The sequence below is a fragment of the Notamacropus eugenii genome, chromosome 3 (genome assembly GCF_028372415.1).
Source record: "Notamacropus eugenii isolate mMacEug1 chromosome 3, mMacEug1.pri_v2, whole genome shotgun sequence".
Classification (NCBI taxonomy): domain Eukaryota; kingdom Metazoa; phylum Chordata; class Mammalia; order Diprotodontia; family Macropodidae; genus Notamacropus; species Notamacropus eugenii.
The window spans coordinates 227594977-227661941 of NC_092874.1; the positions used below are offsets into that span (position 1 = coordinate 227594977).

The 66965-nt window shown below is 46.4% G+C and overlaps 1 protein-coding gene across 3 annotated transcripts; it reads right to left on the reverse strand.

Annotated features, from left to right (window-relative positions):
* Positions 1 to 3844: 3844 nt before the first annotated feature.
* Positions 3845 to 36108, reverse strand: ITGA5 (integrin subunit alpha 5). 3 transcript variants are annotated; one of them, XM_072654921.1, is made up of 30 exons: positions 35610 to 36108; positions 29462 to 29592; positions 27517 to 27629; positions 27299 to 27419; positions 26776 to 26837; positions 26636 to 26681; positions 26379 to 26504; positions 25593 to 25637; positions 25406 to 25449; positions 23901 to 23957; positions 23702 to 23754; positions 22978 to 23186; positions 22377 to 22568; positions 21514 to 21559; positions 21220 to 21321; positions 20937 to 20992; positions 19079 to 19233; positions 18434 to 18571; positions 17553 to 17620; positions 16423 to 16573; positions 16200 to 16292; positions 15752 to 15831; positions 15513 to 15593; positions 15310 to 15415; positions 12326 to 12472; positions 8826 to 8903; positions 8564 to 8677; positions 6395 to 6496; positions 6079 to 6201; positions 3845 to 4960 (listed from the first exon to the last, which is right to left on the reverse strand). In XM_072654921.1, the coding sequence occupies exons 1-30, from the start codon at positions 36011 to 36013 to the stop codon at positions 4877 to 4879; spliced, it is 3327 nt and encodes a 1108-aa protein (XP_072511022.1). In that variant the 5' UTR covers positions 36014 to 36108; the 3' UTR covers positions 3845 to 4876. The 3 variants fall into 3 exon arrangements, with proteins under 3 accessions (XP_072511022.1, XP_072511021.1, XP_072511023.1); XM_072654920.1 differs by having other exon boundaries at positions 8826 to 8906; XM_072654922.1 differs by lacking the exon at positions 29462 to 29592 and having other exon boundaries at positions 8826 to 8906; positions 35610 to 35912.
* Positions 36109 to 66965: the final 30857 nt, after the last annotated feature.

Sequence of the window (66965 nt, forward strand, 5' to 3'; positions counted from 1 at the left end):
CAAACTACCCCAGATGTCCTGTGCCTCAGTTTCCCTTCTAGAATAACAATAGCTCATGTTTCTATGACACTTTAACATTTAAAAATATTTTCTCCTCAGGGGTTGGGGGGGAAACTGATGGGGTTTGGGGATGAGAGATCCAGGCTTTGATTTGAATGAATGGGTTGGGGAATGAGATGCCTGGGTCCTGAGAGGAAGAATGAGCTGGGGAATAAGATCATTGGATCCTGCACAAAGGGATGAACCTGAGGAAGAGAATACTTTGGCATGTGCCATACTGTAGTACATTGGGGTAAGCTGAGGGGCACAGAGCACATGGGTCCCAGATAAGCCTAAGCAAACTATATGGATCTCAACAGAGGTGGGGGGCCCAGAGAGCATCTGCAGCTGGACTCAGTACACCTGGGTCTGAATGGAGGGATGAGGCAGAATGTGGTGGAGTTGGAAGGGGAAAGTAACCATACTGGGGTCCTGCAATCTGAGCAGGGATTCAGGGAGGCAGCAGAGAATATGGGTGAAGCTAATACTGGCTGGGACTTGTTGCTACCTGCCTTTACCACAGAAGAGCAAGTGAAAAGAGAGCCCGCCTAGCTCTAGCCCCTAAGGACCAGAATGCTGAGCCCATTCTCTGGATAGTCTGAGTCAAAAAGCCAGAGGGAAAAGATTCATCTGGGTTCTTTGGGAGCTAGGAAGGGCAGAATGAGTCTGGGGGAGGGTGACAGGAATGGGGTCAAATTAGGAAGGTTGGGGGGGAAAAGGGCTGGAGGCCAAGACTCCTGGGTTCTAGAGGAGGGAAGGGCATGGGATCTTGAGATTGCAGTAATCACAGACTTAGAGCTGGAAAGGGCCCAGAGAGTTGATCAATGAAAGGTCAGGTACTCATGTTCCCATCTTTGGGATACTCATCTCCTTCACCATGTCCCCTCTCATCGATTTAACAGGGGAGGGAAAAAGATCTATTTCCCCTCCCTGACAGGCAGGCTCCATTTCAAGGACAGGAGGACAGGATTGGGAAACTGGAGTCCTGAACAATTGGGTTCTGTCCTGCTTCAAGGAGAATGAAAGAGGTTTCAGGACAGAGACTTGGAATCTAAGCTCCCAGATGTTGGAGGCAAGGGGTCAGGACTTTGGAGAATCTGGGTACCTAGTTCTTATCTGTGAGCCTGACAAGGTTATCCAGTTCCTGTCCTCACCTGTTCCTGACTTCTGCTTTTGCTGGCTGGCTGGTCTCCAGAAGGAAATAAATTTGGTTCCTTATCTTTCATAGGTTGAAGAAAGGGGAACTGTCAACCCAGAACTACTCTTCCTTCCTCCTTCCACCTCACCCCTATCAGAGCAGACTTCCAAAGGCAGGGTGATATGGAAAGAGCACTGGCCCGTGAGTAAGACAATCTAGCTAACATTTGAATATTGGTTGTGTCACAACCCAAGTCTCAGCTTAATCTGTAAAATGGGGATAATAATATGGGTGCTGAGAACATATTTTTAAATGTTTAAGTACCATAGAAACATGGGCTATTGTTATTCTATAAGGGAAACTGAGGCACAGAATGTCTGGGGTAGTTTTTCAGGTAGAGATAGAGATGAATTTTGGGGGAGAGGGGAGAGAGATCTTTGACCCTAATAATCCATGTTCACCCTACACCTCATTAGAGTCACTCAGATAGGGAGACAATGGAGAAGGTTCTTGTTGGAGTGGAAGGGCATCTGACTCTAGAGAGAAATGATTGTTGGGGGAGGAAAGGGTAGAAGTGGGAGGGGTGACCTTGGTGAGTGGCTGGGGTTGCGGGGGAAGCATGGGGGCGGATCTATTATTGATGAGTTCTGCACCCCAGGCTGCTAATGAGCCTGGCTGGCTGCTCTAATTGATGTTGGGAAACCCGAGACCCCCAGATCAGCTTCCTGCTGGCCAGCTGGCACTCCCTCTGCAGTACCCCCCCCCCCAACATTCAGCTACTCAGCTTTCTGGTCTCTGGCACAGAGAGGGTAGGGCCACAGGCATCCCAAACTCCAGCCCCTCCCCTCTTTTAGGCTCTCTGGTTTACTCAGAAGCCTCACTCATTCTCTAAGTGCTTGGAGATCTTGGGAAGTTAAGGTCTAAACCTAAGATATAAGGATGGAGCAATTTGTACCTTGAACTGGATTAAACTTTGCGCTCTGTTTCTGATTACCTGACAGTGGAAAGAACATAGGACCATAGGAAGCAGAGGAGCTGGGTTTGAATCTTGACTGGTTTACCTCTTGTGTGACATTGGGCAAATCACATCACCTCAATTTCCTTATCTGTAAAATGAGGAAGTTGGACTAAGTGATCTCTAAGATCCCTTCTAGATCTGAATCTCAGAGTCAGTTATGACTTGCTGTGTGTCCTTGGGAGAGAATCTGATCTTCTCTGGGCTTCATGGTCCACATATTCCTCACAAATAAAATGTGTCACATTGGTCAACCCAGGTCACACATGGATGTCCACAAAAAGGCACCCTCATGTCTGCCTATCAGCAATCACTTACCCTCACACACAAGACAGCTTAGATGTGCTTTAGGAGAGAAACTCCCCACGTACTGGACAGTCATCGGATCTGGGAGTTTGGGGAACCAGGAGCAAGGTCTTGGGTTACTTAAGAGCCTACATCTGGGTGTGAGGTTCCCCTCATTCCTCAGGGAGGCAGGTCCCTCCTTATTCCCTCCCCCTACACACTTTGGAAGATTCCCCAAGAGAAGCAGGGCTCGGACTGACCCAATGGAAGTAGCCTGATTTTTCTTGTTCCTGTATTTCCTGCTCCACATCCCCCAAACTGGCAATTCTTCTTCATCCCAGGGACTCAGAGAACGAACCCCTGAATGTCTGGGAAGTGTTGGAAAGTATGGGAGAGATGTCCAAAGAGATGTTTGGGGGACATACAGGTACTGCTGGGCTGGAGCTGGGAGCTGGGTCACACACAGACCACAGAACTTGGTGAGGAATCAACAGCCTCCCTCCTGCCATCATCCCATGGGTTTGGGACTAAGCTGCCCTCCAGTGGCCAGATCAGGCCATCGCAGCCTGAGTCTAAGGACATTTTTGTCTCCAGGTTCCCTCTACCTACCTGAAAATCTCTGGGCAGTTGCCTTCAGATTCTAGGGTCTCCCACATATCACAAAAAATCCTTCCTCAAGTCTAATCTCTACTTCATCTTAAGGTCATTTTTTCTTTTCCTGCTACAGGACCAAGGAAGAAACAGAAAAAAGAGAAATCCCCCCTTCAACAATCTGGTGTACGGGTTAGCAGGGGTGAGAACCTGTGGCCTGGAGGCCACACATGGCCTTCTAGGTCCTTGGGTGTGGCCTTTTGATTGAGTCCCAGTTTTACAGGACAAAACCTTTTATTAAGGGGATTTGTTCTGTCAAAGGGCCACTCATGAGGACCTAGAGGGACACATTTCCTCGAGGCCCCAGGTTCCCCACCTCTGCTTTAGAGAATCGAAAGGTTCAGTGACCCCCTCAGCCTTCTCTTCCCTGGCTTGACTTCTCCCAGTAGTTCCCTGGAATTTTAGCATCTTGTTATCACCAACAGATATCTTTCTGATGTTCAGGGAAATGAATCTCTTGATCAACCTCAGCATTTCTCCTCACCTGGTCCTTAGGGAACCCAAGCTTCCAGTCCAAGATGATTCCCTTCCTTTCTTATGTCTATTTCTTTCTCCAGGCACCTGGCCCCACCAGCTCTTGGACACTAAGCCCCATTCCCAGGGATAAGGTTAAACAAGAGGCCAAATATAGATAGCGAGACCAGGGTGCTTGATAGGACATGGAGGTTGGGGGTGGAGTGGGCAGAGGAGTAGAGGACAATAGAGGGGGCCTATGGTCAGTGGTGGCCCCTAGCCAAGTTTATTGCACTTGCAACAGAATTTAAATAAGTCCCCGGATGTCCCCAGGGCCAGGAAGAGGGGCAGGGAAGGGGAGAAGGCAGCATCAGTACAGCTGTAAGAACACTCTTGCTTGGAGAACTACAGCCTGGCCCAGGGCAGACAGGAAGGCCGGCCCTGGGATGAGGCCAAATTGAAGTTCCAGATTGGCAGCTGCCTCTATTGGAGTTCTCATCAGCCCTGGGCTTCCTGGGATTCCAGCTTCTCCTGAGTCAGGTCCTGGACTTGCCTCCAGGTGAGCTGCTACAACAGTCTAACCTGGAGTCCTAGCCTGGCTGGAATCCTCAAGTAGTCCTAGAAAGCCCTGGGTTCTAAGTCAGTGCCAGACCACTTTGGAGATCCGTCTTCATCTGAATTCTGGCTCCATTTTGAGTTAGGTGCTGAGTCCACAGAATGAGCCATCTCATTTCTAAATCAGCCCCTGGGCTCACCCTCCTAGGTCTGTGTTCCTTCTTTACCCAGGGCTAGGGCTGGCTTCAGAGGGCTCAGAGCATTCACCCTCCACAGAGTTTGAGGTTTGTAGGCCAGAAAATTCTGTGGCCCTTGGGTCTCTCACAAGGCTAAGGACAGGACTCCCCTATTAGGGGACTTGAAGCTGAGAATAAGTTGGTTCCTCAAGGAATCTGGCACTGGATTTCCCAGCTCTGGTTCTGAAGCCATTTCCTTAGAACTTTGTCCCAAGTCTCCAACAGGCTGGGGTTGCAGGGTCCTATGTCTCTCCCCATAATCTGGGTCTTTCACAGTGCATTGGGGAGAGGGTCCCCTGCTTACCCATCCCCAGCTCTAACTCTTCAAGTATGTCTGTGAGCCGGGGTGGGGGAAGACCAGTTTCCCCCCTCCCTGACCCTAAGCACCTTTAGGAAGCACCTACTCCCTCCCCCTGCCCCAGTCAGCTGAGGAGAGACAGGGCCTTTGGGATAAGGAGTCCAGGGCAGGGAGGTCTTAGGCCTCTGAGGTGGTGGGGGGAGGTCTCAGGCATCCGAGGTGGCAGGGGGCTTGAGCTGAGCCTTCTCCATGGCGGTGCCATATGGGAGGGAACGTTTGAAGAATCCAAGCTGGGGACATAGGAAGAGAAAGTGAGGATCCAAGCTATCTCCCTTCTGGTCCTCTCTGCAATGTAACCCCCAATACCCCTTAGCTTCTCCGCCTACTGACTAAAGAATGCCGACTGCAAAAGTGAGGAAGGGCCCCATCAGCCTGAGAGGGAAGGACAGTTAGCTTATATTGAAACCTATGTTGAAGATCATGAAGATGAGATGGCCTTGGCCATTAATGTATAGGGTCACAGGAAACACATCAACGAGCTAGCTGAGACTGGGGACAGAATAGCTGGGTCCTAGGGAGAGATCTTACCCTGAGGGGTTGAACACAATGAATCCAATCCCCTCTGGGATCCCTAAGCACCAAGAATCCTTCAGCATGACTCTCCCTCCTCTTGCTTGGATTAGCTGGCGGTATTGTTTATGTGTGTGGAGGGGTTCTCCTTGGTTTCTTAAAAGTTAGCAGAAATATCTCATTGGCAGATGGAGAGGAGGAGAGAGCCACAAAAAAAAGTAGTGAGATTCTGGTCATATCTTCTATCATTTTCTTCTTCATCCTCATTTTGTGAGTGTTGTACAAAGTCCCTGTCCACTAAATCCCAATCCCTGGCCCCTAGGCCCCTTCCCCCCATTCCACTGGAGTCCCCATCACAGGGTCAGTGACTCCCTATATGTTCTGTGTGAGTTGAGCAAATCCCAGGATAAGACAGAGTGCCTGAGCTAACCCGTTGCCTTTGGGGATTACCAGGTATGTGCCCAGCGAGCCTGCTAGATAATCTCACACTGTTGATTGCAATCCTAGTATCATAGATTGAAGGCCAGAAGGGAGTTCTATCTAGTTTAGCTCTCTCATTTTACAGAGAAGGAACTGAAGCCCCTCTATATTAAGTGGCTTATTGTGTAGCAAGTCACAGAGCCAGGATTTGAATCCAAGACCCTACTTCAAAGCCAGTGCCTTTTCCACTGGTTTCTTCCAGATGCTGTGGCTGAAAGTGTGGCCATGGTCCCCACAGAAGATGCGAGAATAATTTGTCATGGGAGAGTAGTCATGACTGGGGCTGTTAGATTATTGCTGAGGGGCTAGGAGGTTCTGTCTGAAGGGTGGAAGGAGTTTGTGTGGGCTCACTGCTGACCTTGTAGAGGACATAGATGAGGAGGCCGAGGAGCAGGAGACCAAGAAGCACGGCAAGAATGATGATCCAGAGTGGGACCCCTTGGTTTCCTTCTGCCTTGGTCCATTGCACTGCAGTTGCCACCTGGAGGGGAGGAGAAAAGGGTCTCAGGGGGCCCCAGGCTTCTCCTCAATTTGACATCTGGTCCCCAAAGCCCTCGCCTGAGCTCTAGGCATGGCACATGAGCCCACCCAACTCCTAGATGCCATGAGTCAAGCCCTCCTCTTCTCCTTTTTTCCCTGCGCTTCCCAGCTTAAGGCCTGGGTCCCTGACTTGCCTGAAGCTCTTTCTGGGGCAGCTGTCGAGGAGGGATCCGATATGGCATCTTCAGTACTTTGTATACTGCCTTGCACTGCAGGCTGACTGGCTGATGTTCCCACTGCAGGAAAAGAAGAGAAAGGTCAGGACCACTCCTATTCCCCTACCCCATAAGCTCACGGTCTGCCCGGGATATGGAGAGAGATCTCTTGTTTCTCATTTTTTTCCCGTGGTTTTAAGAGTCTCTTCACATCATTATATCACAGGATGAGAGGGGTCCTTAGAAGTCATCTAAGCAAACCTTATTGCATAGATGAGGAAACTGAGGCATTGTTTCTGTCTCCCTTTCACAGTTTCCTTGAGTCTCTGTCAACTCGTCCTTCAAAACCCGGCTCCAAAGTCACACTATCCATAGAGCCTTGTCTGATATTCTCAGTAAAGACCTTTTCCTATCTCAGGACTCCTTTAGAACTTTGCCTGATTCATGTATTTTAAGCTGTACCTTGCTCTGTAATTGCATATCTGTACCTGAGTCATATCAGATTTTTTTGGGGGATGCAATCTGTTAAGTGACTTGCCCAGAGTCACACAGCTAGTAAGTGTCTGAGGTTGCATTTGAACACAGGTCCCCCTGACTCCAGAGCCAGTGCTCTGTTCACTGCACTACCTAACCATGCTTACTCTGTGAGAGTGTAAGATCCTGTCTTATTCAAGCTTTGGATCTGACCACTCCATCCCCATGTGTCACCTCAAGTCGTCCCCTGAATCTTTAATGTAACCATGAATTCTTGAAGGTCATGTCAGTGGAGAGCAAGCTCTGAGACAGGTCCTACCTGGAAACTTAGAAAAGTTTTGGTGGAGGGACTGCCTATCACATCCAGGGACCAGCCAGGCCACAGGGTGATGAAGTATTGGGCCAAAAAGAGGCCATCTACAGAAGCACAGGAGAGTGGCTGCTGGTTGGGTCTGGAAGAACTCACACCAACACAATCTCAAGTCCTTCATATATTCAAGTCTGCCCTCTAAGACCTAGCAAGGTGTTCTGTTTGCACAGTCGGTGTTCAATAAATGTTGATTTGTACTGAATTGTCTCCCTAAGCATGTGTGCCTCTCCGTTCCTGTGTCTTTTTGTCTGATTAGCGGTTTCCCCCTCCATCTCTGTCCTTGCTCTGAATGTCTATGTTTCTGTGAGTTTTCTTTGGCTCTTTGTCATTGAAGAGGTCAGCAAGGAAAGGCCGCCATATGTATCTTGCCCACCAGGTGGCAGCATGGACCCATAGCTTGAACCATAGGCAAGAGAAAGGGCGGAGAGGTCAATAATAGGGCTAGAAATTTGAAGACGGGGAAGAGTGGAGGTTGGGGATGGAAGATGTAGGGTTGGGGGCCCTAGGATGGGAAAGTGGGGTTAGTTGGAGGTGAAAGGTCAGGAGTCTTGCACCCTATTTCCTTGTACTAGAGAAATGGCAGTTATAAGGACCGGATGTTACATCTATTGTCAGATAAAGCCACCTTGCTGGCTGGTTTTGACTATCTGCCTTTTGGGGCAGCTACAAGAGTAAGTTCAATGTAAGGAGGTGTACAATGGGAAAATACTGTGATGCAAGAAGACATTGCCTTTTGGAATTTACCTTGGATCTTTATTTCCCCTGTTTAGAGGATGCCAAATATTCCTTCATCCTGGCAAGTCAGTGGTAATTTATTGCCTTAGAGACCCAGCCTGTGGCACTCTGAGGCTATATGATCAAACCATGATCATGCAGCTAATATGTATCAGAAACAGGACTTGAACTCAGGTCTTCCTGACTCCAAGGTTGCTCATCTATCCATTATGCCAGTACATCATTAAAACTTTTTGAACTGATGTATAAAAGTCAGCATGGGGTGATAGATAGAGAGATGGCATTGGAAGACCTGAGCTCGGAGTCCTTTTGACCTCTCTGGGCCCCAGGCAAATCTCTGGCAGGGTAAGTTGCAAAGAAGATGCCAGCCTGTAACTGGCAGACAAAGTTGCTGACTGGGAGCTGGACCTGTGAAATCACAGGGGAGAGGAAGAAGAAGATGGGGGTGGAGACAGAAAGGATGGGGAAAGGGAGGTAGAGAGGAAGAGGAAGGGGAGACAGAGGGAGGGGAAGACAGACACTCTGGGGCAGAGAGGAAGGGAGAAAAAAGTCAGGCATCAGGTTCTCACCTGCAGGAAGGTCTTTGCCTGTACTTGGAAGTGCAACTGTAGACTTTGTCTTTCCTGCCGGTGTAACTGTCCTAGCTCACAGCGCAACTCAAAACAGTCTGCTTCAGGACATTTCTGAGGAAGGTTTACAAGAGTTTAGAAGGATCTAGGAATCTGGACATTTAGCTCCTCATCTAATCCATGCCCTCCAGCAGCTCTTACGTCCTGAATCTATTCTCCCAGTCATGCCAGAAACCCAGGGTTCCCAGAATTCCAAACTTACCAGAACTCGAGGCCCAGGGGCTGGTCCGCGGCTTAAGGCCTCCCACCTGTGCCACCGGTGCTGGGGCTCTTCAGGAGCCTGCTGGAGGGAGATAACCTCAAGTTAGACTCCTTTCCCCTTTCCTTGTGGAGGTGACCCAATTTTCAGGTCTGGTTTACCCTGGATCTCCATTCTAGAAAAGCCTTGTTTGAGTATCTCGATTGCTTTCAGTTCACTTCATTGCTAACTACTTTTGCTGCCTCCTTCCAGGATCCTCAACAGTGTCTGCCTTCTTTGCTCTTTTCCTACCAGCCTCATTGGCCTCTCCCTAGTGTTTCTTCCTGGAATGTCCTCCCTTCCTCCCTTCACCTTCTGAATTCACCTCTTAAATCAATCACCATTTCTTCCAGGAAGCCTTCCCTGACTCCTCTCTCCCATCCTGCAAAGACTTCCCTCAGTACAAAGCACTCTGCTTGTACTTCCATTATGTGCTTAACTATAGAATAGAATAATACATGAAATGCATAAAAGTGTCTGGTAACTGTGAAACTTCTTGACTTGCTTTAGTAATAATTTCATCCTTAGTAAAGATGGAGGAGCCATCAAGGGGGAATCCTACTTTGGATATGAATCTAAGTAATAGTTTCTAGGGTGGGAAGGATGGGAAACTGGGGTAGGGGCAAGTGATCACTCAGTCCTGGAGATAATGATAGATAAGAGGGAAATAATGAGATATATAAATACCCTAGATTGTGAGAAAGCAGGTTTTGTTGGGTTCAGAGAAAAGACAAGTATGATCTCATAGACTAAAATATTTCCAAAGTTGGCCCAGGAGGACTGAGAGATGCTTAAGAAGGAAATCGTGAAGACATGAGCGGAAATAATTCCAGTGAGGAACAAAAATGAGACTTCTCTAGAGACTTCAATGTGGACACACAGGAAACTCACTAAGCGACTTGGACTTTTAAAAGAAATGTACAGAAAATGGAATTAAAGCCAGGTAACAGAAGATGAATGTAAGAGCATACATATAAGTAGAGTACGTGTAAATGTAAGTCCCATAAAAAGTATCAGAATGAGCTAAGGCTGCTGAGAAGCTAAGGTCGATAAAAATAACTTTTAAAGTTATCTGGGGAGCAAAAGGAGGATCAAAGAGGGCTGGGGGATGGGATGATAACTGACACCAGAAGGGAAGCAGAGCTGCTCAATTCCATTTTGTTTCTTTGCTGGTGATAACTGACAATTGGGGGGAAGGCAGAGCAGCCCAATCTTTACTTTGTTTCTATTTTTTCAGCAAAGGAGAATGAACTTTTCATTGGAAATGGCAGAATCAAAATGGCAAGCAGGGATTTGATACCCAAGATAAGTAGATGACGAGAGCACTTAGTCACCTTTGATGAATTCAAGTCCCCCAACCCAGATGAACTGCATCTTTGGGTCCCAAAACAACAGGAAGATAGAGTGGGAGCCACTGTCAACAATATATGGAAGATGACGGACAACGGGGCGGGTCCCACAACTTAGCAGCAGGGCAAATGTCCTAGTTTTTCATAAAGGGAAGAGAATAGTCTGTAAACCATAGGCCAGTGAGCTTGATGTTAAGTCCTGGGGACATTCTAGAAAGGATATTAAAAGATGGTTGCCTAATATCTAGAAAGGGACGTGACAATGGCAATGAAGCAACATGACTTCACTGAGAAAAAGTCACAATGGGTGTGGTTGCACATGCTTCAAATCTGTGCTACTGGGGGAATCTGAGACTGGTGGAACTCTTGCGTTCTGAGGTCTGAGCTAAGCTGACCTAGCCCAACTGGCCTAGACTGGAAAGTAGGCTAAAGCTTCCTTACTGATCAGCACAGGGATTGGACCCATGAATAAATGCTGTACTTCCAACTAAAATAACATAAAGAGACCTAGAAATTTTAAAAAAAAGTTATGGCAGATGTATCTCATGTGTGTGTGTATTTTTTAATAAGATGACTAAACTAGCAAATCAGGGAAATGCTATGAATATAGTTTACCTTGATTTTAGCAAATCATTTGATAAAATATCTTGTGCTCTTTTTTTGGAAAACATGGAAAAGTGTAGATTAGACGATAATATAAGTGGATGGACCGAGGGCTGGTCAGATGACCAAACTCAAAGAGCAATTGTTGATGGTTTGGCATCAATAAGGCAGAAGGTCCAGTGAAGGGCTCCAGGGTTCAGTGCCTGGCCCTGAATGGTTTAATATTTCTCTCTGTGACTTGGATAAAGGCATAGCTGGTACGCCTATCAACTTTATGGGTGACATGAAGCTGGGAGGGGTAACTAACGCAGCAGATGACAGAGTTATGATCCAAAAGCATCTTGGCAGATCGAATCTAATAAGATGAAATTCTGTAGAGATTAATATAATATAAAGTTTGGCACAGGGCACAAAGGAACACCTCCCCAAGTAGAAGATGAGAGAGGCACAGATAGGCAGAGGTTGTTCTGAAAAGGATCTTGGGGTCTGAGTGAATCGCAAAAGCTCCATGTGAGTTGTGTGCTGTGGCAACCAGAAGACCTTAGGGTATCTTGGCTCCATTATGAAGGGAGGAGCTTCTAGGAATATGGAGATGATAATTCCCCTGTACTCTCCCTGGTCAGACCTTTTCTGGCATAGTAGATTCAGTTCTGGACACAAGAAGGCCATGGATGAGCTGGACAGGGTCCAGAAGAAGGCACCCAGGATGGCAAAGGGCCTGGAGGTCAGGACAGATGGATCTGGACAAATTAAATCTGGAGAAGATATGACAGTGGTGCTCAAATGTTTGAAGGGCTGTCCTGCGACTCATCTTCCTGAGTTCACATCTGGCCTCAGATACTTATTAGTTGTAAGAGCCTGGGCAAGTCACTTAACTCCGTTTGCCTCCATTTTCTCAACTATAAAATGCGGATAAATGTAGCACCTAAGTAGGTAAAAATGAGGGTTGTGAAGATCAAGTGAGATCATATTTGTAAAACACTCAGTACTCAGCCTGGTACATAGTAGGCACCATATAAATACTGGCTATTAGTATTATTTAATTGCACAGAAGTACATTTAGATTCAATGCCAGGAATAACTTTCACACAATAAGTGGTACTCAAGGATGGGATTAAGTTCCTTCAACCAGTAGTGGTCACTTTCTTTGAAACAGGATGGACAACCACTCATCTGGTATGTTAGAGTGGGAATTCTTCTGTGAATGGATTGAACCAGATGGTTACCACAATCCCTTTCAACTCTCAAATTCTGTGATTCTATGATATCTATCTATCATGTCTCATCTCAAGCTCCTAAGTTCCATGTATCAAGGACTTCATTTTACCTAAACTTTGCGTCTTCCCCAGCAGCCACCACTGTGTTTTACACACAACAGGCAGAATAATAAATGACCATGAAGTGAACTGAATGGATTCGTGACCTCTCCCCTAGATCTCTTCCCCAGGACTCAGACCCTACATCCTTCCCCACTCCCCCATTTCCCTCTGATCTCATTGCCTATTTCCTTACCACCAGGTCCTGTGAGTTGGGACTATGTGTGCAGTTGCTAAGCCCTGAGATTTTGGTGAAATTGAGGAGCTGTTGACCATCGAGGGCCAGTGGGCAGCTGAGTTCCAGTATCCCTCTGCTGATGGAACTGGGACCATCGTTGATAAGCTGAGGAAAGCATGAATGGAGCCGTTAGTGGGAGGCACTTCAGTCCTGGGTTATCTTGATCTTGGTACTACTAACCTGTACCTATTTCCAAGTCCCTCTCTCCCCCACCTATGACTACTTATTTCTCAACTTGTTACAGTCTGACTCCCTCACATTTTACTGAAATTACTCTCTCTGAGGTCATGAACAACTTCTCATGACTAAATCCAGTGGCCTTTTCTCAGGACTCATCCATCTTGATCTCTCTGCAGATTTTAATACTGCTGACCATCTCTCACTACAAAATATACTCTTCTTCCTTAGCTTTCGAGACACTACTTCTCTCAATTTTCCGTCTACCTGTCTGAGTGGTCCTTTTCAGCCTCCTGTGATGGTTCATCATCCATCTCCTGCTCCTGAAACTTAGGTTTCCTCTAAGAATTTGTCCTGATTCCCTTTCTTTTCTTCCTCTACATCCTCTCACCTAGCGAGCTCATCTGCTTTGAGAGAAAGTTCAAGTGTCATCTCTACAAAGATAACTTCCAAATGTACATATCCAGTCCTAATCTCTCTCCCAAATTCCACATCATTAGCTCTGTGTTGGTTATATGCCCCTCTGGCATCTCAAACTCAGCATATCCAAAACTGGCCTTCCCTCCTAAAGAGATCTTGCTCTAAACATCCTTATTTCTGCTGTGCATAATAGCTCAAGCTACCTGGGAAGATGGGGCTGCTGTTTTGCTTGAGCTCAGGAATTGTGAACTGAAATGGACTAAGATGATAGGGTGTTTCCACCAAGTCTGACACCAAAAATGATGAGCCTCAGGAGAGTTGGGGGCATCAGGATGTCTAAGGAAGGATGAACCAGCCCAGGTCAGAAATGGAGCAGGTCAATGCTTCCATGTTAATGTTTAGTGGGGGAAACAGGCCCATTAGGGGCCAGTGCAAATCCAACTTTAGTTGAACAGTGAGAGTGGATCTCAAAAAAAATATTCTTTTTCTGTTGTGAATGTTATCATCCTCCCAGTCTCTCATGTTTGCAGCCTCAGTGGTTACAGGACCATAGAATTAGAGTTAAAAGGGAGCTAAGAGATCACTTAATCTAATCTCTAAACTTTATAGCTGAGGAAACTAGGAAAAGTTCAAAGAGATGAAATGCTTATCCAAGGTCCTGCAGATAGTAGGTGGCAGGATCTGTAGCCAGGTCTCTTGAGCCCCAATTCAGTGCTCTTTCCACTGTATTATGCTCTCTTCTTTCTCCTATCTGATGTTATTTATCCTTTGTTTTCAAGGAGAACCAGTGACATCACGGAGGGATGTCTTGACTTGTTCATGAATTGGACTGAAGTGAGGCAGAGTTGTGTGAAGTTGTCAACTTCACTCTCTCTTCCAGAGTCCTCGAAGTCCTACAGTAGCAGGACAAAAGTCAGGAAGACTAGCGATGACTTGGGATGCAGTGGATGACAATGGAGGCTTTGTCATCAATTTCTGACCAAGTTCTAAGTGCTCCACAGCACCTGCTTCAGCCGCTTTTGTGGCCTTTGAAACAAATTCTCATCTGCCCATTCTGCCAAGGGGAAGTCTTCACTTGCTTGGGGCAAATTCACCAACAGGTTTGAGGCCAGTCAGTGACCCTCAACCTGGTTTAGCTCATCTGCTGAGATGGTTTACCAGAGTGTGGCCACTGTGCATGCTACAGCTTCTTGGAACCACAGGAAAGAGTTGGATCAATCAGGTAGACACCCAAGGTGGAAAGCAGCCCTCACACCAGAGGTGCTAGTCCTCAAGAAACACCTATCCACAACATCTCTGAGCCTCAGTTTCCTCAGCCATAAAATGGGGATAAAATACCTGGTATGCCTAGTTCTCACAATTGTTTCCAGAAGCTCAAATGCAACAATGTTTTCATGTTTTGTTACTTTGCAAACTTTTAAGTGCTACACAGGTAATTACTATCATCCTTGTTGCCCCTGCATCATGGCGACAGTGGTCCAGAACATTCTTGGCATCTATCCCGTCCTCTCCACTCCCAGGGCCACCACCCTCCTTCGAGCCAATTGAGTTCAATCTCTTCCTTGCCCTTGCTTGTTCCCCAAGGAAGGCCACAGTTTCTAATTTCCGACTAGCACTCTCTAGTCTTTCCCTCTCCATTTGCCTGTCATCCACACCACACCCTGTATCACCCCCAACTCTTCTGTGTGCCATTCACAGGACCACAGGGTTTAGAGCTATCAGATACCATAGAGATCATCTCAAGTCCCAAACTTTCATTTTAAAGATGGGCCTCAGTTTCCTCTTCTGTAAAGTGAGAGGGTAGGATTTGAGAGACCTTAGAACTCTGCCCAATGCAAAGACCAAATATGACTGGACTGATGGTGACATCTCCTGACAGAAATGAGGTAGGTTCAATATGCACATTTTTGGACACAGCCAATGTGGGATTTTATGTATTTGTTACTGGAACATTTTATTTTTCCTTTCCTTCTTTTCTTTTCTTTTTTAATGATAGAGGAGTGGGAGAATAAGGTACAGAGGGGGAGGGGAGGGGAATAGGGAAAGAAAAGAGGGTCATTTAGACATTTTTTCAAGTGCAGTGAACAGAAAGAAGATCAAGAAGGATCCCAGATAAGCAGAACAGGTTGAATTTTTACACTTAAAAAGAAGGGTAAGATCTACTTAACAGACACTTGTGGTTTCACATACAGTCATCTTTTTCTGTTCTACTGCATATATGGAAATGCCCATATGATTTGGGTTTAAGTTCAAAATAAAAAGAAATTTGAAAAAAAAAATTGAGAGGGTTGGATCACATGATTTTAAAGCTCCTGATTTCAGCTCTCCCCCCTCTTCCTTCTCACCTCATAGACATGGTGGACCTCAGGGCCAACACTGTTGTCTTCTTCAAGTGGATCTTGGGGTTGCCAGCCACTTATTGGGAATAGCACCGTCTCTGGTTTGGATACCCTAAAAAGAGAAAGAAGGGTTATTATGGATCCCAGATACCTTTGGAAATTTCAGCCCAGTCCCCAAGCTGGCACCCAACCCATGCCCCATGACTAACCCGTTCAAGGTGACCTGGGCCTGAGCCTCCACTGAGAGCAGGAAGGAAACCACTTCACTCTGAGAGTTATTGAGATTCTTACTGCAGGAGGGCAGGACAAAGAACAAAGAAGGGAGGGGAAAGAAAATAGAAGATTGTGAGGCAAGGCAGAGAGGCCTTTGGTCCAGCAGACGCCCTCCTCCCCGGCTCCACCCCTCTCCTCTCCTCCTCACGTCCACAAACCCTGACCCTATCCCTACCTGTGAATCTGGAAATCAAACTGGATAGTTTTCTTGTTGTCCCGGAGATGAGGGACAGTGAATCGAAGGCCCCCCCACAGCTGGAACCAGAGAGAAGAAAGGAGGGGTCAGACTGCTCAGGCTCAAAAGAGGGAATGTATGTAAAACCCTTTGTAAAACTCCAAGTGCTGTGTAAATGTCCAGCCAATCCCTTTTCTTTCATCAACTTTCCTCTCATTCCTGTCCTTCCACCTCCTTTCCCTCCCTCAACTGCTCAGGCCTGTCACTCTCATTTCTAATCCCCTCTCTCTCCCCTGGCCCTGTCCCACTCCCCCAACTAATCCATCAACAAACATTTTATTAAAGCAGGGCTGCCTGAAGAATACTGGGTTGGAGCCCCTTCCCTTGACTCCTCCATGGTCCTGACTCTTGGCACCTCTGCCCCTGCCCCTACTGCTTTCCCACTTACACTGGCTCCAGCCTTCATGGGGTTCCCCAGGTCACAGACAAGCTGACGGCTCTGGTTCACAGCAAAGTAGTCACAACTTAGGCTAGAGAAATTCTAGGGGGAAAGAGAAGCAGCCCTAGCACCCTCTCCAGTTCCCTTGGGAGTCCCCAGACTGTCCCTCTAGCCTTAGTCACCCCAGCCCCTTCCCAGCTCCTACAGCTCCCTTGCCTTGAGCCCTACTCACCCCAGGGTGTCGAACCAGTCCGGAGTACTCAGCCTCTGGGGGAGCAGTGACCCGAAGCTCAGCCTCGTAGGCCCCTCCTTCTCCCATGTTCTGGGCATGGAAGGTCAAGTTTAGGGCATTTTTGTCACCCAGGTACACTTGAGTCTGCTCCCTGGCAGGAGGAAGGTGGCAGTGTCATACATTAGGGTTTAGGGGTCAAGTGGAAAAACCCCAAATCTTGGCAAGAGACCCAGGCCCTTCCTCACAGTCCTTCCTGGTGGCATTAAATCAACTCTAGAGCAGGACTGAACTAATTCAGTTCCCTCTTTTTACAAATGAGGAAAACTAGGCTTGACAAGAGGAAAATGGCCCACCCTATCCATCATTAGTAGAAGGTCTGAGCCTCAGAGTCACACCTAGGGCAGGTCTACTTTCTCGACATGCCTTCTTCCCACCAGGGGTAAATCTTGGGGTTTCCAGCTACTTATTGGGAATAACACCCTCTTTGACAGGGATTATGGGCAGCTCCTGTGGAACGTAAGGTAAAAATTCCCAAACATTTCACCCTAAGGACCCTTTTATAGTTTTAAAAATTGATGAGGATCCCAAAGAGCTCTTGGTATCATTATAAAAATAGTTTTGCCCTTGTGGACTCCTTAGAAAGGACTCCAGACTTGCTTCCCCTTCTCCCAGCACCAGTGCATTCAATAGGAACACACCTTCTTCTGAGTACTGAGACACCCCCCCCCCCCCCAACTGAATATGCCTTGGGGCCCAGAACTCCTATTTATGATCTCCTGGGACTAGAACTATGCACAGCATGGCACATTTAGGACAGGAAGGGACCTTGGATGGCATCTGATCTATTCCTTTCATTTTTCAGATGAGGAAACTGAGGTCAAAAGAGGTGTGCCCTAGGTCAAAAGTAGCAGAGGCCAAACTTCTAATCCCCTGAACAGCACCTACACTATACTCTCTCTTCTTCCCAAACCCCGGACCCCCGAGGACCTGAGCATTCTGCCTCCAAGCCCTTCTAAGCTTACCAGCACCCCGATGTTAGAACAGCACCATCCTCTGCCTTTCACCTTCCAACCCCTCTTGGGCACAGAGAGCCTTGGGCACCTGGGCACTTCTGTTCCAACCCCACTTACCCAAACACTTCTAGTTGTAGGTCGGGCACACAGATGTTGTCTTCTCCACAGTCCAAAAGGATCTGAGCCTAAGGATGACAAGGAAGAGGACTAGGGAGGGAGGGTTTAGGAGATGCCCTTCTCATTTAGCCCCTCCCTTATCTTCCCATGGGCTACCTGTGGGCTCCTCCCCCTTTTCAGTGTGCCAGCCTCCTAAATTCCGCCTGGTCCTTCCTCATGGCCCTCTTCCATATTATCATTATCATCATAAGTACCACTACCATCATTATTAAATGTTATAAAACTTACAGTAATCACATTTCAGATAACATAATGCATGCATACTATAGTCAATATAAAAATTAAACATTATACATTATAATACCAATGTTATATTATAATTACAAAATTATCACATTAACATTATTAATTATATTATTTATAATATAACAAATCATACATTATATAATGTTCTAGTATAGTACAATTGTAATTAATTGTGTATTATAAGATTGATTATATACTTAATTGTTTAGAGAAATAATAATAATAATAATAATAATAGCAACTGACACTTATATGTCATTTTACAAAATGCTTTACATATACATGGTGTCCCATAAGGCTTAGTGCTCAAAATTGTAATAGCTTACAACTATACTAAGCCTTGTAGGTCACTCTGTATTATCTCATTTGAGTCTCACTACAATCCTGTGGGTTAGGTACAACAGATATTACTATCCCCATTTTATAAATGGGAAAACCCAGGCTCATATAGTAAGTAGCAGAGTCAGGATTTGAACCCAAATCTTCCTGACTCAAGAGACCACATCTTCCCATTTCCTACCCTCTTCTTCCCAACTGCTTTCTTTGCTCCTTTTAAATCTCTAATCCCCTCACACCTTGTCCTCAATGCGGTTCCTGCTCTGGTAGTGCAGAATTGGACGGAGGCCATGAGTATCTGGAGGTGCTTTTGAGTCCAGTGAAAAGTTGAGGGCAATGTGAATTGGGGAGAGTTTGTCTCGAAATTCTGACTCATTCTGAGGATCAAATAGGGATATGTGAGTTTTGGCCTCAGCTCCCGGTTACCAGGAATAGCATCTTCCTTCCCTCTCCTCCTCCTTTTCCCTCCCCATATAGCCCGATGAAAGGCTGGGAGACTGAAGCCCTAGTTCCAGTTTTAGTGACTAGACTTTAGCATTCCCTTAAGCATAACTAGTTTACCTAACCTATCGTGAATGTTGCAAGGCCCTTGGAGACTTGGTCAATGCTCTACTCTATTCCAATTGAAGGGATATTCCTTTTCCAGAATGCAAGGATCCCAGATACCAGTCTCCCACTCCCCTAATCCCTTCTCACTATGGTAGACCCTCCCCACCCCCACCAACTGCCACAAGTGTCTCCTGGTCATTTCCCTTCCTCCCTCATGCACTGGGTTTTTTTGGATTCACTCAGTACCTCTGTCCTTCCCAAAAGGAGAGCCCTAGAAAACCCATCTCCTCTAACTACCCCTCTGTAAGTTGGGCTCTTTATGGGTGTGACCATACCCGAAGGTAGATCTTCATTTCCTGACATTCCTCATGAGCCCCATTTTGGATGAGTAGGGTCTGGGTGTACAATGCCTGTTGTGAGGCCAAGAATAGTGCCCGACGAATGCCCCCTTTCTGCTTCTGCCAGTCTAGCTGGAGCTCCACAGTGAAACCTAAACAAGGGAGATGGAGGGAAGTCACTGAGGAGCCAAGAGTTCAGCCCTCTGGATGCATCTCTCTCCCTACCTTACCTACTTGAAAGCCTGGTCTCCCTGCTTCTCAATTTTGCTAGCTAATTTTATTTTTTGTTTGTTTTGGGGGTTTTTAGAAGCAATTGGGGGTAAGTGATTTGCCGAGGGTCACACAGTTAGTAAGCGTTTGATTTCAGGGTCCATGCTGTATCCACTATACCGCCTAGCTCCCCCTACCAATGATTTCTTAATTGCCAAATCTAATGACGTTTCCCCCCAATGCTCATCCTTCTAGCTGGACATTGTCTATCACCCTCTTCTCCTAGATATTCCCTCTCCCCTCCTCTCTAGATTTTTGTGATATTGCTCTCCTAGTTCTCCCCCTGTCTCTCTGACTCCTCTTTCCCCATCTTCTTTTCTGGATTTTCCTCTGGGTCATGCCCACTCATTGTGAGTGTTCCCTCAAAGCCTTATTCTGGGTCCTCTCTACTATCTCACTTGGTGATTTCATCAGCTTTCATGGGTTCAACGATCATCTCCAGGCAGATGATTCTCAGATCTATTTATCCAGTCCTAACTTCCCTCTTGACCTCCAGTCTTGCATCACTGGCTGCCTGTTGGACATCTTAGACACCATGCTTGGACTCAGCATGTCCAAATCAGAACTCATATTTCTTCCAGAGCATTCTACCCTCCTCAGCCTCCCTGTACCAATGAGGTCACCACCATCCTCCCAGTCACCTAGGCTCATGACCTTTGGGAGAAGCATTCCCTGCTTCTCACTCCTACTCACCCTACATACCTAAGCTGTTGCCAAGTCTCATCATTTCTTCCTTATAGCACCTCTCATCTATGTCACCTTTCCTTTCTACTTAATACAACCCCTATCACCTCACACATGAACTAGTACAATAGTCTGAAGGTTGGTTTCCCTGCCTCAAGTCTCTCCCCACTCCAGTTCATTCTCCCCTCAGCTGCCAAAAGGATTTTCCTAAAGTGCAGGTTTGATGATCCGTCCCTCTCTTACTCAATTAACTCTAGTAATTCCCTATTACCTTCAGGATCAACTTGACATCTAAAGCCTTTCACAGTTTGTTCTCTTCCTACCTTTCCCACTTTCTTATATTTTTACTTCCCTCTACATATTCTGGATCATAATCCAGCAATACTGGACTTCTTTTTCATCAATCAATAAACATTTATTAAGCATGTGCTAATAATGTGCCAGGCACTGTGCTAAATGCTGGGGATACAAAGAAGCGGGCACAAGTCAATCCTTGTCCTCAATGAACTTACATTCATCTCCTTAATTCATTTCTTTGTACCAGCTTTCCCTTGGGCCTGGAATGTTCTCCTTCCTCAACTACCCCTCTGTGACTTGGACTCTGAATGGGTGTGGTCATATGGGAAGGTAGATTTCCCTTCTAGACTCAGCTCCAATCCACCTTCTATAGGAGGTCTTTCCTGCTCCGCTCACTGCTGTTGCCTTCCTTCTGAGTTAATCTCTCATTTACACTGTATATATCCTATAGATTAACAATTGTTTACAGGTTATCTCTTCCATTTGAATGTGAACCTCTTGAGGACAGGAACTATTTTACCTTTCTTTGTATCCCAGAACTTAGTCAGTGTTAAATAAATGCCTGTTGACTGACCACCTTTCCAGGACCCTAAGGGACTCTCACCAATGGAGTCTGGGACGTGCTTTCCAGAAGCGTTGAGACAGAAGCTCAGGTTGATGCTGGAGAAAGACAGGAGGAGATTGATGTAGAAAGACTGACCTAGTCCTCCTGATTCCCTCGTCCAAGTCAGCCCCCTCCTTGTCTTCCCAACCCCCAATGGCACAACATTGACCCAGGAAGTCTACCTCCAACCTCACCCCAAGGCACAGACCCAAATGTCTAGTACCCAGAACTGATCTGACTCCCAGCTCAGGCCCAGGTGGGATCTGCTCCCCCAGCTGCATACCAAGACATGGGGTTTCCCTCCAAGTTGCAGCTTCGTTCCTCAGGGTTGAACATGGCAGGGAAGATGGTGAGGGAGGCACTGGCCGAAATGATTGGGCGGCCCCTGATTGGAGTTTCAGGGTCAGGGAGCAGAAGAAGAGGACTGTCAGACCTCTACCCTGCTCCCCAGTCTCCTAAAAACAGGGGTTCAGAATCCTAGACTCCAGGCTTTTTGTATTCCAGTCACCTCCCACTCAGTCACCTGGACTCCCAAAATTCCCAGAGTTTTCCAGTGTCCCCCATCTCCCATCTATACCTGTACACAACAGCCTTGTCTACACCAAAGGCTCCCACAATCAGATCTGCAAGAAAACCACACACAAACACACAGAGAGTGAGTGAAGCCTGAGCTAAAATCTCCCCTGGGTACAACAATTTACCATTTACAAAATAATGTAATGGAAAATAACAAAGGAGGACATCAGAGTATGGCTCAACACATGGACTGGTCACAAATTCAGGAGATGGGACTCATGCCTTCCACTTTTAGCAGAGGGGTGGTACACTACAGATGGGAAACATAGCATACATTTTTTCATACTTGGGCAATGCATTGATTTGTCTTGCATGGGATGGAGACAGGTAACAGGAACCTCCCCATGACCAATGTAGAATGCCACCTTCTCTGGATCTTAGAGAGTTGCCTTGAGTACTGAGAGGCTAAACAACTTGCCCAGAGTCACACAGCCAGTATGTGTCAGAATTAGGATCTGAACCCCAAGGACCCCAAAGGGTCTAACTTGTTTTGCTTGTGCTTGCTTGTTAGGGGAGGACAAGAATTATGTAGGAGGACCAGTGAGAGGTAGCAGTGACATAAAAAAAAAGAAACATGCATCAATAAGCTTTTTCCAAAGAGATCCTCATAGAGGGGATTTAGTGTTCCCCTGAATCTGAAATTCTTAGCTTCCTAAACACAATGGAGCCGGGGTTGGGGGATGTGGCCATCTGGTGGCCATATCAGAGAACTGCTTTTGGAGGCTGATTTTCCTCAGCTAAGGAGGTGACGGGAGATGGGAAGGGAGTATTTGACAAAGGATCTAAGCGTTCTCTGGTGGGTGCTTGGACTCAGATATGGGGGATAAAAGAATTCAGGTGTCTAGGGGGTGCATTTGCATTCACCTGGATATCCGTTGTTATCCAGGTCTCGGGCCCCTCTAAGAGCAAAGCCGAAGAAATCAGGTGCATGCCCTGGTTGCCAGAGGGGTAACAGCACCTGGGAGGGCTTTGAGCCTAGCCCTTTGGGGCCCCCCGGGTACACGAAGACCACTCCTTGCTGGGTCTGCCCCCCAAATGGGGCTCCAATGGCTACATCTGAAATACATCCATGACATGCCCCATTACCAGACTGGTCCTCCCTCCTTCAGACCTAAATCCCTATTCCTCTTTCTGTTCCTTTAAGGTCCTCAGACTCACAGGATCTAATCTTTCCACTTCCTTTGAACTCAGACATTATAACTTCTCAGATAAAAGTGTCCATACTTCCACCCTTCTTCCCCCTTCTGCTTTCATTGCTCTTAGAACTAGGTCTCTACTCATCTATCCATGTCTGTTTGCCACCCAAGGAAACAAAATTCCATCCTCCAAATCCCAGGCATCCAGGCTCCTGGTTTATCCCACTCTCTACCAGATTCAAGTGACTGAGCTCTTAGTCTCTTCAACTAAGTTCCCTCATCTTCCTCAAATCCAAGTGTCTAGGCTGTCTTCAACCTAAGACTCTCACCATTGTAGCCATCCTGGTCCAAGTCTCCCAGGGGGGACAGGGAACTGCCAAACCGTCCAAATTCATCAAGTCCTGTGAGGGTGAGGTCGGGCGTAGGCTCCATGCCCGATGGGTTTTGGAGGTAGATGTAGACTCTGCCCACTTCCTGGGCTTGACCATCAGCTGTCCTCTCCATTAGCAGTGGGGCTCCCACTAGGAGGTCATCCAGCCTGGCCAGTGGGGGAAAATTAGGATTTCCTGATCCCTAATTCCTGGTCATCTCCCTTCTGTCTAAGCCAGAAGAAGCCAGATATCCATGGCTGAACAAGAGGAACTCGGGAGTTTATCCTCAAGGCTTTACCCACCCTTTCTAGAGCCCAAAACAGGAAGAAAATAGCAATTTCCCACTACCCCCTCCCAGCTTTCAACCTTACCCCCTAGCCACAACTAAGTTAGGACAACTGGGGTTGTGCTCCAGGAGACTGAAATTTAGTGGCAGATAACAGCACTTATTCACTTCCATCAGGACAGAATGGCCCCTCTTCTCCCACCCTCCTAATCTGCAAATGTGCTTCTTCCTACACCTCTTCCTCCATTCCTGCTGGACCAGCAACAGCTTCATTCTTGCCAAGTTCTTAGATGATAGGGGCCAACATTCCATAGCCTCTCTTGTCTCTGCACCACACTTTTATGGCACTTACCCAGGCCTCAGACATACTACTGAAGGTTCTGCCCCTTCACTTACCCATCCCCATTGAGGTCTGTGGCAGCAACAGCATAGCCAAAGTAGGAGGCCATCTGAGGAAGGGGACAAGACTGGGTAATAAGCGTGTACTTTTTCTAAAATACTAGAGGGGGAGCTGGGGGTAATAGGGCCTTGAGGAGGGGGCAGGAGGTTGTAGGGAGTTTGGCAGGCTGGGGATGCAAGCAAATGCTGTCCTCACCTGTTCCCCTGAGAAGTTGTAGAGGGACTGGACATCGGAACCATCAAGGATGGTGACCTGGGTGATGGGGAGAAACAGTGGTGTTGGTCCTGGTACACACATCCTGGGACTTCTAGCCCACCTAAAGTTCCCTGGAAAGACTGGAGAAGATTCATGGGGCAGGCACCCAGGCGTTGGCAGGAGCCACTCTGTGACAAAAATAGATCTAAGCCTGGCCTCTTTCCCAGACTGAGATCAGTATTTCCAACTGTCTACTGGACATTTTCACCTGATTGTCCCACTAGACCATTAAATTCAGTGCGTTCAAAGCAGGACTCATTCCCTTCTCCTTTAAATCCATTCCTCATTCTAACGTTTATTTCTGTTAATGGTACCACCATTTTTTTTTCAGTAACCAGCTTGAAAGGTACATCATATTTTACTCCTGAATCAACCTACTCACCAAGTTCTGTTAATTCTCTCTCTACATCACCAAATGTTAAAACTCGAGGGGCCTTAGAAATCATCTGGTCCAATCCCCAATCATTTTATAGATGAGGAAATTGAGGCCTTTTATTTCCCAGCAACTACCACCCTACTTCAAATCCTTGTGACTGCTCACCTATACTATTGTTACAACTGGTCTCTCACCCTTGTTGACAGATCATAGCATCATAGATTTTGGAGCCAGAAGGGGTCTTAGAGACCATTCACCTCCTTTCACAAATAAGGAAACTGAAGCCCAGAGATGTCACATGACTTGCTCTGGATTCTATAGCTTAGTGTCTAGGGCAGGACTCAAACCCAGATCTCTCTGACTCCAAGTCTGGATTCTATCAACTATAACATGCTACCTCTAAGATTAATCTTCTTAAAGCATAACTAATCATTTCACTCCCTAACTCTTGGAGCTTCAATAAATCTCCACTGCTTTGTGGATAAAATCCAGACTCCTTCCTCATTCACCTTCGGGATTTTATTTCTTACCACTCCCATTCACGTACTCTATATTCTAGTCAAACTGGACCATTGATTTGCTTTTTTCCATCTCTTCTTAAAAATATTTTATTAGAACTAACATTGAACATTAATTAAAACAACTAAACTAGTTTAGTAACCATATACATCAAAATAACAAGACACATGGACCCCACTCCATCTTTGCTCGTACCATCATTCTTACCTCTGCCTTCTGAACTCCTACCCACCCTTCAAAGTTGGGCTCTGGAGACACCTGATGGAGGTGTCCCTGCTTCCCCCAGAGGGATGTGATCTCTCCCCCTACCCTCTTTTTTGTAAATATGGCACTGATCAAACCCTGCCTTTTACTGATAGATGCTTATATGTATTATCCATTTTTTCCCCTGCTAACTCTTTGAGTACAGAGAATATATCTTTGTCTCCTCCTCAGTTCCTAGCATGGTACGTTGCACACAGTAGGCATTCAATAAATGTTAAGAGAAATGAATGAATGAATGGATGAATAAAAATGGACGGAACGGGGTGAGGACCAGTAGGGGTCTTACATAGCCATAGGTGAGGTTCCCTTTGGGTACTCCAGCCACAAAGTCTGCAAGCAGGAAAGAAAAAGTTTAGGAAAGCAGGGAGGGAAAGGGCATTCGAGGCTTTAATCCTTGTCTCTTCCAGGTTTGAGGCCTATAACCCCTCTCCCACTCATCTCCCACAGAATCCTGGGCCTGGGAGCATCCTTACCCTCTGTGGCATCCCCGTTGAATTCACCCACAGCCACTGCATATCCTATGGGACACAATGGACAGGGAGGTTGGCATTTGTACTCTGAGGAGTCTTCTCTTTGCCCCTACTCCTCCTTAATTCCCACCTGGCCCACTTGGTAGTGAGAGTATTGATGTAAGTTTTGAATAACACTCTCCGAATAGTCATGTGTAGTGGTAGTGCCAATACTGTGCCCATTTTACAGATGGGAGAACCGAGGCCCAGAAAGGTGAAATCACTTGTTCAAAGTAAATTTTGGAGCTAGGATGTGACACCAGGTCTCTCTGAATCCTGAATTCTTCCTGTTACACCGAGTTGTTTCCCTTGCTACTCAAAAAGAATAATAGTCGCTGTTTATATGTCGTTTTAGGGTTCGTGAGGAGTTTAACATGTTTTATTTCACATATCTTTAATGGGTGATCCTCATGACCACTCTAGGGGGGTAGATGCTATTATGTACAGATGAGGAGACTAAAGCTGAAAGTGGTTAAGTGACTTGCCCATAGCAAGTGTCTGAGTTGGGATTTGAACTCAGATCTTCCTGACTCTCAGTCTAACAGCCTTAGGTACCTATCTGCCTCAAGAGTAGGCTCTTCACAATCAGCCAGTCCTAGGAATGGAGTAGATAAAGGCAGAGACCTATAGATAGAAGAGGGGGAGGAGAGGGACCAAGCCCTCATACTATTCATGGAGTGTGGGGCAAGGAGAAGCTGGAGTTTTCTGAATGTCCCCCCTCTGCAGATTCAAGCCACCTTCTTCACTCACCCAGGTAGCTGTCATCATAGGTAGAGCTGGCCTGTCGTGTCTGCAACTGTCCCCGAACTTCAGTGATCAGATACTCTGGGTAGTAGGACTCTGCAATTTGCTCCTGGGTAGCTGATAGGATCTGCCCTGGATGGTAAGAGGAAGGTGAGAGGGGAGGTGGGGGGAAAGCTAGAGGGAGTTCAGAAATAGGACACAGAGCTAGACAAAGGGGCTGAGAGCTCACTGGGCAAAGGTCCAAGTCATAGGCCAGGGCTCACCTTGCCAGTAGTAGCTACCAGGTCCTCCCAGCAACACACGTCCTGTCTGTGAGGGCAGAAGAATAGGGGCAGGGGTTGTGAAATGTACCCAATGCTTGTTCCCAACCTGATTGTGCCCTCCCTTCTCCCATCTTCCTTACCTTGGTAAATTCTGCACTGAAACCCCCTTGGCAGTAACCTTGCCCTGTGGCAGAGCTAAAGTCTGCAGGGAGAGAGGAGGTACAGTATAGACAGTTATCCAACAAGGGAAGGGGCAGAAAGAAGGTTTGGCAAGCAGAGGAGGAACAGTGTAGATAGTTACCCAACTAGGGAAGGGGCAGAGAGAAGTAGATTTGGTAAGCAGAAGAAGAACAAGGGAAGAGGGTGAGAAGGGAGGGAGTCATGGGGGGATCAAGGGTGGCACAGTCAGGGAATTTTAGTATTTACAACAGAAGGGACCTTAGAGATCATCTGGTTCGACTCTCTCATTGTACAGAACAGAAAACTAAGACCCAGAAGGGTGAAGGAACTTGTCCAAGGTCACAAAGGTAGATCTTTTGACTCCAGAACCACTGTTCCAAATTGCTTCCTAGTTATCATAAGCAGGAAAGGGTTTGAAGGATATGGTGTCCCAGGTCTGTCCCCACCCGGCAAACCATGCTCTGGTTCTCCTTTCACCCATACCTGAGCGACAGGGTGAGTATTCCAGGAACCGGGTGAAGTTGTCCACAGACAGGTAGCAGGTACCCACTGGGTCACTCAGGGCTTCCTTCTCTGTGCGCCAGCTATACAAGGGGGCACAGGCCTGTGGACACAAAAAGGTACTGCTCAGCTAGGATTCAACTCCCTAGCCCTGACTGGCTCGCACCCTACCTCCCTGCCATGCCCACTGGGCCCCTCACCAGGATGGAAGAACCATGGGCTCGGACTGTGGCCCCAAACCATTGCAGGGACTTATACTCCACAGGCTCTTCCCCTTCAGGACTGGACAAAGATGATTCCAGGGGCCGAGAGCCTGAGAGGGAAGGATGAGATAGGCAGAATTTCAATACTCCTCTGTCCCACTAGAGGTCTCTGCCCTCTGGCTGGGGATCCCCAAGCACCTTCTAGCCCTGGACCTTCCTGAGTCACTGGCAGACAGACTGGAGGAAGAGGATCTCTGAGAGACAGTTTCCTAGTCTGACTCACCCCTCCCCATTCAGAGAGGGATTTCCAGAGTTTTCCATCATGCTTCCCCTCCCCTGACCTCTCCAATAAAGTAGGGGTCAAGATGCCTTGATTCAGCCAAGCTGTCCAGGGTTAGAGTTGGGAGAGTCTGAGAATTTGGAGGCAATGAAGAAATCCCCCAGGTCAGGGATCTGTGCAACTGATTCCCCCCACCCCCAACTATTTGTGCCTATGTGCTTTATCTTATACATTCTTATATCTTTGTATATACAGATATATTATATATTTGTCATACTGGGCCATGTGATGGATATGAAGGTGAATAAGGCTCTCTCTGCCCTCAAGGAGCTTATAGTCTATCGACATTCACAAAGAACCATAACACAACCATAACACAAAGTGCTTAAGAGTGTCCACAAGGAGAACGTAGAGGAGAGGTGGTCCAGCTAGGGTAATGTGTCAGTCTTCAGCTGGCATTAAGCTAAACAATAAAGCATGGGGAGGATTTTAAAAGGCCCAGCAAGAAATGGGAACAAGAGTTGAAGGTGAGGAGGGAAAAGGGGAAGGCACAAAGAACTGTACTGAGCAAAGGTAGGGAGGTAGGAAAGTACAGGATGCCTTAGGGAAACTGAGTCTTCATGGAGAGATGGCTGAAACATAAAGAAGGCAAAGGCTAGTCATAGTAGATAAGTCTAGACAAGTGAGTTTCAATCAGGTGATAAGGAAAATGGGGAGCTAGTGAAAGCTTTTGAGCAGGGGAGTAACATGATCAAAGCAGTGCTTTGAAAATACATCTGAGGTTCATGAAAAGAGTTAGTGTGGGGAGAACCTGGAGGTAGGAAAATGAGTTGAGTCTGAGTGAGGAATGAGAGAAGGGGGTGGATGCAGAGATATTTTCTGGGGCAGAATTTATTAAAGAGCACTCGGTCAGCATCTCTCCTTTTTGTCTTGTATCTCTCTCTCTCTCTCTCTCTCTCTGCCTTGTCATCTCCATCTCTGCACACTATCTCTCTTCTGTCCCTGATCCCCTCTAGCTCTTTCCTTATATATCTATCTTTCAGTTTTTTGTGGATTTCTCCTAAATTCATATCTCTGTATTTCTCCCCTTCCTGTTCTTATTTCAGTTTCTGTCTTACTTTCTCAATATCTATTTCCCGACAGTTCTTTTTGCCTCCCCCATCATCATTTGTCGCCTGTTTATCATTTCGATTGCATGTTTATCTTCTCGCTGACTTTCTTCCCAGCTATCCCTGTCTCTATGGCTTTTCTTGTTCCTGTCCCCCTCACTGTCTGGGTCTCTGCCTCTACTCTGGCCTCCCTGAGTTGTGGGTGATTCAGGGGAAATGAGAGCCACATGTTTCTGAATCATGCCCGCCCCGCCTCGCCAAGGCTGGGCTGGGAACACATCGTCAGTGCCACTGGCAGAAGCCACACAAGGAGCCAGGGAAAAGATGAAGGGCTGAAAGGAAGACGGGATGGCTTCTCCCAGCCTGATCCAAGGCATCAAACCTAGGCATCTTCTGTCCTCTTGCTCCCCTCCCACCAGTACCTGCTCCCTAGGCTAGTCTGGCCCCATCCCTTCCCTCAGGCCCCATTCTCTAGACTCATCCTCCCCAAACTCCACCCTCTTATCTATCCCCACCCAAGACCCGCCCCCTTGTCCCAGCCCCAATCCATTACCTTTACGGTCGAACTCAATGGGGGTGCATTGGGCAGAGTTGGGGCCCCAAGGGCAGAGGTAGACGGCACCACCCTGCAGGACCCCTGGCTGGCTTGTGTTGGCCTTGGGAGCACCCACCAGGACACTGACCCTGTGGGAAGGGGCTAATCAGGGGGTGGGGTAGCTCCCCAGCGCTGGCACCCTCCTCAACCCCCTTCTCCCTCCCACTTCCTGTCCCTTTGCCCTTATCACCTCTAGGTCTCAGAACTTTACCATACGAACAGACCTTAGAGATTGTTAAAATAAGGAAGATTCTTTTAAAAGGATAGCTCATTTCTATAATGTTTTGCCATTTACAAAATATTATTTAAAAATTTAACCCCACTTTACAGACGAGGAAACTGAGTCCTAGAGAAAAGAAATTCTTTGCCAAGGGACATACAATTAATTATTTGTAAGGCTTTCCGACTTCCAGTCCCAGACTCTTTGTACTACATACCACCTTGCTTCCTTGCCCCATCTATTCTTATTCCACCTTCTCCCATCTTACCCCTCTCCCCCCATATCCTCTCCTTGCTCCTTGATCCATTTCCTATGATTCTAGACCTCATGGTCTTCTATTATGGTCTTCTAAGACAAGAAGAACCCAGGAGTCCAGACCCTGGGGCCAGGGAGGGGCAGGTACCCACTGGCTGGGTATTTATATCTTGGGAGATGCCACAGATGCCAGAGGCACAAGCTGGATGGAGCCAGGAAGTCCCCATGTGCTGCTGTCACTAACCTCCTCCCCTCTTCTCCCCCCCCAACATCCCCGCCTCACACATCCCTTCCTACATCCCAACCCTGCCAGTCCCTCCTGTACTCACTCACTCCCTCCTCCAGAATTCCCAGAGGGTTGTGCAGGACCCACTATCCCCTATGAATTGTTGTCTCTCATCTTACAGGCCACCAACTCTCTGACTTTACCCAGCCACCTCTCCTCTGCCTCCTGAAGCCAAAACCCCTCCCAGGGCCTGGATCCATCCAGCCTCCCAGCCTAGGGAGAATGGGAGGAAAATGTGAGTCCTGAAAATGGGAAAGGAGAGAAGAGAGAGAGAGAGAGAGAGGAGCTAGGAGGTGAAGTGAAGGGGCAGAGAAGGGCTTCTGCCTGGCCCAATTTCACCCCTCACTGAACTCCTGGGCTTGAGGGCTTGGACTCCTGAAGGCTCCTTTCCCATCTCAACTCCTGGCTATATTCCTACCTTCACACTGCATCACCATTGAGCTTCCTTCCTGCTTCTGCCTTCTGTGTCCCCAAAAAACCATCAATTGTACCTCAGTTTGGGGGACAAGGGGCTGTGCTTGTGGTCAGAGCAAAGGGGATTTTTCTGGTTTCCTTTCTGTGCCAGGCAGTTTCTCTGTCACTGTATTCCTCTTCTCTGAAGCAGCTCCTCTGCCCTCTGCTCCTTCGTCTCATCTTATCTGTTTGTATCCATCTGTCTGCCTGCTTGCCAGTCTCTGTCTATCCTGTCTGTCTGTCCTGCCTGTCTTTCCTCCTTGTGTGTCTTTGTCTCTCTGTCCCCTATCCTGTCTGTTTGTCTGTCCTGTCTTTTCTCTTTGTGTGCCTCTTTGTCTCTCTGTCCCCTATCTTGTCTGTCTGTCCTGCCCACCTATCTGTCTTTCCTCATTGTGTGCCTCTTTGTCTATCCATCCCCTATCCTGCCTGTCCCTTCTTGTCTGTCACCATGTGACATTTGGCTTTGCCACCCCCACACCCTCTATCTCACCATCAGTTTTCTTCTCTTCTGTTTCTCTTGGTTTTTGTCATTGCACTTTGTCTCTTCTTCTTCTGTGCCTGCTGTAGCTCCATCCCTCTCCCTTTGTTTCTATTATCACTTGTTTGTGTCTCTCTTTCCCTACTCTCTGCCCTGCCAGCTCTCCCTGCCCCATCTTTTCCCCTAAGGTCCAGTTGTCCTCTCTGGCCTAGGCAGTGAGCGGCTCATTCTAATCAGGCAAGCTACCTTCCTTTCTGAACCAAAATCCCTCTGAGGGGCAAGATCCTAGAACCCAGATACCTAGTCCTGGCTCCAGGGAGGAAAGCATGAATCTCAAGGTGCGTTAGAGCTATAAATAGAGCCAGAAGGAAAAGACAGGGACAGCCAGCATTGCTCATGGAAGGGTCTAGGAGTTGGGACACGAGCTCAAGGGCAGCAACGAACAGATAGAAGAGGGTGAGTTAACTGGAATTACAGTTTATAGGGACAGAAGAAGGGGTGGGGTAAAGGAAGGTAATGGAGGAAAGGGATGGGGAGGGTTAGTGTTGTTTCAAGGAGAGAAAATATTTACTACTGGTTGTTTCCTGTTTGTTTCCAACTTCTCACTACTCCATTTGTCTCCCATCCTTCCTCTCTCCTCTGCCTGGATCTCCTGGGCTCTGCTACTAGGGTCATTGGTGGCATGACAAAGGGGCACTTTAAACTGTCTTTCAATGGAAATCTGGAGCCTTGCCCTCTGAGATGAGTGTTGGTTCTGGCATAAACTCAGGCTCTGATTCTCACAGAACTGGCACCTGACTCTGGCCAGAGAACAGTGCAGGCTGGGGTTGGAAGTCAGGCCTGGGCAATGTCAGGTCACCAAGTCTGGGTGCATAGCCCCACTGAAGTTGAAGGGTGGGTGATGAGATCTCTTCCCCACCAATTTATCCAGCCCCTCTACTATGTGGAGCAGCCCAATGAGAGAGTTTCCGATTCATTGGAGAAGATAATTTGGGACAACACAGGAAAAGTGTTTCTAGAGCAAAGCCTGTGACACTCAGGGAGGTAAGACCTAGGTTTGGATGGACTCCTGAAGTCACAGGCAGGCAAGCCTGCACACAATGCCACAATGACTCAAATATGGTCCTGGGTACCTTTGCCCCTTCCTATGCCCACTCCCTAACCCCTTCCTTATCCCAGGTCCTGTTTCTTATATCCCAGGACCCCAAAACTCCTAAATTCCCAGAATCATAATATAGAATCCTACACTTAGGAGAGCTCTTACAGATCATCTAATACACCTCTCCCACCGCTAATTTATATATCAGGAAAATGAAACCTAGTAGATGATGTGACCTGCCCCAGGTCCCCCAAATTAGAGTTTTCAGGCTAGAACCCAGGGCTTCAGACTTCCAGTCCAATTCTTCTTCCAATTTAACATAAAACCACTTCATTTCTCTCTCCCCAGTCAAGCTATTGATTAACAAGCCTGTTCAATACAAGGTTATTTATTGTCTGACTCCATTGACCTGAACAAGGTCAGGGGACTGGGCAGTGTCCAGGGAATGTGGATGTCTACCTCCCTCAGGACCCATCAGTAACATTAACCAGCACTTGGTTGGGTTTGTGTCCTGGTTCCATTAATCCCTGGAGGCAGGGTTTAAGAGGGGAAATTCTACAACTTAGCCCACCCTAAAAAATCCTTCCAAAGTAAAGCAGTATACAGATGACTGAGGCGTAGAACAAAGGAGTCCCATTCCAGGCTCAGTGGCTATCGGGAGGGGATGGGGTCAGAATCTTTATCCCCAAACCCTACCTCTGGGACCCTCCTTAGGGTCCACCAGGAGAAACGACCCCAGGGGTGATGGGAAGGGGGATATAGTTGAGAGGTGCTCTCCCTCCCCTGAGAAGTCAGGAGCCATCTGGCTCCTCATGAGAGTCAGGGGCTCAAGGGTGTGTGTACCTAGGCTGGAAGAAGGCAGGGAGATAAGATGTGTCGCCATGCTTTGAGGAAGGGTTTTAGAGAATGACTGAGAGAGAGGTGGAGAGGCAAAAAGGGAAAGTCATTTCCTTGGGGTTCAGGCTATCTGGGTGTGGGCTGCTCCTCCTCTTCCTTTCTCCCCTGGCCCCAACAGGAACCAAAGAATCCTGATTTCCATTTCAGTCTTTTTTTCTCCACTTTATAGCTCCTTTTAAAAACACACCTGGGAACTCTCTACCCCATCCCTGCCCCTTCTCTTCCTCGAAGAGCCTAGGTGTCCTTCTCTCTTTCCCTCATCTCCTCCCTAGAGCTCCAGCTCCTCCATTACTTTTCTTCCCTCCCAGCAGAACCCTGGCCACAGGGAAGTAGCTCCCTTTCTTCCTGCCCCACTGGAGATGTGGGGGAGGATGGGGGGGTTGGGGGAAATCGGGCCTGGCAGAGGTCCCAGGCCAGGGTGATGCAATGGGGTTTGGGCAAGAGGCCAGAGGGGAGGTGGGGTGGGTGTGGACCTCAACTAGCCCAGAACTAACAGCTGGGGCCTAAGCATCCCCTCCTCTTTCTCACCCTCCTCTCTCCCTCCCCACAGACACCAGGGAAGCCCCCATTTAGGACACCAAATGGGATTAACCCTTTCTTTCCCGTGTGTGTGTGTGTGTGTGTGTGTGTGTGTGTGTGTGTGTTGGGTGGACTCCATGCTATGCTCAATGGGAAGCAGTTCTCCCACAGACTGGGGGGCCAGGGAGAAAAGAGTTCATTGAAGGAGGACATAAGTCTTCAATCAACACCCTTTCTCTAAATCTGGATAAGAAATCTCAGACTCTGGTCTTTCTCAGTCCCTGAGAGAAACCATGCTCGGATCCACACTTGCAGAGACAAGATAAGAACCCTGAACTTCACACCCATCTCAGGTGGGAGGCAGGAGGGGAACACGATGGAAATGCATGGGGAAGATACCATGTTCTTTTGGTACCCAGGGTCTGGGGGCTTCATGTCATCTTGATAGGTTAGTAGTTGGAGGGAGATCTCCTCCTTAAGGCCCTGTTCCCCAGACCCCTCCCTTCCTGCAAGCCTCTTTCCTAGGCTTCCTAAGAAGACAGTTGTCTGGAACCCTAGTTTTCCAATAGGGACCCAGGAGTCCTAGCCCCAGGTCCAGCTCCCACTGTTTGGTTACAGGAAATCAGCTTCTTTCTTCCTCCGGAAAGTGAGAGGAAAAGGGAAGCTGCCTCCCCCGCCCCGCCTGCCGACACATACACACTCACATACACACACACCCGCCCGGGGCTGAGCCCGCCCCCTGTCCTGGCGCCTCCCAACGCCCTAGGTCTCCCCTGGACACCCCCATTCCTGCCCAAGGGTAGCGCTAAGACTTCAGCTGGCCGGGGCTGGAGGGAAGTGAATGACGCCCTGGGGAGGACGCGGGAGAAGAGAAGGAGGCGGCGGTCGCCCCGGGGTCTGCCGGCAGACTGGCGGAGGGGGGAAGAAGGGGGGTGAAGGAAGGAGCCGGGCTCCCCACCCTCAGGCCGACTGACCCCTCTCTCCCTGCCCTGTGCTGCCGCCACCACCACCCTTCTCCGTCCAGGCCACCACTTCCTGACTCCCCCCAAGAAGTTTGCCCCACTCTCTGGCTCCGACCCTCTCCCCCGCCCCCACCCCCACCCCCAGCACAATGGCCAGGTCTAACTCCTGGTCCCCCGGCCCCGCCACAATCGTCTTCCTGGCCTTCGGTGCCCCAGCCTGGCCACCAGTCCTAGACCCCCCAAACTCCAGTCCCTCGGCTCTCTTCCTCTCCTCACCCACCGTTACTGGCCCAGCGCAGACTCCCTAGCCCAGACCCCGTCAGAGTGCTGCCCAGCTTCTTCTCCCCGCACACCTCTCTTAAGTTCCAGGCTCTCTGCACATTCTCTGGACCTAAGTCTTCTCAAACTTCAGCCCCATCCTCTAGCATCCCTTCCCCCCTCTGCATCCCATTGCAGCCCCGGGGGAATCCCAGCTCTAGCCTCACGTTTTCAAACTCTTTCCTTAGTCCCCCCTGTCATCCCCCCCTCATTCAATTCCAGTACCCCCACAAACCCCACTGAATGCCTCTCCCCCCCCCCCCCCCCCCCACACACACATCCGCCGCAGTCTCTCCAAAAATCTGCCCTGGTCCTGGCTCATTTGGCTCTCACTTCTTGATCTAGAAGTCTGCCCCCAGCCTTAGTCCTTTCGGATTCGAGCCCTCGCGTCCGACGTGGTCTCCCTAGAGTTCAGCCTCAGTTCCTCCTCCCCAGCCCCAGCTCTCCTATCTCCAGACCCCTTGCTTCCAAACTCCAACCCCGGTCATTCCAAACTACCCGAATCCCTTCATCCTCCAGCTCCAGTCCGGGTGCCCCGCAGATTTCAATTCTGGCCTCTCCCAATTCCTTCCACTCCTTTTTCCAAGTGGACCAGGGCGCCAATTGCTGCTACACTCACCCTTCGGCCCCGGGACGATAGAACTCCACCGAGAAGCCGAAGAAGGATCCCGCGGGGCCAGTGAGCAGGGCTGGGGCCTCTCCGTCCAAGTTGAAGCCCCCGACTCCAGACTGCAGCAGCAGAAGCAGCAGCAGCAGCAGCAGCAGCAGCAGCAAGGGCGGGCGGAGCAGCAGCAGCCGCAGGAGCCGGTGCCGGGCCCGAGGGCCGGAGCGGAGCAGCCGAGAGTGCCACGGAAACCCAGGAGTCCGGCTCCCCATAGCGCCCGGTCTTCCCTGTCCTGGGGCCACCGACCCGGAGTCGCTTCCTAAACCTCCCAGAGACGAATGACTCAACTCAGGGAGGAGTTTGCCAAACTCCAGGCTGAGCCCTCCCCCCGCCGGCCGGGGGGGCGGGTAGGGGGGCATTCCTGGGTCTTTGCAACGCAGAGCCCACGCTCCCCACCCTGGAGAGGTGGGCTTCCTTTTGCTCCCCTGTTCCTTAGCTACCCAGTGGAGCTGGCCTGGTCTGGACTGGGTTAGACTGGGTAGGTTTAAGTTCTTCCCCCTCCCCTTTTTTTGCTTTCCCCTCTACTCCCTCCTCCTGCTCCTCTCTTCCCTCCCCTCCCCTCCAGAAGTAGAACGTAAACGCACAGGAAAAGGAGTAGGAAAAAGGGAGAGGAGAATTTCCTAATGAGGAAAGGAGCCACCTCAGGAGGGTAGAGGGAGCCAGGGCAGAGCGGGGTGGGGTTGAGGGCCCCCCCTTCTAATCTCTTCATCTCGCTTTCAGGGACCTACCTTCCCGTCACCCTCAAGAGAAAGTCCTTGGGCTGTAGAGAGAAGGGGAACTTCTGGCATTCAGCCAGTTGGGGATTCCCTCTTTGCCTTCCGGGGCCACCAGATGCCTGGGTCCAAGCCAGCTGGGGTTGGGACCCGGGCATTCTAGGTGCCGGGCTCTCTGCACTAGGTTTGGCAAAGAAACGGTTTCTCTAGATCTGAGGCTGCTCTAAGGGCCAGAGCTCCCCTCAAGAGCTGAGGACCCAGGCATCTGATGCCTTTATATTTGGGAATTTCAGATTTCTCCCTTCCTAGCAGGGGAATAAATTGTTGAGGGGGAGCAGGGACTATTTCATTCGAAATTATATTTGTATCTGTATGTGTGTATACATATGTTTCAAGCGAGATTATGTCTGTGTATCAATTATGTATTAATCTACCTATCAGCCTTTGAAAACCTTAAAGTGCTACATAAATTCTATATTCCCTTTTTCTTCATAAACCCAATGCCCAGAACCAAGAGCTGAGGACCCAGGCATCTGATGCCTTTACTTCTGGAAACCTGAGATTTCTCCTTTCCTGGGAGAGGGAATGAATTGTTGAGGGGGAGCAGAGACTGTTTCATTTGAGAGTATATATTATGTATTAGTTATTAATATGTAATGTGTGCAAATATATGTATCTGTACATATATATAGATGTTTCCAATGAGATTATATATTTTGCTTTGCCAACCTTAAAATGCTACATAAATGGGCTATTATATTTTTTCTTTGTGGACTCAGTGCTTAGAACATAGTAGCTGTTTCACATGTGCTTACTGAATTGACTTAAATTGAATTGTGGATGTATGATAGGTGTGTGTTGGAACAGGGAGTGACCTTTCAATCTCCTATCCTTTCGCAGGCAGTTTTTCCTGAAGGACCAAAGGGATCCCCAGGACTCTTTTCCCATCATCTCCTGGCTCTTAAATGCTTTGGATATGGATACTATCCCTTAGCCCCCTGTAAAAACAGGAACAGAAACACACAGGGTGGAAAAGTGGAGGCCCTCTCCCCCTCACCCCCCACAGCTTTTGGCGATGATGTCACCTCCCAGGATTCAGGACTTTATCTCAACCTGGGGGTGGGGGCAGGGACCATGGAAGCCAGAGAACAGCTTCACCCCTATTTATCCCATTCAGGCCCACCTTCCCTCTCTCTGCAGGGCCCTCCCTCTATTTCAGAAACTACCCTCAGATGGAAATGGGATCCATTCCTTCAACAGATTCCCCCTGTTGGAGGCCCAGAATTAATATGGGCAGGGAACGGATCCCTTCCTTCACTCTCCTCTTCTAACTACTGAAATTTCACTTCTTATTTCAGATAGCCATTGCCTGAATCCCTCCCCAGTGCCAGCTGCAACCCAAGGGAGGGGGCAATTTGCCTGGCATGAAGGTAAACCGAGCACCCTGTTCCCAGTCCCACATTTGCAATCACCCGCACCCCCTCTTAGAAGTGTAAACTGAAGTTAGCTGTCTATGGGGGTCCAGAAATAGGTCTGAAGGTTTTAGTTACCTAAGAAGTGGGGTTTAGGCTGGGGTGTGGGGGAGGGGGATGCATTGTGGAGAGCCTGTATTTTCAGTGAACATATAAATGATATGCAAAATGCATGCAAATGAGTCAGTTCCATTCTGAGTCTCCAGTTTAGGTAGGTTCTTTGGGTTTTCCCAGGATTTGGGAGCTGGGGTGTGTGTATTGGTGGGGGGGGGGGAGGGGATGAGAGTGTGACTCAACTCTTCCCAGGAGTCTGGGGGGGGAGTGGACACAATGTTCTGTCCAGGTCCTCCTCCTACCCCACCCCCACCCCCCAAGTCCAGGCCAACCCAAACAGCCTTCGCTCCCTGCCCTTTCTCTGCTCCTGTTTATACCAGGAGCCCCTTAGTCATTCCCTGGCTGGCCTGTGTTCCTTTCCCCAATATCCCTCCTTTCTTGGCTCTCTCTGCCCTTATAAGTCCTCTCCCTGTGGCCCCAACACCTCGTGCCTCCCCTCCCTTGAGTCCTGCCTAGCCCTGCCTTTCTCTGCCCCTGGACTTCCCCATCTGCCCTAAGAGATCCTTCCTCAATGAAGGAGCATGTGTGTCTCCTTCACAAGGCTGAGGGCTAGCTCACAAAGATAGGCAATAAAATCACGAGAATATCAGAGCTGGAAGAGACCCTTTGTGGTCATCCAGCCTTAAATGTGCTTTCAGTAGATAAGAAAAATGAGCTAAATCCCATCTTCTGTGAGAAGCCTTTCCTGATATCGTCCCCCCACCCTGCCAAGGCTAGTGCCTTCCCTCTGTTGATTATTTACTTTTAATCTTGTCTATATCTTATTTGTACATAGCTGTTTACTTGTGATCTCTGTTAGACTGGGAGCTGCTTGAGATCAGGAACCATCTTTAGCTTTTCTTCATATCTTGAACCCTTAGCACAGTTCCTGGAACATAGTAGGTGCTTAATAAATGCTTATAGGATGACTAAAGCCCAAGGTTAAGCAGTTAAATTAAGAAGGGGTAGAGTTAGGATTAGAACTCAGATCTTGTGACTCCCAGCCCACTGTGGTTGGCTTTTTGGGAAGGCCCTACTGTTGCCCCTCTCTCTCTTGTCTGTATTCCTGTCTCTTTCTCTCTGAGGTCCCTCTGTTTTGCCTCTCAGGCTGTCTCTGTCTTAGCTTCTAGGTGAGAATGATTAGCTGTGATGACTGACACTATTATTAATCAGAGTCACCTTGACCAGGAAGTTGGGGAGGAGGCCTAAAGGGCAAGGGCTGGACGTTGTCCAGGTTCTTTGCTGTCACCAGGTTTCTAGGCTCTTGCCACCTTTGGAGAACAAAGTTCTAGAAATAGGAAAGTGGATTTCAACAGGAGATTTTGGGGAGAAACTTGGCTGTATTGTAGTTTTTCTCAAGGTTCACAGAATTACATTCATAGAAGATTAGCACTGGAAGGGTCTTTGGAAATCCTCTAGGCCAACTCCATCATTTTACAGATGAAGAAACTGAGACCCTGAAAAGTCATAAGATCATAGGATTTGGAGCTAGAAGAGACCCCACGGATCATTTAGGCCAACTGCCTCATTTTATCCATCAGGAAACAAACATCCACAGCAGAAAAGAGGCTGACCTGGAATCACCCAAGTACAGACCCAGGTCTTCCACTATTCTTTCCACTACGACTTCCTGTAATCACCTTGCTAGGAAGTGGTAGTGCCAGGATCTAAACCCACATTTTCAACCATACTTCTAAGTGTTTGTTTCTTCAGCAGATCCAGAATAGTAAGACTCGCCAGAATGGTGAGTTTCTATGCAGAGTATTGGGGATGGTTAATGATGGGTGCTCTAAATCTCAGGGTTCTAGAGTCAGGAGGCTAGCCCAGAGCTCAATGAATCATGAAGGAGCTGATAAATTGGGCAGGATTTTGGTTGGGGTCTTTTGCAAAGAGTTTGCCACACAGAAGGGTTGGAATAGACACAGATTATAGATTTAGTCATCTGTTCACCAAAGAAATTAAGTGAATCCTTAATTTGAAGTTGGAAGACCCGGGTTCAAATCCTGACTTTATCAAGGTTGGAGCAGATGTTTTCTAAACTCTAAAGAGTTGGTCCCCAAGCTGTTGGAGGGGGAGACAGGGGCAGACTAGAAATACACAGGGGGACTTTGCAAAAGATACATAAGATACAAAAGGAGCTTTCCCCAAGTGGAATAACCGTATCCTCCTCTGATCCAGCTTGCTTTGCCCAGGGCCTTTGAAGGTGAGAGCTGGTGGAAGTAGGAAGAAATTGGTTATCTTGGTTCTTTGGCTTGTAAGACAGAAAGGAAGACAGGGGAAAACAGTAAGAAGGGTTCTAGAGGGGACCTGAGCCTGGGTGGTAAAAGGCTGTTGGAGTCAGAAGACAATGGGTTTGAATTCTAACATGGTCATTTATCATCTGCCTGATCTTTAGCAGATCCATTTCCTTCTCTGGCCCTCAGTTTATTTGACTCCCATCTATGGTTAGAAGTGGTACATGCAGTGATGCACATAAAGTAGAAGGTCAGAAGCTCTAGATGACTGGGTTCTATCTCTGTCTGTAGCCCTGACTCAGGTCTCTGCTTTGGAGAACAGATGACTCTATCATCTATGAGTCACTTCCTACAGTCCCTATCCCCACTCCCACCCTGTCTGACCCAGGAGAAACCCCTGCCTCACATTCCTAAAAATAAACCTGTGACTGGGCTGTAGCTTCCCTGAAGTCCAAGAATCAGGAAAAGAGGAAAGGCATTCTGAGAGTCAAGATGCCTGAGACCTCTTGTTTACCAAGAGATCCTCTCTCAAACATACTAGACTTAGACCCTCGCGTGTCCAAGGGGGAGTTTTTCCAGAGTGGGACAATTTCACCCTGACTCAGAAAAGTAAAGAACCTGGGGATGGGGAGAAAGAGTAGGGCAGAGAGGGGAGGCGGCAGGGGCTGTGGGGACATTGAGAGGAAAGGGGCAGGGTCTTTGGGGAAAATGTGGAAGGGGGGAGGGAGGAATGGAGGACCCAGGTGTCTGGGAAAAAGCCATTTTATGAACAACCTTCCTAAACTTCCTTCCTTTCTTCTCCACTGCTTTGAGGTGGCAGGATTCCATAGTTGAATATAATGACTACAAACAGGAAGTGAAGTAGGAATGGAGGAGCCCCTGGGCCCCCAGGTTCTCCCATCAAACATCCCCATCTTCAGTTCCTGTTTCCCATGGGTCCCAAGCTGCAGGCCTTACTTTTTCTGCTGTTACCATGCATTCCCTTCTGGAAAGGATCAGCCTGGATGGGATCTCTCTGCTCAGGAGTCTATCTAGAAGCTAGATGGAAAAACCTATTCCGGGGTGGGAGCAAGGGGTGGGGATCGCCGGCTTCCTGGGATGGCCTTCCCAGATGTGCTCACATCTGGAGCCCATCAGGGAGAGACCTGGAACACTGGGATCTTTAAGTACATCCGCTTGGGGCTGTGCAGGGCTGAAGATGATCCAACTCATTAATTTACCCACCCCCAATCCTCAAGCAGAGTCTCATCTCTGGGGCAGGTGGAGGTGGGGGAGGGGGGAGCGAAGCAAAGGAAAATTAGGACAATGAGAGGTGTTTCTTTCTGGTTATTCATCTTCTCTCAGTGTGACATAATGGAAAGAATTTTTAATTTGATGTTGGAAGACCAGGGTTCCAATCCTGATTTTGTCAACTTAAATAGCTGTGTGACCTTGGGCAAGTCATTTGACTTCTTTGGGACTCAGTTTCCTGATCTATATACTGAGGGTATTGGACTAGAGGACTTCTAAATCTGTGGTCCTCTGGGAAAGTGGAATTAAGCTGGTTGGGCTGGTGGGTATGAAGTATTACCAGTATTACCAGCCCTTTCCAAGGTTAATTATGCTTTGCCCCTGGTTGGAGATGGTACCAACACGCCAGATCCCTTGGTTTTGCCAGCGTCTTTAGCTTCCAGGCTAGACACTAGGAATGCCTGAATCAAAAGATTCCCTGTGCCTGGACACCCCCAACCTCATCCCCCTTACTCTTATGTTCCTAATTCAGCCTCCCTGAAACACACACACACACACACACACACACACACGCACACACACGCATACGCACACGCGCGCGCACACACACACACACATACACACACTCCTTCCTTGGCTACAAATTCCTCTTTGTCCATCATCACCTAGCAATGAACACACTTGTTTTCCAGGGATCCTGTGTAGCTAAGAATAGACTCATAGACTCCATTCTCCACTGAGAGTTTTAACCTCTTAGGGAGGTAGGGGACTGAGGGTTAGGCTGGAATGGATCCCTGCGGAGATCACACATGTTCCTAGGTCACAGACCCCAAGACTCAGGTCAGAGCTGGAGTCTCGGGACAATGGGATTTCATGGGGTATGAAGCATGCATGCCCCTGGGGCCATAACCATCCTCAAAGGGGTGAGAACACAGTTCTAGAGGACCAAGGGGAAATGAGAGACTTCTTGAAGATCTCTCAGGTCTGACACTGGCTCCCTAGGACTCCTGAGTCCCTGGAGAAGGGGAGTTGTTTTACATTTCATTTACATTCAGTTCATTTCTGGTCTGAATATACAAAAAACATTTCTAGCCCCAGGGTACTGATCTTTTCCCTTCTCTCTCTCTTTTTTTCCTTTTCTGCTTAGTAGATCCCACAGAGACTGTTCTCCCCCATCCCCACCCCAACCCCCATCCCCACTCCATTCACAGGGTCAGCTCTTATCTTCAGACCCTGGGCCCAACTTCAAAGACTTGGGAAGAGAGACTGAGAAAGCCTCTTTGACCCCTTGTAAGGACTGGCTATCACTGGGAGCTCAGGCTGGCCTGCCTGTGTTGGGGGGATGGGGAGGGATGGGAGTGGGGGTAAGGCAGGAACTTTTCCATCCTTTCCTCTGTCTCTAATCTGGGTCTGAGATCTTCTTGGGCCCTCACTCCTGGAGAGAATATGGCTATTAGATTTCTGGAGGTCCTAGGTCCTCAGGTCAGGAGTGGTGGTGGTGGTGATGATGCTAAGTGATGGAGGTAGGGGAGGATACCGAGTACCTGGGCAATGGTAGTGGCTCTGGAGTCAGAGGTCTTGGGTTAAATCTCATTTCTGATGTTCACTACTTGTGTGTTTGAAGGCAAACACTTGATCTCTCTTGGCCTCTGTTTCATGAGGATGTTAAACCAGATCGCTTCTGATGTTCCTTCAAGTTCTGGCTCTGGGATCATAGGACAGCCCAGGATCAGCCTGGGCCTAAGAAAGGGAACAGTTTCTTAGGTTTGTGTGGGGAGATAGAAAGGTACATCCCTGCTCTTCCAAAAGGTCAGGCCTTTCCCTTAGGCCCCGCCTAGCCAGCCATAGCTAGCCCCACACCCACAGCTGGCTGAGGAGGAGATTCCCCCCTCCTAGCAGGAGGATTGCTTACAGATGTTCTGGGAAGGGTGGTAGGGAGGAGGGAAGGCAGGGCTGGGGGCTCAGGAAGGGGAGCTCTGGAGAGGGGGAGGAGAGAGAGACCAGGAAAGGGAGGGATTTTTTTTTTTTTGGAGGGGTGTATGTGTCTGTGTGTGTGTGGAGATTGCGGCCAGGTGTGCTTCAGGGGAGATGGGAGGAACCATGTTCTGCCCCTTCCCCCCTGCGGAGAGGAAATCTGAGAAAAAGAACAGGGCAAAGAAAGGCAGCTTAATTAGGGGCAGGGAGGAAAGAGAAGGTAAGAGAAGGAGGGGGAAAAGGGAAGAATCTTCTGCCCAAAGTTTCTTCTCCTTCTCCCATCTAGTCTCTAATCACTGCCTGATTAAGCTTCCAACTCTGAACTTATCACCAGCCTGCTCAAAAACCTTCTTTGACTCCCTAATGCTAATTGAATGAAGCCAAATTAAATCTCCAGTCCTGCCTCCCATTGCTTCTTTACCTCAAAGCAAAGTGGACTGACTTCTCCATGACCCCAAACATGGTAGCTCATTCTGTCTAGCTGCCTTGATTTTGCTGTAGGCCTAGAATGACCATCTTCTTACCCAATAAACCAATAAACAGCTGTTGGAATTCTACCCATTTTTCAGGACCTTGTTCCAATGCCTCTTCCTTGAAGTCTTCCACTGTCTCTGCCAGCTGGTAGCCTCAGTCACTGTCTCCTTTGATTTGCTTATGGTCACACAGATAGAAAGAGGCAGAACTAGGACTTGGATCGCCCACCCCCCTCCCCAGGATCTTCTTACTAAAAGCTTCTCAGGCTTTCCAGTGCTACTGGACAGATGATATCTTAGTTTCTTCCTCCTTTGAACCCTGACTGCATCTAGATCAATGTCCTGCATGAAGAAGGCAGCCAGTGAGTGCTGAATGAATGAATGGGTGGATGAAGGACTAGGAAGGAAGAGGAAAAGAAGGGATATAGAGAAAAGAGACAAAGACAGAAGCAGAGAGGGAGGGAGGGAGGGAATAAGGTGGGGGAGGGGAATGAAAGAGATGCATTGACAGAACAGGGACTTTAGGGATCTTAAGAAGTGGAGAGGTATGAGGGGAGAAAGGAAAAGGGGGTGAGGAAGAAGGGAAGGAGTGAAAGATCTAAGGGAAATGTGGGTTTTTATTTGGTACTTTTATTTCTGTAGGGACTCACTGCTACCACCTTCATGGGAAGATTTGAGTGACCAGAAGTCAAGATCCTTGGGCTCTCTCTCCTCACTTACCTCTCCCAACTCCCCTTTCTCCCCTTCTCTGGGACCCTGTCTATCTCCTCTTTACCTCTGCTTGGTGTCTCCTCTCCTATCTCAACCTTCAGTTACAACTCTCTCCAACTTAGCAAACTTCTTTTTGAAGTCTAATCTCCATCCTCTGTTGTCCCTCAGATTGCTGTTTCTTCTCTGGTTTCTCTTTTCCCTTTTTTTAAGATGGGCAGGAATGGAAGGGATTAGAGATCCTTAGAGACCTATGTATCTCCTCCCCTTCCTTGTAGGTCTTCCATCCTCTCCCTCCTCCTAAAATGGTCCAAGGCTGCTTTGCTCCTGAGTCACAATTCCCTCTGGTACTTTGAAGGCTCCCTGGATCCCTGGGGTAGTGGGGCCAAGGTGGAAAGTCTGATGGCAGCACCCCCAGCCCAACTCAGGCCAACTGAGCTCATCTCTCCCAACTCCCTGTGTAGATATTTCCTTTGCCCTTACCTCAGGGCTCCAAGAATCCTAATCATAATGGCATAATCAAGGCCAGTAGACTTGGGGGTGAAGGGCCCAGGCATCTGTCTTCCCTTCCTTACCCCCATTCTCTGTTGTTGCAAACAGTGGCCTGGGGGTCTGGAAGAATAGCTTTGGGGGAAACAGGTCCAGAGATAGGTCAGGGCTAGGTCAGATTGGGTGATCAAGAACTGAATTCACACACCTATTGTGTATCTGCCAGTCTCATTAGAAAACATGTGAGGATGCATGTCCCAATGTGATTATCATGTGTGTCTATGTGTGATGACTATGGTCTGTCCATAGGGGTTCAAGGTACTCCATCTCCTGCCTCAGAACATTTCCCCTGGCTGTCCCCAAGGCATGGAACATTCTCCCTCCTCTTCTGCCTTCTGGCTTTCTTGGATTCCTTCGAGTCCTAGCTAAAATCTGCTCTTCTACAGGAAGCTTTTCCCATTTCCCTTTATTCTAGGACCTTCTCTCTGTTGATTATTTCCAAGTTATTCCGTGTATAGCTCATTTGTAGATATTTACTTGTTGTCTTCCTCATTAGATTGTGAGTTCCTTGAGGTCAGTACTATCTTTTGTCTTTCTTTGTATCCCTAGTGCTTAGCGCAGTGCCTGGAACAAAGACGTGGTTAATAAATGTTTGTTGACTGACAGACTGATATAATCCTCCTCACCTGTGATTGACTGTCTTTTTGTGAAGGGAGTTAGAACTATAGAAGCTACCTCAGGGAGGAACTATTTTTAAAGAGGACCCAGAAAGGTCCCTTAGGATTTGCCCAAATTCACACAGATACTAAGTGGCAGAAGCCAGGTATTGACTCTCAGACTCTCACATGTCTATACTTGTGCTTCCATGGGTCTAACTGCTCTGAAGTCCAATGCCCCCAGGATCCTATACATATGTGTTTCTTTATGTAACCCCACACGCAAATACCTGATATATGTATCTACAGTCTGCATGTGCCTATGTTCACGTATATAATTTGTGTAGCTTAAATGAGAGAGTGTGTGTGTGTGTGTGTGTGTGTGTGTGTGTGTGTGTGTGTGATCTGATGTCCCTGTCTTTAGCAGTGGGACATTAAGGGTGCAGTCTGGTGTATTGAGAAGAGCACTAGCCAGGTCATTAGGAACTTAGTTCAAACCCTAGCTCTACCACCTACTAGCTTCACAGATCTGGGCAAATTACTTAACCTCCCTGCTCCTGCCCATGTTTCCTGGTTCCATCTATGAGATGAAGGGGTGGTGGAAGCTGAGTACTAGGTCTCTTCCATCTAACATTCTAGAAATAATTATCACTGAGGGCAGTCTGTAGGTAGTGAGCATGAGCAGGCTCCCTCCTCTCTCCCTTTTCCCACTACACAGATGCCCTCACACTCCACAAGATGGGCAGAGACAGGAGAAGTGAGATATCATGGAGAAGGAGGACACCTTTTCTTCAGACACCCTCATATTGGGAGGAAATCTCTGGTGTCTGTCTGGCTTGTCTTAGGGGAAAAGGCAAGGATGACCTGGATCACTTGGAGGACCACTAGGGTGAAGGAAGCTAAACTAGAAGGTTCAGAAGGACTCCCAAAGACCTGCTTCTTTCCATCAGTTTCCTTCCCCCACTTCTTATCCTTCAAGTCCCCTGGTTGGGGGCAGGGGAAAGACTTGGGTAGGAGGAAAAGAGGCAGGAAACTGGTGGTTCTTGTTCCCTCTCTTCCCTGGCTCCTCAAAGGGAGCTGGTTTTCCTTCTTTGACATCAAAACTCTATCCCCAAGCTTGTTTCTGCATTACTTGCCCTGTCCCCAGCTGGCTCCTGGCAGCCTGGAGTTTTTCCAGGAAGCTTGGTCTACTGGGGCTGAAGACACTAAGATGAGAAGGGTTTCAGGGTGTTGGGGTGGAAGAGGGGTGAGATCAGCTAGCTGTGCATTTGGAGTCCATCCCTCAATTTATTGTTTGTCAGAGTCCTTGATGTAGATTCCCCCTTGGCAGGGCTAGGAGCAGAGGTTTGGCTCAGTGTTTATCCCCCCCTTCTTCCTTCCCTGAGGGGCAGGACTAGAGAGGGAGCCCCTTTCCTCCAACTCTTGCCTCCTGCCCTGCCCCCAGCCTCCTCTCTCAGTGCCCCTACATGGCAATCCTTGCTCCTTCTGCCCTCTCCTTCTAGATTCCCACCCCCATCTCTCACCTCCAACCATTGCACTCCAAGTAAAGGAATGTGTATTTTCTACCATTGATTAGTCACGGCCCCCCCATCCCAGCGGGAATAGTTACTCACCCTTATTCTATGTTTGCCACGCACCATTCTCTCCCCCCGCCCCCAAACCTCAGTTGACTGCGTTCACACTGGAGCAGTCCCTTAGGCTCCTTCCTTCACCCTCCTAGACCATCCTTGGGACAGGAGATTAGGGTATCTTCTAGACAAATGTTCTTTTGTGGAAATGGAGGTGGAGTAGGACAGATGGAGCAACAGAAAAAGACAGACAGGTTACAGCCCTGGAATATTCCCTAGAGAAGTCCTTCTTCTCCTATTCCCTCTCCAAACATTGTATTCTGACAGACTGCTTTGACTGAGAATCGGGATGACTGGGTTTCCAGCTTGCTCAGGGCAGGTCTTCCCTATCAAGGACTGAGAATTTTATCTCAGTTGATTTGGAAGATTGGGCAGGAGGAATACTGATAGATATAGGTATTCTCCAGAGAAATGGATGTGAGTCTTGTCTCTTGAGACCTGAGACCCCTAATGGGCATTGGTTTGTGGGGCGGAGTCCCAACTGGCAGGGGGCTGGGGCCCAGAGAGAGAGTTCTCTCTCAATCTCCCTGAACTTGGCCAGGTGCCCAGGTCTGGGTTCTGTCTCTCAGCATAGGGGCTTTTCCCAATAAGGAATATCTAAGCTCTGGGTCCCCTCCCGTGCTGTCCCCACCCCGTTTGTCTCCGTCTCCCCATAACAGCTCTTCTGTCCTAAAATGGCCAAATCTTCTCTCTCTCTCTCTCTCTCTCTCTCTCTCTCTCTCTCTCTCTCTCTCTCTCTCTCTCTCTCTCTCTCTCTCTCTCCCTCTCTCTTCCTCCCTTTCTCAGGCCTGGGCCCCCAGGGAGAGGGGAGAAGAGGGGGGGTGCTCAGAGCCAGAAGGCTGAGTTTGGGAGAGGGTGGAAGGAGCTCTGTGAAGAAAGGAGAGAGAGGTGATGGGCTAGAACCTGGGCAGGGCTGTCAATCTTCTCTCTCCTCATAAGCCTCTTTCTCTCTATTTCTGTCTCAACATCATTTGGTAAATCCATTCATCTGGTTTGTGGGGTTCCTGAATCTCAGTGGCTTGAGAAGTACTCATAGGGTCAGGGGGTTATTGACATTCATTGCATCATTATCTGAAATGCTCCCCATTCTGAGTTTCCAGATTGAATACACCCAAAGATATCCCCTAAGCAAATGACTTACAGAAGGATAAACAGGGTTAGCTAGTAGGAACCACTGGAGGGAGGAGTACAGAATATAAAGGGAAAACCATTGAGAGGCAGAAGAGGTTGGGGAGAGATCTGGGGAGGGGGAATAGGTGGAGGTTTTATGGGCTCTAAGGGCAGGGAGAGGTTTCCTTGGGATGGGTCTCATGTGCTTGGGTTCATAACCTTTAATTACTTTCATTTCTCTGGGCTTCAGCTTTTTCAGAACATACAGACAGACTCAATCAGGGATTCTTAACCATTTTTTGTGAAATAGACTCTTTGGATAGCCTGATGAAACCTATGGATCCCTTCTCAGAATAATCTTACTTTGGAAAAATTCATCATTAAAGGAAATGCTAAATTTCAGTTAGTGGTTAGTGAAAATAAAGATGTAATTTTTTTCTCATTTAAGCTCACAGATCTCCTCAAATCTATCTACAGACTCCTCATTAAGAACCCAAAGGTTTTCTGAGATCCCTTCCAAATCTGACATTCTGTGAATCTATAGGTGAACTCTAGCAGGGAGGATGGAGGGAGCTGGAGTCTATGTGAGAGAGCCAAGAAATAAACAAACTGAAAGTAACCCAGATGAACTCAGGACCCTAGGGGTCTGGGTTGGGGGTAGCTTTGAAAGGGGTCTGGTGGGATGGGAGGCAAGAAAGGGGAATCAAGAATGAGGACCCAGACCTCCCTTTTTTCCCTCCTCACTTGGGGTGGGAGGGAGAGCAGTTTGTACAGAAATTAGAATCCAGAAGTCTGAGCTTCTAATTCAAGGAGATTGGCATGAGGCATGAACCTCTGGGAGGCTGAGGGAGGCACACCCCTGAGTCCCTCTGAACCATTCTTCAAGAGGAAATATAATGTATTAGAAAGAGCTCTGGGAGTCAGGAGGCCTGGGTTCCTGTCCCAGCTGTGCTGTTAACTTCTTACTTATGTGATCTGGGGCAAGTCACGTTAACCTCTCTTTAGACTTCAGATTCCTCATCTGTCAAATGGAGATAATAATAGCTGCCCTGCCTACCTCAAAGGAGTTGGGTGAATGTCAAATAAAATAATTGATGTCAGCTCTGAAAAGCATCTTGTAAGTATGAGGGCCCCATTAAGAGAGGCAGCTGTGATATGGTGGAAAGACTCAGATCTGGGCTGAGTCTTGGTAGGGTGACCTCGGTCAAATCATGTTTCCCTATAGGGACTGAACTGAATTTCTAAGGTTGATAGGATTCTCCCATTCTGAGTCTCTCAATCTCTCTGAGATGCAGCTTTCTTATCTGCAAAATGGGTATAATGATACTAAAATCACCTACCTCACAGAGTTATGGGGAGAAAGTTTCATAAATTAAAACTGTGACAAAAGCTAAAATAAGTTAGAATGGTGGAGGGAGGGTAAGAGTTTGAACTAGATGGGACCTTCGAGGTCATCTAGGCTATTCCACTCAACAATCTCTCCATTTTATAGATGAGGAAACAGAGGCCCAGAGAAATTAAACTGCTTGCCAAGGTGTTGAAGTGATAGGACTGGGATAAAAACCAGGTCCCCTGATTCTCAGATTTGTGCTTTTGCCAGGAATTAGCCACTACTCTATGTCACTCATGTCAGTCGACAAGCATTTATTTTTTATTTTAATGTACTTTCAATTATATTTTCTTTTTCCTTTTTAAAAAATTAAAATGGGTTTTGTTCAATTAATAAGTATTTGTTATGTTTTTTCTCTTATCTTTCATCCTCCCCACCCCCCCATAAAAGAGCAAAGCAAAATAAAACCCTTGTAACAAATAATCATAGTTTAAGAAAAACCAATTCCCACCTTAGTCATGTCCAAAGATATACATACGTCTGTCAGGAGTGTCCTTAGTCCTATGGCATCGTGGTTGGTTGTTGTCAACATTATTGAGCATTTCTGTCTGAAGTTCCAGCGTTGCTCTATGTGCTAGAGACCAAAAGAAAGTCTATATCATCGCTACTGCCCCCCAGGAATTAACAATGCCATGAGAAGAGCAGTAAACAGCTGTATGTATAAAGGTAATCTCAGAGGGTGACATACAGGGTGGGGACCTCTTGCAGAAAGTGGGATTTGAGCTGAATCTTGAAGAAGGGTCAGGGAGTCTAGTAGGCCTAGGAGAGGCAGGAGGAGGACATTCTAGGCCTGGGGGACAACCAGTACAAAGGCTCCATTAAAGAAGAGGAAGCATTGGGTTCCAGGACCTGCATGGTAGGTGGGATGTATCCAGTGCAGAGAGGAGAATAATGGGTAGGAAAGAGTACCAAGGGGCTAGGTTGTAAAAGCACAAACAAACAAACTGAGGAGACCCAACCAAAGATTTTGTGTTTGATGATGGAGATAACAGGGAGCCATTATTGATTAGGGAGGTGTTAAGGTGATCCATACTTTAGAGATATAGTAGTATGTCACCCTGTAGTTACATTGTTCTTTTTCAATTCCAGGATCCTCCAGTAAGGAAGGAAGCAGGATAAAATGGATGGGGAAACCGAGGCTTGAGATCCAGGCTGTGGAGAGGCCTGAGTGTATATGTGTGTGTGTATTCCCTTCCATGAGATCCTCTGCTCCTGGCCTGCATGATACCTTAATTTACCTAGAGCTCCTAGGTTCTGGTCCCCTTGTCCTCCGTACAAGCTAGAGACTCAACAAGTCTGCAAGGAAAAGGGTGTGCATGTGAGTGTGCGCATGCAGGCACAACTGGGTTCCTGGCATCCTGATGCAGATGACGAGTTCAGAGCCATAGATATGGGCCTGCTGAGGAGAGGTGAGGAGCAGTGGGGGAGCTTTTTTAGGGGGAGATGTTTCCAAAGAGGAAGAATTATGAGCTAGAGGACCAGATAAGACAAGAATGGGAGTAATGCTGTAGCCAGAAGGATGAGAGCTAGATGTCCAGAAGGACTTTCTATTGTCAGGCTGAGAGATCTGGCAGGAACATCTTGCCTCCTGGAGAGATCTTAATGGAAACTTTGTGGACTTTGGGGGCTGGTGATGAGGAGGGTGGGGTTTGACTTTTGATCAGCTGGAGGAGTTTGGGATTCTGAGGGGGGGAAGGAGGAACATGTGGAAAGGGATCTAGGGGGAGGAGGGTCAGGGAAGGCCCATGCGTCTGGGCTCCAGCCTGGGGTGAAGTCAGAGGCATAAATCACACCTCCCAACTGCCCATTTCCGTTCTGAGCTCAGCTCCTGGCCAAAACCCGAGCGGGTCTGTCAGCTAAATTTGTGCCTGTATTGGGGGGCTGAGGCGGGGCAGGGATGACAGAAAGGGAGGGACCAAGAAGTGGGCCATTAAACTTTAATCTTCCACGGCCTGTATGAATATACTGAGCTGATGACCTAAATTTTCTCTTTCTATTTAATCTGGAGATTGGGGACCAGGATTAGGGGGTAGGTGTCTTCATTTAGAGCTAAGAGTTAGAGGCTGGGGAGCTGATGGGGATGGGAGACCAGGGTATTTTCTCCCAAAGCCAGTCACACACCAGACTGGGCTATAGCCAGTCTGGTTGAATTTCTATGTGTCTCTCATATACATAAAACTGCTGGGAGGGATTCAGAGGCACAGACACCCACACAGATGACTCCTACCCCCCATTATACACGCACACGGGTGCGTACACACACAGACGCATACACAGACATACACACAGACACAGACACACAGACACAGACACAGATACAGACACACAGACACACAGACACAGACACACAGACACACACATACACACACACTGCTCCCTGTTCTCACTTTCCAGCTGCTGTTCTCTTCTGTAAGAAAACCCTAGCTTTTCCGGTGATTGGGGCTGGGAGAATGGGGGAGGTGGGGGTGGAAGGAGAAACTAGGATACTCACCAACAGCCCGGAAACATTGTCCCCCAGTGATCTCCAAGCTCAGGACTGGGTTTTATCCCTCCTGATCTCCTGGGAGTGGCTGTGGGGGGAAAGGGAAGTAGGGGGTCTGAAATTTTTTTATTCCTTTAACTATGGCAGGGTAGGGGGGACCTTGAGGTCCTGTTTCTCTTTGAGGGAGGCAGAGCTAGGTAGGTGGGGGTAGTGGTGAGAGCACGATGGGAGGGAGGGGGGCAGGAGTCCAGACTGAATTGCAGGCCTGGGATTGGAGTTGAGGTGGGGGGAAGGGGTGCAGGAAACAGAGAAAGCAGCACAGACAATGGCCTTTTCCTTTGGCTTAGAGCCCAGACTGCTGGTTCCCTTCTGACCCCACACCCCACCCCTAATCACCTTCCTTCTCTTAGCTCAGCTTGAGGGGAAGGGGGATTTACAGCCTGGGAAGGGAAGGAACAGCCCTCCTTTCAAACGCAGGATGCCATCTTGGACAGATCTCCTCAACATCCCACCAAGTCTTGAACCACTCTTGGCTACCATCTTTCCTCAGCAATCTCCTCCCAATGATATGCCTTGCTTTTGCCTTCACCTTAGCCTTTGACATGCATTCAATTCAAGCATTTCTTTAGCATCCAATGCAGCTCCTATAGCAATAAAACTAACCCTCATTTGTACATCATTTAAAGGTTTATAACAAAAAAAGCATTTTCCTCACCACAGTCGGTAGTATATGAATTATTATTCCATTTTACAGTTATCCAGAAACTGAAGCTCAGATGTCAGAGAACTTGCTTAAGGTTTCATGGCCAGTAGATGGCCTGGGTGGGAGCTGAACCCAAATCTTTAGCTTGTTTGTCCTTTATGTGGTCAACCCAGTGCCAGGAAATTAATAAAGGCCTCTCAATTAGTTAATTGTTATTATTAATTCAAGGTCAAACATTTTTGACATGCACCCCTATTTATAAAACATTTTTGAATTCCCACCTCAATATATGGGTATTTGCTTATTTATAAATTAAATACATGTAGTAGAGAGGCAACTAGGGGGCCTAGAATCAGGAAAATCTGAGTTTAAAATCTGATCTCAGACTCTCATTAGCTGTCTTGGCGAGTCATGTCACTCTGTTTGCCTCAGTTTCCTCCTCTGTAAAATGAGCTGGAGAAGGAAATAGTAAACCACTCCATTATCTGCTATGAAAACTCCAAATGGAGCCATGAAGAGTTGGACACAAAGGAACAGCAAAAACAGGAGAGGCACCATGTTAGTTAGCATTGTGCTTGGCCTGGTGAGATTGCCATAATGGTAAGAGAACTGGCCCCCAGCCCAGGAAGATGGGTGTTGAAGGTATGCTAGCCTTGTGACCCTGGGGAAGTGAATTAACCTTGCTGAATTCCAGGTAGCTCTCTCAGACTAGAAGTTAAAGAAGGTTTTGACTTGGTTTTCTGCAGGCAGTTTCTCACAGGCAGTTTTCTTTACCAATGAAATCTCAGATCTAGTTCCTATGCATTTCCCTAAATGACTTTACTACTTACTGTGCTAATAATAATATATATAAAACATGTATTATCTTATATAGTTATCTTACTAATTATATTAATTCTAATATAATTATATTATATAAAAATGATTATCTTATAAATATCTATATAATAGATAAATATCTGTAAATACATATCTTGTAAAATTTTAAAAATAGACATTTAAAAAGGATGAAATCAAGGCCAAAAATGTTTTGAAAATAACATTTTATTTATTAATAGTACAAAATCTTTTTGCTGTCACTAAAATATGATTAATTACCAATTACTAATCTCACTAACCTCTTTTTGCTCTCAAAATAAATATTATGACTAATTGCTAATCTTGCTAACCATTTTTCACTCACTAAAATATGATTACTAATCACCAATTATTACTTTCACTAATTAGGGAATGCAGTGTGATTGAATATGCGTAATTACTTTTGAACTCCTTGGTTTAACCCTTTGTGATCCAGCCATTCAAAGGTCTGGTTCTAAGGTCAGTTTATTTCAATAGTTAGTAGGTGGAAAAGGTGATCCAGCTGGAAGAAATCCATTTTTAGCTGTGCATACTAAATCATGGTACTCATTTAAAAAACTTATCCACAAGTTATGCAAAAGTTTTTGTTGTAATTCAGCTAGTAAATTTCCATTTTCTCTGATGTCAATCAGTTCTTGCAAACGATTCAGAATGGACTACATTTTTTTAACCCATAGGTTCAAACCTCACTGAAGCCCTTTGTTCAGAAGATTTTTAAACAGGTTGGGAAATTGTTTTCAAATGTTTAAAGTATGAAGATATGATCATTTTTATAGATGACATACTTAATATAAATTTCAACAACCCAGAGAGGAGAGAGGAAGTATTCAGGAAAAGAGGGTGCTCTGCAGTGTCAAACACTGCAGAGGGGTCAAGATGAGAACTGAGAAAAGACCATCAGCTCTGGCATTTGAGAAGTCACTTTGAAAAGAATACTTTCTGTTGAGCAAGGAGTCAAAAAAAGTGAAGAGGTTGAGAACTGGGGAGCTTTGAAGCATCATAGGGCTCGAGATAGAAACAGTGAAGTCATTCAGTCAGTAAACATTGATTAACCATTGAGACCAGACACTGCGCTAAATCCTAGGGATACAAAAAAAGGCCAAAGGTAATATCCTGCTCTCAAGGAGCTCCCATGGGGGAGAAAACAGGCAGACAACAAATTATACACTATATATGTATGTGTGTGTGTGTGTGTGTGTATGTATGTGTATATATATATGTATATATATATATATATATATACACACACACGTGTATATATGTGTATATATATATAATATATACAATAAACTGTATGTACAAACAAGCTACATTTGAAATAATCAGAAGGAAAGACTAGAATTAAGTATGAAAGAGCAGTAAATTGGATAGGGAGGAGGCATTAGGGGAAGGGGAGGATTGCTGTAATAAGGTCTGTAGTGAAGATCCAGTTCCATCTATGTCTGCTTATGCTAAACTCTGTCCCAATGACAAACAAAAAGGGGAGGGGAAAGAGCAGGGCTCTTACCAGGCAGTATCCTAGAATGCAGAGACTATCCTGTCAAGGGGTACTGGCCCCAGCCAGGAGATGATATGCAAGGAGGATATAAGTAGGTTGGTGGCAGTAGGGTTATATGTTCAAGTCATCTGCACGGTTGGTGCAAAAACTCAGGTTTATACCTACCCTGATGGTCTGTTTAAAGTATGAAGATATGATCCTAATGTACTTAATATAAATTTCAACAACTCAGAGAGGAGAGAGGATTCCCCACAGCAATGAGGGGAGCTTTGGGGTAATGGGTAAAAGGAGTGGTGTAACTGTGTTCGAGGTATACCCTGGGATTGGCTATGCCATCTATGTTCTCTCCTTGTTGATTATCCCTTGGGATCATCTTATGCACCCCTTAGGGTCATCCCACTACCCACTGGAAATAGTCTCTACTCTGGAGACAAGTGCTCTCTACAGTGATAGAGGTATCAGTATTGATGATGATAGAGAAGAGAGGGAAGGAGTGCTAGTCCAGGGAGCAAAGAGGGTCTTTCACTAAGAATAGGCAGGAGGCCCTCAAGAAAAAACAAAAGGAGACTAGCATTTGGATGAGGCAAGGATGGGCTTGGGTAGACTCTACAATAAAGACTCTTTCTCTACTCCCCATGCTTTAACCATTGTTAAAGGGTTAGTCCTTATTGAATGCCTAGCTTTTGTAAGAACACTGAGGTAGGCAGAGCAAATGTTATTTCTCCCATTTTATAGGTGAGGAAACTAAGACAAAGGGAAAAAAACAACGTAGACAGGAAAAGCTTGGAGAAATAAGACCCACGTTTTCTACCCTACTGAACTCCCTTCCTCTTCTCTTATTCTGGTCAGGGATAATTCCATGGAGTTGGAGATCTTAGAATGCTGGCAGGCCTGGGAAGAGGGAAAGAGGGAACAGGGGGGTAAAGCTAGCAGGGCTTGGTTAGGGGGTAGCCCAACATTCAGCAATCTCCTCTGCCCCTTCCTGTCCTTCATAGGAAATAACTAAATAGCTTCTCCCCAACTGTGTTCTCTACTTGTCTAATCAGGCTATTCTCTTCAGTGGTTCCTGGCCATCCCATAGGTGTGCCATACTTCCTTGTCCCTGTTGATCCAGCTGTTCCTCCTTGTTTGCTCTGGCCTTCCCTTTCCCCATCTAAATCCAATTGGTACTGTACTTCCTTTAAGGCTATGAATTCTAGGAGGGCATGGATCATATGTTATACAGAATAATAAAAACAACTTGCCTTGTGCCATATCCTCCGTAAAGTCTTTTTTAATTTTTCTCATGGGACAAATTCCTCAACTGATCTCATAGCATTTTTTTTCAATTCTCCAATTAGTGCTTTGCACAGTACCTTGAACATAATAATCTCTTAATAAATGTTTTATCTATCTATCTATCTATCTATCTATCTATCTATCTATCTATCTATCTATCTATCTATCTTATCTGTCTATTATCTGTCCCATCCATCCTTCTATATATCTTTCTGTCTCTCTTTCCCTATCATTTTTCTTTCTCTATTTCTATCTCTATCTCATCTGCTCTATCTCTCTCTTCCTTCCTCCCTCTATCTCATCTCTCTCTCTCCATCTCCCTCACTCATATCTCTCTCTCTGTCTCTCTCCCAGTCTCTCTCTCTGTCTCTGTCTCTGTCTCTCTCTGTCTCTCTGTCTTTGTCTCTCCATCTCTCTGTCAAACTGAGGACCATAGGATTTAGAGCTGGGAAGGTGTCTTGGTATCAGAGATGATCATATCCAATTCCATCTTCTTATAGATGCAATTTTACCTTAAAGGAGAAATGTCTTACCCAGGTACAAAACTGTAAAGTTGCAGACCAGAACCCAAATCTTCCAACTCCACTCCAGTTATCCCTCCATTCCAGCTTGATTCACTGAGTATAGATGGTATATTATATTTATCTCTTTTGGCATTTTATCCCCCTACTAGAATGCAAAGTCTCTGAGGATAGAGATCCCATCTTATCTACATTTTCCTGCATATGAGTAAATGCTAATTATATGTTTCATTGCTCATCTCATAGTTATTCATCTGATATCCCTTAATAAACTGATGAGGTCCTTGAGGGTAGGGATCACATCTTGTTCTTTGGGCTCATGGACCTTTGACTTTAGTTGACTGAAATTAGGTATTCTCTCCTATTTTTTAATTCAGTGAGAAGGTTCTGGATCTCCTCTTTGATTGAATGACTCTTGGTCCTTCTAAAATATCTGGAAAAAGGGAAAGTTGGAATAGATCATGGTGGTAACTCTAGCAGGGATGCCATCTGCAGCAATGGAAGAAATAATGGCAAAAGAGGAAAATCTGTTCCCTATATTTCTAGAAGAGGACTTAGGTAGACCTCAAATGGAATTAAGGTTGGGCTGGGGAGAAAGGGACAGGTCTTATGTCTCAAATAAACTCTGAGATTTCTATGGTTTAATGGAATCAACCCTGGACTTAGAGTCAAAGACCAGGGTTTAAATCCTGAATCTACCATCACTGTGCTGAGAAATCATATAAGTTACAGGCTCTATAAGCTTCAGCTAGACAGTGCAGTGAATACAGCATGGTGCTGGGAATCAGAAAGACTCATTTTTCTGAGTTCCAGTATGTCCCCAGATACTTGCTAGCTGTGTGACCCCCCCGCAAGTCACTTTATCCTGTTTGCCTCAGTTTTCTCATCTGTAAAATGAGAAGGAAATGGCAAACCTCTCCAGCATCTTTGCCAATAAAACCCTACGTAGGATCACAAAGAGTCAGATGTAACTGAACAACAACAAAAATGAGAATTAATACTTGTACCACTTTACAATTCAAAGTGCTTTTGCTAAGTCCATACTAAGTGTGATACACTGTCCTAAGCACTGGGAATATTAAGGTACCCTGACCTCAAGGAGCTTACAATCTAATAGGAGAAATATGACATGTACATGAGTGACTAAAACAGGGCAGAGTGTGATAAGGGTGAAAAGGGAGTCTAGACAAGGTGCTGCAAGAAATTTTGGGGTGGGGAAAGAACAGGGAAGATTTCATAGAATTAGCATCCAAGGAGGGTTTCTTAAAAAGGGAACAATTTCAACAGGTGTAAATGTGGAATTCTCTAAGTATGGAAGATGGGCTGTGAGAATGAAACAAGAGAGGACATAATTTGATCCAGGAAGGATGAGCAGTCCAGTCTGGCTGAAATAAAACAGGGTGAAATCCATTTGAAAAGGTAAGCTGGAAGCAGGCTGCTTGCTGAAAGTCTTATGTGCCAGGCTAAGGAATTAGCATTTTATTTAGATTCTAGGTAAGAGGGAGTATCTGAAAGTTTTAAAGCAAGAGAGTGACAATAATAAAAACTGACATTTATATAGCTGTCTTTTACCATGGTCATATCTGTGTATCAGGAAAAAAACTGATTTAGCTATTGTGAAGGATAGATTAGAGAGGGGAGTGTGTAAAAGCAGGGATGATTGATTAAGTGACTGTTTAATAGTAGAATGGAGAGGTAATGAAAATCTTTTCTAGTGTGGAAGCAATTTGGAGGCTCATTTTCTCATCTTTAAAATGGGAAGGATGATGTTTGTATAACCTACCTCATAGGGTCGCTGTGAGGAAAGTGCTTTGTATGCTAGAAAGCTACAGATGAATATGTGATATTATTTATATTACAAAGCTTGGAGTCTCCTTATACTCTGGGTTTCCTCCCATGTTCCACAGAAACTCACTTGGGTAGAGGATATGAAACAAATTAGGAAGGGACCTTGAGGGAAGTGCTGGGATCTCATCCTTCTGAGGATAAAGTAAAGATTAATCAGTCAATCAATGAACTCTAATTAAGGGCCTACCTGTGCCAGTCACTGTGCTAAGCACGAGGAAGAAAAACCCAGTTCCTACCCTGAAGGAGCTTGTAATCTAATGGATATAAAGTAGCATGCAAATGAATGCCACTCTTTTAGACATAACTTTTCTGGCCTCCTTGGCATCCTGAGACTGAAAGTTAGGATCGCTTTGTTCTATCTCAGACTTTCTGCTGTGGCTATCCCATTGAATGTGCAGGATGTGGTTGGTCCGGTGGTAGGGATGGAGGAAATGGGGGTAGTGACTGGGAATTCAGGATTTTCACTTCTTCCATAGTTCCTGAATCCATCCCTAGTCCATGGTTCCTCCTGTCCCCTGTGGGGGTGGGAGGAAAGGGGGCCCCCACCCCCATACTATGACACAGAAGTGGACTGAGTCAAATGGTGGGTGGCAGTAACAGCACTTTTACACTTTTTAGTGGTCTCCAGTCATACCCAATCTCTTCCTGCTTCACCACCTCTAGGAATCACAGGACAAAATCACCTTCTCTTCATTCAGGATTTCGGGTGTCTCAGGAAAAGGTCAGGAGCTAGGCTGACACAATTCCTCTTTTGCAAAGGGAAGAGAGCTGTCCCCTCTGCTCCATGGGATGTAAAATTGGAAGGGATCTAGAAGTCATCTAGTTCAATTCCCACATTTTACAAGATGAGGAAATTGGGGATCTGAGCTAACTGTTCAACTTGTGAAAGATCACCTGAGTGGGCGGTAGTAGCCTAGCCACACTTAAGCCAAGGTCTTCTGATTCTAAGTCACAATTTCATCCAGCCAACATCCCTCCAAACCTTGACTGCTTCTCTCCTGCTGTTTTCAGGGAAGAACTAATTCCATTTCCCCATAGATTAAGGAGGGCTGTCAGAGGTTTTGGGTTCCATCCAGCCCAGAGTGGGAAAAGCTGATGGGCATGGTGCCAAAAGGATGCCCTCTGGCTTGGCATGCTGACTGCACCTAAGGCTGGTGGTCTTGGCACAATGCCCGCTGCCAGGCAGTGTGCCTGCCCATGCACTTGGAGGCTCAGTGCCCAAAGATGCCAGACAGCTGACTGTGGAAAAGGCTTTTGCATGTCTTGATGCCTCAGCACCTGCTGCTCCTGCTTTGGGTTAAATTCTGGGTTGGGAAAGAGTCAGGGATAGATAGGGTGTGTGTGACCCAATTTGAAGTCTTCCATGGAACTGAAATGCTAGTATTTCCATGTCAGGAGTAGGGCTTTGTGCCAATTGGCAAATATCCCGATGGCATAGGGTCCTTGGAATTTGATTTTTAGGAAGAAACCACTCTCCCTCACCCTTCTCAAGTGTGTTTCTTTCTATTACCAGTGGTAAATAGGGAGTGATTGCTGGATTTGCACTCAGAGGACCATCTTTGCTGCTTACTCCTTGTGTGACTGTGGGCTAGTCATTTCCCTCTGTAGGACATGGTTCCACATCTGCACAGTTGAGTAGACTATATCATCTCAAAGTTCTTTTTTTTTTTTTTTTTTAGCTCTAAACCCTAGGACTGTCTTACTATCCTAAGCCCAGGGTTCCAGATAAAATCTGACAACAGGAAGGAGTCCTACCCATGAGGCACGACTAAGGCTCACGATAACGTTTTTTTGTATGCAAAAGAGGAGGAAGCAGGTGGGTAACAGCATTAACAGCAGCTGGGGCCAACTGTTGACTCTCCAAAATGTTCTTTGGACCTCTCAGAGCCCCTTACCCAGCTCAGAGTTGCCTTACGTCTTTGGACCCAGTGAAGTGTTGAGATTTCATTGCCATCTGCTGGATACTATGAGGATCTACACCCTCTCCCCAGCTTTTCTATGAGAATGAGTAAAACACTAAAGTTCCTTTAGGCTTGTCCACTCTCACCCTGATTTGTTCTGCACTTGGAGAAAGCTCAAATTTCACCCTTTGGGGAGCTAGACTCTGCAATGGCGGTTAAATTGGATGCCGGAGAGCTGGGTTACACCCCTGTTCTTCAGCAAGGTCTTAAAACATTTTTGACATCATTTGTTTTCACATAATAGCTAATAGTAATAATGATAGCTAACATTTATTTACATAGTGCTTACCACATCCTAGGCACTGTACTAAGAGCTCTACAGTTACTTTTTTATTTGATCCTCACAACAACCTTGGGAGGTAGGTGCTATTATCATCTCCATTTCACAGATGAGAAAACTGAGGTTAAGAGACTTTTCCAGGGTCACAGAGCTAGTAAATATCTGAGGCTGGTTTTGAGCTCAGATCTTCTTGACTCCAGGCCCAGCACTCAATGTCCACTCTATGCACTGCACCGCCCGGCTTCCCTCTTCATATCATTTTGATTTTTCCAATATATCCCTCCCTCTTCCCTTGCCACAGAGCTAGAAGAAATAAAAAAGGTCAGCACAATTAACCCCACATCAATCACGTCTGATGTTATAGAGTGTGCTCCACATCTATAGTCACCAACCTCAACAGAAAAGGGAGGGAAGACCATTCTCCTGTCTCTTCTCTGGCAACAAACTTGATCATTACAATTTCACAGCATCCACTTTTGGTTTTTGTTCTTCTATCTACACTGCTGTACATGGAACATATTGTTTTCCTGGTTCTGTTTATTTCACATTGCATCAGTTCATAAGAAGCTCTAGTCTTCTTTATACTTTTCATTTTCATCATTGCTTCAGAGCACAATAATACTCCATCACATTCTCCTAATACAATTTGTGTAGTCATTCAACAACTGACAAGTAACTTTTATTTCCAGTCCATTGATATGACAAGTGCTGCTATAAATATTTTGGTGCATATGGTACCTTTGTATTTATTATTATATCCTTGGGGTTTGGGTCAATCAGTGGGGAAATCTCTGGAGCAAAGGGTAAACCACCATGTTCCTTAGTGTGTTAACTAGCTTTTAAAAAGTGCTTCACTAAAATGATCTCATTTTATCCTCACAACAACACTAGGAGGTAGACGCTGTTATTATTCTCATATTACAGATGAAGAAACTGAGGCAGACAGAGGTGAAGTGACTTGCCTAGGGTCATGGAGCTATTAAATGTCTGAAGCTGGATTTGAACTCATGTCTTTCTAACTCCAGTCCCAGCACAATATCCGCTGTATTGCTAGTTGCCTCTGATCAATGGACAGAGACCTTAATGATCATCTTCTAATCCAATCCTTTCATTTAAAATGGGACTGGGGCCCAGAGAAGTTAAATAACTTGCCACAACTAAAGCCCATGTTTCTTTCCTTCAATTTTCCTATCAGTAGGAGGGAAGAAGTCAACCTTCCTTGTCCACCCTACTTACTGGGAAACTGTGAGCAACTGAAACTGTGAGCAAAAGAAAAAACAACAAGCTTAGCCATGAGAGGACAGATGAGTGGACCTGTGCTTGGGGTTTGGTTAATAGGGGTTCTGGATTTTTCAACTATTGAACAGTGGCTGAAGTGGCTGATTATCAAACACTTTACAGTGTTTAACACTTTACAGTCTCTCTCAGGGTCTAAAGTGTAAGATGGAGAGTCTCATGTTCACTCAATGTTCTTTGATAACCAATTTCTCATTCTTTCCGTCCACCCCCATCACCACCAAAGACAGGACAGCTACAAGAAGTCCTGCTCCCTACAGGATTTTTACCTGGAGCCTCTTTGTACCTGTCCTACTAATTGGAGGATCAGAATCCATTTATCATGCTGGGAGTTATCCCAGGAATTCTTCCTTGGAGAAATAGGGATAGAATGCCTTTATAAACCAAAACTCTGAAACTGATCTGCTTATATACTATTACAAACTCGATCTTGACCATCAAGGTATATATTGCCAGGAAAACACATGACCTTGCAAAGTCAGAAGACTTTTTTCCTACAGCCCACATAATGATCTAACCTGAGTAAGTAAAGAGTGATTCTATCTTTCCTGTTGATTGCTGACCTTGCTCCAGGACTCCCTTACAAGAGAGAGAGCCATTGAAAAGGATGATATATGAAAATACTATAAAAAATGAAAACTAACCTTCAAATGTACATATGCATATGTATGTGTATTCAATATTACAGATCATCTCCCTTATATTATAGAGGAGGAAACTGAGGTAGCAACAGATGAAATAACTTGCCAAAAGTCATTTAAGTAATCAGTGACAGAGCCTAAGTTGAAACCAAGCCATGGTCATTCTAATATATCAGGCTGACCATGCTGTGCTGCTGTGTGTGACCTCTGTGTTTACGTTCCTATCTTATCTCTCTGCCAGTGAGCACCTGGATCACGTAAAACAAGCACTATAAACTCAATACATTGTAAAGTCCCAAATCTTTTTGGTTTTTTCAGTCATCAAAAATTGCCTATCTCTTTCTCCCATCCCCTACCCACCAAGTTGAGAACAAAAAGAAAACAAAAGCCCTGTTACAAACATGTACAGTCAAGCAAAACAAATTTCCATATTGGCCATTTCCAAATTATCTATCTACCTACCTATCTATCCATCTCATTTTGCATTCATGAGTCTTTCACTTTTCAGAAGGTAAACAGCATGGATCATCATTAGTCCTCTTGCTTGATCTTCATGCTTATCAGAGTTCTTCAATCTTTCAAAGTTGTTTGCTTTAAGTCTTTGTAAACATTGTTCTCCTGGTTCTGTTCAGTTCACTCTGCATTAGTGCATGGAAGTCTTCCCAAATTCCCCTGATATCATCCCCTTCATCATTTCTTAAGCACAATAGAATTCCATTATGTTAATATGCCATAACTTTTTCAGCCATTCCCCAATTTTTGGGCACCCCCTTGGTTTCCAATTCTTTACCATTGCAAAAAGATCTCTAAGTATTTTTGTATATTTAGAGTTTGATTTGCTTAGGATTAATTCCTTCCTTCATCTATCTTCCCTCTAATGGAATCCTCCTTATCCCTTCCACTGTTTTCCTCCTATTTCCCTGATAAGTAAAATATATTACTCTACACATCTCTCTGTGTGTGTATTCTTTTCTCCTCTGACAAATTCAGAAGAGAGTGAGCTTCAAGTGTTAGTAGTTCTGCCCCCCTTCCTTATTTGTATAAACTTCTACTTGTGCATCATAATTATATGAGATTAATTTCACTAACCTTCCTCCCCCTCCAGTGCATTCCTTTTCTCTTCTTTTCATTTTTCTTTTTATTATTATTAAGGTAGGACCACCCCCACCTAGGCTTACTGTCCAATTAGACTCGCTCTATGATCCTTGATGATGATAGAGTTTAGAGGGGACACATGTATCATTGGATACTTGGAAGTCCTTTATTTTATTAAAGATTCACTTTTCCCTCTATAGGGGGGAACCACAGTTTACTGGGTAAGTTATTCTTAGTTATAAGCCCATATCCTTTCAGATATAGAGAGGCAGATAGAGTGCTGGGCCTAAAGTCAGGAAGACCTGAATTCAAATCTGGCCTCAGACACTGTGTGACCCTGGGCAAATCATGTAACCATTGTCTGCCTCAGTTTCCTCAACTGTAAAATGGGGATAATAACGGCACCTACCAGACAGGGTGTTGTGAGATTAAAATGAGGTATTTGTAAAGCACTTAGCACAATCCCTGGCACATAGTAATAGCACTTTAAATGTCTGTCAGTTAATAAATACTTGTTTCCTTCCCTCCTTTCTTTGCCTTCTGAATTATTGTATTCTAAGCTCTTTGTTCTTTTATAATGGTTGCTACTAAATCATGTGTTCTTTACTGTGGATCCTTGGTATTTGAATTTTTTTTCTTCAGGCTTTTTGCTATATTTTTTTCTGGATTTTGTCTTAATGTTCCTGGAAGTTTTCACTTTGGGATTTCTTTCAGGAGGTGGCCATTAGGTTCCTTCTGTTTCTACTCTGCCCTTTGGTTCTAAGAGGTCTAGATAGTTTTCTTTTATGATTTCCTGAAATATGCTATCTAGGTTTTTTTTTCATGACTTTCCAGTAGTCCATTCATTTTCTCTCCTTGATCTGTTTTCTAGAGTAGTTCTGCTATTTTCTTCTGACTGTATATATGTGTGTATGTGTGTGTGTGTGTGTGTGTGTATTTACTACCGTCTCATGAAGTCATTAGCATCTATTTGGTCCATTCTAAGTTTTAGGAAATTTGTTGCGTAGGCAAGTATTTGTGTACCTTTTAAGCTATTACTCCTCTTTCCAATTTTCTTCCATAGCTCTCATTTCTTTTCCATTTTTTTCTCTAGTACTTTCATTTTACTTATGAAACTTCTTGTTTCATCTTTTTCAGGAATTCTAGTTGAAATTGTACCCAAGCTGTGCTTTTCTTTCAAGGCTTTGTTCATAAATATTTTGGAGTCTTTCTCTTCTGGGGTTGTGTCTGGAGCATTCCTCTTACCATAACAGCTCTTTATAGTAGGATTCTTTCTTGTTTGCTTATTCTTCCAAACTACTTCTGAATTTTGACTTCATGTTAGCTGGGAAGAAATGTCTGGACTGCTTCCATTGTTGCCCTGTTGGGATACTGAATATTATATTATTTCAATATTTCAGGAACAGCTAAGAATGAGGACCTGCATGCAAGCTTTCAGTGCTCCCAAAATGGTCTGACTGAGGCAAAAGTATGAACTCTGCTCCCTTGTCTGAGGTCTGCAAATTCCTGACCTGGGTTTGAGTCTGAACAACAGGACTGTGGGGCTCTCCACATTTGAAGTTTCAGGGAGCTGGAAAAGCTCTGCTGATTCAGTGACAGACCTGAAGGCTTTCCTTTGGTTTGGGATTCCTACCCTGGTTTTTCCACTGCTGGCTTCAGACTAGGTTGGAGGATTGAACTGAGACCCCACTTTGCTCCTGGAATCTGAACCACATAGCTGCTGCTTGCTTTTCAATTTGGTGTTCCTCAATCAGTACACAACCTAGAGTCTATGACCCAGGAATGCCACCCCTAGGCTTGTCTCCTCTTCAGTTTGCCCTAACATTTGGGTAGTGACCGAGAACTGGGTAGTAAGCAACAAAGCTTTCAATTGGCACCTATTTCTGCACAAGGTGGCAGTGCCTCAGTATGGGACTGAGAACTCTCTTTTCTCTTGGGCATAGTTTCAGTTCTCTTTAACACTGGACCCTGGAATGACTCATTCCAGTTAGAACCTGTTCATGGTGTCCACAGACTTTTCTGTCTATCTGTGTTGACCTTGGCTGGAAGAATGGGTCACTGTGATTTCTTTGGATGTCCTGGCCAGGATTTTGGTGTTTTTCAGATGTTTGAAGGTTTTTTGGGGGGGGCAGGGAGCTTTCTGTGGAAGGCAGTTTCTGCCTCCTTTTAAACATATTTATAATGTAGCTTCTGATGCCACCACTTGATTGAAATTGCTCTAAGACTCCAAGGTTATACATGGATTCTCTTAATTTTTATATCTGATGGCCTCTCTTCAGTTCTCATTCTTGAATGCTCTAGCTTTCAACATTGTTGATCACTTTTTCCCTCTTGGATACCTTCTTTGTTGGCCTTCATGACACTGATCTCTACTGGTTTTTCCTCTCACCTGACTTCTTATTCTTAGCCTCCCTCAATCATAATATTCCATAAGAGGCTTTGTTTCTCAAGGCTATCCTGGACCCTCTTGTCTTCTTAGCTCTTAGGGGTTATTTCTTTGCAAATACTCATAAATATATCCAGCTCTAATTTCTCTCCTGAACTCCAACCCTTTATTATCAGTTGTCTGCTAGACATCACCTGGAAGTCCCATAGGTATAAAGTGAACAATGTTAAAAGTGAAACTCATTTTTTCTCCTAAACCTTTTCTTCCTCCAAAATCCCCTATTTCTGTTGAAAG

Excerpts from the sequence above, each read along its gene's own strand:
- ITGA5 (XM_072654920.1), bottom strand. The coding sequence starts at position 36,013 with ATGCCCCCCTACCCGCCCCCCCGGCCGGCGGGGGGAGGGCTCAGCCTG. Across the intron at positions 23,755-23,900 it reads ACAACTTCTCAGGGGAACAG|ATGGCCTCCTACTTTGGCTA; the intron begins GTGAGGACAGCA and ends CCCCTTCCTCAG. Across the intron at positions 8,678-8,825 it reads CCCCTGGGCCTCGAGTTCTG|AAATGTCCTGAAGCAGACTG; the intron begins GTAAGTTTGGAA and ends AACCTTCCTCAG.